Source organism: Hyaena hyaena, unplaced genomic scaffold, assembly GCF_003009895.1.
Source record: "Hyaena hyaena isolate Hyena2069 unplaced genomic scaffold, ASM300989v1 scaffold_523, whole genome shotgun sequence".
Lineage (NCBI taxonomy): Eukaryota > Metazoa > Chordata > Mammalia > Carnivora > Hyaenidae > Hyaena > Hyaena hyaena.
Genome location: NW_024081150.1, coordinates 945,391 through 1,017,479, shown reverse-complemented (window position 1 = coordinate 1,017,479; position 72,089 = coordinate 945,391). Strand labels below are relative to the sequence as shown.

The 72,089-nt window shown below is 38.4% G+C and overlaps 1 non-coding gene across 1 annotated transcript; it reads left to right on the top strand.

Annotated features, from left to right (window-relative positions):
• Positions 1–19,372: 19,372 nt before the first annotated feature.
• LOC120247387 lies at positions 19,373–19,498 on the top strand. Its single transcript, XR_005532288.1, has one exon. It is a non-coding gene; the product is annotated as a small nucleolar RNA SNORA44 (small nucleolar RNA).
• The last annotated feature ends 52,591 nt before the right edge of the window (positions 19,499–72,089 follow it).

Here is a 72,089-nt window from a genome sequence, read left to right as displayed (position 1 = left end):
GTCTCCTTCTCTCTCTGCCCTTCCCCCACTCATGCTCTGTCTCTCTAAGAAATAAATACACATTTTTAAGAAATTCAAATAACATCATGGAGTAGTGGGAAGGACTCCAGACTAGAATTTGTCTTGGCTCTACTACTAACTGGCTGTGTAACTTTGAGTAAAATATTTAATTTCAGTAGTTTTCAACAAGTCTTTTCCTGTCAAATGAGAGTGTTAGTTTAGATAGTCCCTATGGTTTCTTAATATCTTTCTCTGAAAACACTGGAAAATAACCTTAGCTAATAGGGATAATATTGAATGCAGCCCTCAATAGTTAAGGAAGTGGTTGATGGGGAATTAATGACTTCTAATTTTAAAACAACACGTATAACCAATCAGTTCAATTGAGACAGACTTATTAAGTTTATAGCTATTGGTAATAGCAGTAAGAGTGGGTGATGTGATTTTTCATGGAGGGGTAATTTAGGTTTCCTGCTTAACTCTTCACTGCTCATTGCCTGTGTAGATATAGACCATGTAAAACTGGCTGTACTTAATCAACTGGGTTTAGAACAATTCAGTCTGATGTGCAGATAACAGGCCCATCAGTTAAATGTCAATTAATAGAGTTGCCCCAAGATTAATTCTGTAATCAGCTTAAGTTGGCTCAAATAAAGAATCTGAATAAAGCCTACATATAACCAGGTGTGAATATTTAGAAGCAAACAGCTTCCAATTTGGATTTTCGGGACTTGTTTTATAAATACAGAAAAAGAAATGCTTCCCTAAGGAATTCAGATGACAAACGAAGCTCTCTCCACCCTAAGCAATATTCCATTTTTGCAAACTGATATTGTCGGATATACACTGCCTCACTGTAGACCAAAAATGCAACTAATTTTAAGCAAGACTAGTCTCTCCTCCTCCTCATAAATGATCACTCAGCCACTGCCTTCTTTGTGCCAAGAAAATGTCTTTCCTGAAAGTAGCTTCCCCCCCCCCCCCAATTAATAACATTTCTTGTGATGCACTAAAATCAGTGGGTCTAGTGTGGACCCTGATGGGTCCTATTGATACAGGCGGGTCACAAATGCATACCTTTCACTGTCCACCTGGAGCTGAGGGCACTCCAGCTTTGAGTGATTTGGGATGCTGTTTAATTCAGTGAGTCGTGCTGCTCATTGGCCCTTGGCGCGTTTTATCTCCTCACCATTCCCACTAAGCTAAGTTTATCTTTGTTTTGTTTTGTTTGTACTAAGAGAATTCTCAGTTATAGTTACAACAAAGCAACTCACATATTTGTGTCACCTCCTACATTTCTATTTCTCACCATCAAAACAAGTGAATATTCTAGTCGGTTTTAAAATGGCACATTTTACAGATAATTGCCTTCATAAAAGCTCGCCTGTGCGTATACCATTAACACTGAAAGTGTAAGATTCTATTGCCTCAAACACCAAAACCAGAGAGAGTCTCTGAGGATTTGCTAATAGGTTGCCTTTTGGAAAAAAAGAAAACAAAGAATCCTGACTACACCACTGGCTTATCCTCAATATTTTTAAAGAGATAGTTCAATAAAATATCCTTGAATTCCTTAATCCAATACTTGGTACATGTATGCATTATATCCTTGAAATTGAAATTGTTAGGACTGTACTACAACCTCAGAAAGAATGAGGACATTAAGTTATTGTTGTTTCTTACCCTCTTGATCCTCTAGCAATGAATTTAGGATCTTAAGTCATATGCTGACTGCTCAGGAAGCTTCAGAGTATTAGATTAAGAGCAAGACAACAATGTAACATAATGAAAGAGTGAATGAGTTTTCCTAGGTCTTATGGAGAGTGATTTTGTTACTGAGGACAAGGATAGAAGCTTCACGTGCTGAAGCTACTTAAGCAGAAGCTAATTAATTCATATTAAAATTATCACCATCATCGTAATCAATATCAGCATCAGCATCATTGCCTACTAAGATCAATGTAACCATTATTCTATGTGCTATTATATGCATACTATTGTTTGTTTGCAAAACATAGTATCTATGAGCACAACAGCCCTTCGCAGTGTGACTTTGCCACTCTCTCCATCAAAAGCTGTGTTATTTTCTCCTCTTCTTGAATCTGGTCTGGTGATGTATTGTTTCAGCCAATAGAATGTAAGAAAAGTGATGTTTTGCAGGGTGGGATGCATAGGTGGCTCAGTCAGTTAAGGATCTGCTCAGGTCATAATCTCATGGTTCGTGAGTTCAAGCCCCACATTGGCTCTGTGCTGACAGCTCAGAGCCTAGAGCCTGCTTCAGATGTTGCATTTCCCTCCCTCTCTGCCCCTGCCCAACTTGTGCTCCGTCTCTCTCTCTCAAAATTAAATAGACATTTAAAACAATTTTTTTTAAAAAAAGAATGCCAGTGCTAGTTTCTTGGCAGAAAAAAAGAGCAAGTGGAGGATGAAAGCCAGAGACAGTGACAGAGACAGAGAATGACAGATGGAGGGAAAGAGAGAAATCTAGGTGACAACCACCTGACAAGAAATGAGGGCATCTTGGACCATATCACCCCCAGTTGAGCCACTAGATGTCAGCAGATATCATAAGCAGAGAAATAATTTTTGTTTTAGGCTACTAAATTTTGGGATGGTTCGCATACATATAGTAATAGATAACTGAAATACATCCATCCTGATTTAATCCTCAGTGAACCATTGTGTTCTTTCCAGTATATCTACCACACTAGATGTATCAGTATCAGTCTGCCAAGTATTTATTAAGTACTTGAATGCCCCATATTATACAATGTACTTATTTGGTAAAACAAAATATAAAATACTAACCTCAAGAAAATAAATGTGAGGGATCATTAATTGGTATGAAACAAAGTTATAATCAACAAGACAGATCTCTTGTCTGGCTTGGGTGGATGGGAATGAGGGAGTGGATCTAGAGCTCCTTCTCTCTGGCCTCAACTTGCCCAGATATGTAGATCAGGAAATATGGGGTGGAGGAGAGGTTTAGATCATCTAAATTCTCATAACACTGTTACCATTTTGGATGTCCAAAAACATTCTGCTTGTCTGGGTCTTCCAAGGACTCTGGTCACTTGAAATGACAGTTGTCCACTTGGAGAAATTTAGAAAGCAAGCCGAGCAATCTTGAAGCCAACATGTGTGTGCTTCCTGCCAGCTAATCACTGAACCAGCTGGCTGCAGTCTTTACTGATCAGCAATGACAATGACAACATAGGCTACCGACACAGCAGATGTAACAGTGTTCACTCAAGTAAAGACTGGTTTTCCCAAGTGCAGACAAGATGAACTCCAGGATCAGACTAAGTTCTCATACAGGGATGTACAACTAGATCAGGTATTGCTCCAGATATTTTCTGAAATTAACTTTAAAGCTCAAAGAATTTGACACTTCTGTTCTCTGTGTCTACTGTGACAGACTTTCCCTAAGGCAGTGGATGATTAATGTCTGTCTGGACAGAGGGAAGAAATCCAATGGAGAACAGAGAGAACACAACTTTCAAAATCTTGTCCTACCACATGGCATATGGTTTACTGCTGTGTGAAGGGGTGTGGGCTCAAGAATTATTCAGAGAAATTGGACATCATCACTACTGCTCAAAGGAGTCAGGGAAAGCTTCATGGAGGAGGCAGGACATCAACCGGTCAATCAGGAATGATTTAAATTGCCAAAAATAGAATCAGTATGATCAGGATTTTCATAAAGCCCATATTATCCATATCTGTTCAGATGTGGACATTTCCTAAGTTCCTTCTGAGACATATACCAGGTTATGTTTATCCCTCAACAAAGTAACATTTATAATCCTAATACTGTACCTTTTTATGCTACTCTATATTTGATGGGGTAGTTTTGCATATATTATCTCATTTGATATAATAGTATCAATTATGTTATTGTTATAAGAGGCAGTTTTATCATTCATGCATGCTGTCACCAGCCAGATACAGTATTTGATTCTTTTCTGAACTACGAAGTGGTTTGCTTTGTTTGATTTTGTTTTCTGCTTTCATGTCCATACATTCTAAGTACCAAGTCTGAGTTGTACAGGAATAGCAATAGCAATGTCCTTTCTGAGAGTCTCTTAAATCCCTTATTTTTAGTCTCCTCACACTGGAAACATGGTGTTTTTTCCTTATGGGCATCAATGTACCTAAACACATGGATGTGCCACTTAAAAATATTCCTGATCTTCCCTCCCCCCATTCACCACTGCTGACTCACTTGGTCAATAGGACATCTTACAATAACCCTATGCCTCCCCCTTCAGGTTTCCTGATGCTTGTTTCTTATTAGTTAGCTCATCTTCAGAACATAGTTTTATTTCTTGTCATTCCTCTTACAGATTTTGCAACCGAATTCATCCTGTACTCTAAGTCTATTTCTTTATCTCATAGAAGTTATTAAACTGCCATTCTTCACTCCAGGCTGCATAATTTTATTTTCCTTTTAATTAAATGATGTGGTATTGCCCTTGGGATGTAGGAAAACAAGAGTGTATCACTCACACTCTGACAGCAAGAAAAATATGGATAACCTGCAAAATCTTAACTTTTCTTGAACGCATCAGTCAGGTAAAGTCACACCCAAATTCTGAGGTAGCCAGGCACCTCCCTAGACAGAAAACTGGGAGGCATGCCCTGACTCGCAGCACAGCAGGAAAAGGGGGCTTCCCTCTAGAAGAGCAAGAAGCTTTAGCTGATGGCTAAAGACCGAATGTGAGGCAGTGTAAGATTATAGAAGATCTGGAAGCTGCAACCCTACTGGCAAGACTGGCAGCGGTGATCTCAAGAGAGATCAGGAGCAAGAGAAAGCCTCCACTGCAGTGCAGGCCTGGGTTTGGGGAGTGGCTGTCTCTAGAAAATGCAAAGTCCCGTCTGGATCCTTTTCCATTATGATACAAAAACCTTCAGTTGCTGGAGGAAGGACCTCAAAGCCTTTTGCTGCCAAGACACAAATGAAGAAGCACTGTGGCTGTGGGGAGGGAAAGTGGAAAGCTCTTTCCCCTGGAGAAAGATAGAGAAGAATAAGATCACTGGGAAAGTCCCATGCCAGTTACCTGGGACACAGGGCCTGCCAAACATTGAGGCTAGGCTGGGACAATGGAAACCAACGCCCTTTCCCTACCAGGCCACCAAGCACTGAGTCACTGGGCAACAACAGTCTGTTGCTAAGAGAGGGTCACGAGCCTGGAAGAAAAAAATTCTCCGAGGGGCAGGTGTAAAGGGAAAGCCTAAAGAGGAGGATGAAACGGACTCAGAAAATATTCCCAGCAAATGAGTCCCCAGCCCAATTATAAGATAATGATAAAGAAGCACGAAATAATGATACAGAAATGTTAAGGCAACCGGAGTCACAGCAAAACTCAAGCTCAGCTCAGAACTTAGGAACCTGGGAAACTTTAAATCTACCAGAATGAAAACTATATACATGCTTCATTGTAAGTTTCTCAAGTATATTGCATATACTATGTGCTCATGAAATAATTCTATATTAATAGGATACAAACTGAAAATGACTTTATAGAATTTTTTTCCGTGCTACATATTCAAATGTATTATGCGCTAAGAATAAATGGCTATTATCCATCCAATTTATATCAAAGTATGGTCTCCAATTTCCATTTGCAATTGGCCAAGCCCTTATCAAGTAACACCAGGGAGCTTATATGTGCCAAACTATATTTACACTTTTAAAATGTCCTGTACTTTGTGATTAGTTTGTGTTTTATATACCTTAAAATAATAAAACTATACGTCTTATAAAGATACCCTTCAATAAAAGTTAGCTGTCAAAGGGGCTTTCTTGAGGGTTATTTTGAAATTTTAGGTTTCCACTATGTTCAATTATTTAAGAAAACTGTTTACAGTGCCATGTCAACCACTGAGTGTCCAAAGAATAATATTAGCCACCAGTTACTGAGGCTACACATATTCAAGGCACTTGCCAAGGCTCTATAAATGTGATCTCAGCTAATCCTTCACCACCTCCTCGTGGTTATTATTTTGCCCATTTTACAAATAAGGCAATAGGAGATCAGAGAGATTAATCTTGCCTGGTCACACACGGCCAGGGGAATCAGGGTTTTAAATACAGGTATGTTTCTGGGGCGCCTGGGTGGCTTAGTCGGTTAAGCGTCCGACTTTCGCTTAGGTCATGATCTCACGGTTCATGGGTTCGGGCCCCATGTCGGGCTCTGTGCTGACTTCCAGCTCAGAGCCTGGAGCCTATTTCAGAGTCTGTATCTCCCTCTCTCTCTGACCCTCCCCTGCTCTCGCTGTCTCTCTCTCTCTCTCTCCTAGAAATAAATAAAAATATTAAAAAATAAATAAATAAATAAATAAATAAATACAGGTATGTTTCTAAAGCCTGAGTTTCTAAGTGTTCCCTACAACATGGTCAGTTTCCTCATGGGCATTGCCCTGTATGTAGTTGAGGAGGTAAGATACAAATATATAGGAGGTGGTTATAACACAAGGCAGCCAATAAAAGTAAAGGTAAAATACTTGGGGACTGGAGGAACTGCTCAGTGGGTAAGGCTGCCTGAGCTCAGAAACAACTCCAACATTTGGATGGCCTTGGGCAAGGTATTTAATCCCCGTAAGCTTCCATTTTCCTATCTGTTAAATGGGAAAAAGTAACAGTTGCTGTCTTTTAAAGATGTTTTAAGGATTAACTAAAATCCTATCAGAAGAAGCTCCTGGAACATAGTAAACACTATAAATATTAGCTATCATTTGATAACTAATTAACATCTTTGCACAACACGAGTTTTGAGAGTTTCTTAAGAGCAGAGAAAGGCCTGTCTGACTTGTTCACAGTTTTATCACTAGTCTAGCACAGAGAAAGTTCTCAGTAAACACTATCTAAAAAAAGATTCCAGGTAACAGAGAGAAGGGGGCTTTGTAGATTGTTAAATTCAGGAAACAAAGAGGACTTTACATAGAAGATAAAATAAGGGGCACCTGTGTGGCTCAGTTGGTTGAGCATCCAATTCTTGGTTTTAGCTCAGGTCATGATCTCACAGCTTCATGGATTCAAACCTCACATCGGGCTCTGCATGGCAGTGTGGAGCCTGCTTGAGATTCTCTCTCTTATTCTTGCTCTCTCTCTCTCTCTCTCTTTCTCTCTCTCTCTCCACCCCTTTCTCACTTGACTGTCTCTGTCTCTCTCAAAATAAATAAACTTAAAAACAGAAGGTGGAATGAGAGCCAGGCTTTAAATAATTTAGTGATTTTATATAAATGGAGAGGAAGGGGAAGTACACTTCAGGTAAATGGAATAGCATTTGGAAAGCTAAAAGATGAGAACAGAAAATATATATTTGAGAGACAATGAGGAGGCCAATCTGGTTGAAGTAGAGAATTCATGTAGGAAGGGAATAAGAGGAGAAAGCTATAAAAATGAGACCAGACTTGGAATGTAGGCAAGATCTTGAATACCAGGCAAACCAAGCAATCTCTTTCCTTCTTTTTGCCTCTGGATCCCAGAAGGGGATTATGCTTCCTCTTCATTCCCTTGGGAATAACACTCCAGTCATTATAGTTTGGCACATATAAGCTCCCTGGTATTACTAGAACTAAGAAATACAAATAGTCTTATAACACAGGTTCAAGTGTCCAAGCTAAAAGGCTTTGCTAAGGTCTTGCTCATGAGATCACTGCAAACTCACTATAGACTACAGCATTAGAGCAATCTGTCTGCCTCCTTCAGAAAGATGCAGGGCATAGGAGCTCTGCAGGCTTTCAAATAAATCTCCCTCCTGTGACATTAAAAATGAATGAGAGGTTGGTGCCAAGACTCTTAATGGTTCCATTATACGGTATTACTAATGATAATACTCAACTTTGTCTCAAAATGCACAAGGAATGGGCTAGCTGTTAAGCTTTCAGCATCTGGAAATCAGTTTGGGCAAGGAAAATTGAATGATTTGAACAAATCCTCCCTGAGACTATTAGGAAACTCAGAATACAATCCATGTCAAAGTTATCAATAAGGCATGGGGATTGGAAACTGTACCTCACATTTGGCTAGGTTTCCCTTGAAAACCAAAGAGCATGGAACATGGGAAATTTTCATCATCAGGACTAATTTTTTCATAGCATAATGTTATCTATTCTATGGCTGGCTGCTAGGAGTAAGAACTATTGTTTTTCTTCAAACACAATTCTCCAGTAGAATCACTAGTACCATCTTTCCCCCTCTCAGTAGTAATTGTTTCCTCTCATCCTATTTTTGCATGCCTTCTTACTGTTACCCCATGTCTTTCAAGAATATTTTATAACTCTGCCACTTATCATATGCTTTGTCTCTCTGAGCAATTAATTGCCTTGCTGATATTGCAGAGGTACAGTATTCACCATATTTGCAACTCACTTAGGCTAAGTTCCTATATCAAGTTAGGGAGGGATCTGGGACTATACATATCTCACAACTCTAGACTCCTGGCTCTGTTCTTTCTACTAAGACCTTACCTTTTACATAATAATTTAATGAATTACTCTCTCTCCTCAAAATGTACATTTTTCAAAAGAACCTAAGTAAGAGGGAAAGGTATAATCCTCAAGAAATGAATCACTAAAGGTTGTACTAGGAGATATTCTGGACACTTAAATCATTCTCTGTAAGAAGTAGTCTTCCTATCTGTCCTTCCCTGGCCCTGTCTACTCAAAAAGAATTTCCAAGAACCCAAACTGTGTAGATTTTTCTACACTACAGTTTCCTCAGAGAGGCTTAAGATTCTTAAAGAAATATTTACTCGTTCAATGACTAGTTTGATCATCTATTAATTCCATTAATTCTGATTGCTAGGGGTACAAAAATAAAGACAACTTTGATTATAAAGAGTTCTCAGTTTAGTCTAGAAAGCAGATATTTGAATGATTATTGTACTACATGACAAATGTTATAGTTCAAGGAGCTCTTGAATGCCAATATGTAGCAAAAGAATCTATCAACCTCTAGGATGGTTAAGGAAGTTTTCAAGGTTGACATGGCACCAAAATAGTCTTAAAGGATGAGTTAGGAGTTGGCCAGATGGAAAGAGGGGGGAAGGGAATTGCAATATGGAACACAAGCAAAGTCATGGAAGTATATTCATCATAATGTATCTGGGGAACTACAAATGGCTTACTATGACTATAGTATCAATTATGAAAGAAAAATAGAAACTGAAGAGTCTAAGAAAGTAGACAAAGAGAAGTCTTGAATGCTAATCTAAGAACTTGAATTCACCCAGCTGTGAGCTACTTTCTATTTTCCAGATCCCAATTTAATTAATGTTATTTTTATAAAGCAATGACTGAAAGTTCAGAATTCAAAGAGACACTAAAATCAGATATAAAATGGTCCATTGACATTTCCATTTGGATCTCTAAAAGCATCTGAAATTTAATGTCACCAAATAGAACAACTGCTTACCCTATCCAATCCATCCGTCTTCCAGAAAGCTCTTCCTATCTCAATATATGGCACCACCATCCAACCAACTGTTCAATCCCAAACCTTAGGAGTCACTCTTGATTCCTCCCTTTTCTTTATTTTCTACTTCCTACCCATAGGCAAGTCCCGGCAGCACTACCTCCAACAATTATTCAGGATCCAATGATTTCACATCAGCTTCATGTGCATTACTCGATTCAAGTCTGAGTCTCCCAACTAGAATACAAAAATACCCTAACTGATCTCTTTGCCATGCCTTTCCCCCTCTAATGGTTATTCCCCACAAAGCGGTAACAATGATCTTTTTCTTTCCTATTTATTGAGATGTAATTGACATAGCATTGTGTAAGTGTAAGTTGTACAATGTGTTGATTCATTTCTACATCCCAAAATAATCACCACCTTTGTGTTAGTTGACACCTCCATCACATCACATAATTACCATTTCATTGTTATGATATGAACAGTTAAGAGCTACTCTCTTAAAAACTATCAAATATATAATACATTATTGTTAACTATAATCACATGCTTTGCATTAAATACACAAAACTGTATTTAACTACAGTTAAGTGTCCAAAACTCTTCTGACTACAATAAAGTGTCCAAAAAAGAAATAAAGAAAACATTCCCATTCACAACAGTATCAAAAACAATCAAATAGGAATAAACTTTTTTTTTAATGTTTTATTTATTTCTAGGAGAGAGAGAGAGAGAGACAGCGGGAGCAGGGGAGGGTCAGAGAGAGAGGGAGACACAGACTGAAACAGGCTCCAGGCTCTGAGCTGGCAGTCAGCACAGAGCCCGACCCGGGGCTCGAACCCACGAACCGTGAGATCATGACCTAAGCGAAAGTCGGACACTTAACCGACTAAGCCACCCAGACGCCCCTCAAATAGGAATAAACTTAATCAAGGAGGTGAAAGAGCTACACACTGGAAACTACAATTATTTGATGAAAGAAGTTGAAGACACACAAGTATACAAAAATGGAAAGATATCCCATGCTCATGGATTGAAAGAGTTAATATTGTTAAAATGTCTATTCGAACCCAAAGCCATCTGTTGATCCAATGCAATCCTTTTTTTAAACAAATAGTTTATTGTCAAGTTGGTTTCCATATAACACCCAGTGCTCATCCCCACAAGTGCCCTCCTCCATGCCCATCAGTCCTCCCCCCCACACACCCATCAGTCCTCAGTTTGTTCTCAGCATTCAGGAGTCTCTCACGGTTTTCTTCTCTCCCTCTCCCCCACTATTTCCCTCCTTTTTCTCTCCCACAGTCTTCCGTTAAGTTCCTCCTAATCCTCCAATATGTGCAAATATATGGTATTTGTCCTTCTCTGCCTGACTTATTTCGCTCAGCATAACACCCTCAAGGTCCATCCATGTTGCTACACATGGCCAGATTTCATTGTTTCTCATTGCCATGTAGTATTCCATCGTATAGATAAACCACATCTTCTTGATCCATTCGTCCGTTGATGGACACTTAGGCTCTTTCCATGTTTTGCCTACTGTTGAGAGTGCTGCTATGAACTGATCCAATGCAATCCTTACCAAAATTCCAATTGTGTTTTTCAAAGAAATAGAAAAAAACAATCAAACAATCCTAAAATTTGTATGGAACCACCAAAGATCCTTAAAGTCAAAGCAGTCAAAGCAGTCCTGAGAAAGCAAAACAAAGCTGGAGGCATCACAGCTCCTGATTTCAAGCTATACTACAAAGCTATAGTAAACAAAACAGTATGGTGCTGACATAAAAACAGATACATAGACCAATAGAAGAGTATCAAGAGCCCCAAAACACCCTCACATAACAATCAACTCATATTTAACAAGGGAGCCAAAAATACACCATGGGGAAAAGCAGTCTCTTCAATAAATGATAGCAGAAAAACTGGACAGCCACATGCAAAATAATGAAACTGGATGCCTATCTTATACCATACAAAAAATCAACTAAAATGGATTAAAGATTTGAATATAAGACCTGAAACCATAAAACTCCTAGAAAGAAACATAGGAGGTAAGTTCCTTGACATTAGTCTCAGCAACAATTTTTTGGATATGACACCAAAAGTCAACAAAACCAAAAATAAACAAGTACGACTACAACAAATTTAAAAACTTCTACACAGCAAAGGAACCCTCAACAAAATGAAATGATAACCAATGGAATGAGAGAAAATACTTACAAATCATATATGTGATAAGAGGTTAATATTCAAAATAGTTAAAGAATTCAAACAACTCAAGAGCAAAAAGACAATCATTAAAAAGTGGGCAGAGGAACTGAATAGACATTTCTCCAAAGAATGTATACAAATGGCCAACAGTTACATAAAAAGCTGGTCAACATCACTAATCATCAGTAAAATGATGTTAGAATGGCTATAATAAAAAAGACAAGAAACAAAAAGTGTTGGCAAGAGTGTGGAGAAAGGAAAACATTTTTGTACTGTTGGTGGGAATGTAAATTGGTACAACTACTATGGAAAACAGTTGCTTAAAAAATTAGAAATAAAATTTGCATACAATCCAGCTTTCCCATTTCTGGGTATGGACCCAAAGTAAATGAAAGCAGAATATCAAAGAGATATCTACATTCTCAAGTATAGCCAAAAATGGAAATAGCTAAGTGTCCATCAATGGATGAATGGATAAAGAAAATGTGAAGTGATATATATGTGTATATATAGGTAATATTCTACATATATGTAAATATATTATATTATGTATTATATTATTGTATTGTATATTACATATGTATTATATTATATTATTTTATTATATTATACACATATGTGTGTATATATGTAATATTATTTGGCCATGAAAAAGAAGGATATCTTACCATTTGCTATAACATGGATGGACCTTGAGAGCATTATGCTAAGTAAAATAAGAGAAAGACAAACACTTTATAATATCACTTATAAGTGGAATCTGAAAAGCCAATCCCGCAGAAATAAAGAATAGAATGATGGATGGGGCGCCTGGGTGGCTTAGTCGGTTAAGTGTCGGACTTTCACTTAGGTCATGATCTCACGGTTCGTGGGTTCAAGCCCCGCGTCAGGCTCTGTGCTGACAGCCAGCTCAGAGCCTGGAGCCTGTTTCGGAGTCTGTGTCTCCCTCTCTCTCTGACCCTCCCCTGCTCACACTGTCTCTCTCTCTCTCTCTCTCTCCTAGAAATAAGTAAAAATATTAAAAAAAAAAAAAAAAAAGAATAGAATGATGGTTACCAGGGGCTGGGAAGTGGGGAAACTGAAGAGATGTTAGTCAAAAGGCACACTGATCTCTTAAATGTATATCAGACCATGTCATTAGGATGCTTAAAACCAGCCCATGACCTCTACAAGATTATTTGTTTGGAATCTTGCTACCCTAGGGTCTTGAACATGGAGTTGATCATCATGGGGTTTTATCCTTTCAGCTACGTGGCTCCTAGTAGGCTAATTATCATGGGAAAAATAATAACACTTGAAAAATATTCATTAGACAATCTGGATACTCTCTAGACATGTTAATATTAAACCATCTGATGATTCCTTCCATTATGAGATGTTAACCTCTGAAACAAGAAGGGAAGGGGTTGAGACAGAACTGGGTAATGTTACCATAAATTAGTACATCACATTATCTCCTAAAAATCTCCCATGTCTGAAGCCATAATTTAAGTAGAATATATGAGTAATTGGAGGAACATAGTTTTAATGTAGCAATTTAGGAGGACTGCTGACAAAAGGTGTGTGTGTGTGTGTGTGTGCGTGTGTGCGTGTGTGCGTGTGTGTGTGTGTGTTTACAGATTGGGAGAAATCATTCTCTCCTTCTCCCTCCACCCTCCCGCTTTCTCTCTGTCTCTCTCCCTTTTTGATTCCTGTACACACACACACACATATATAAACTTGGATATGTTTTAGATATACCTGTCTTGAAATAACCTAAAGATGGCTTTCAGAGGGATATTCATTGTAAAGCTAACATTGTTTTTTCTTTCCAAACCTAAAATGATTTGTCACTTTGTTGCTGGTGACTCGTTTGATTTCATCACTGGGGAAATTAATTTAATGGCTGTTTACAATTTTGCATGACATTGTCTTTGTGTCCTATGGTTCTAGAAAGCACTTTGGCAGCACACTCACTGGATTGATCTTTCTTACATTTTGAGTAGGAGATTCTACTACCGTTTGATGATTATGAATAACAAAACCAAGAAGAATTATTTAACACAGCTTTGTAGTACTTTCCTATTTATCCCTGAAGGATACAGCCTTACAAATAGTCAACAAGCCCAAATACTGAAGTGAGATTTAGAAAGCATGAAAATGTCTTTGTATGCACAACACATGTGTTGTATCTTTTTGAACCTTACATAGATTATACTTGGGCATCATCACCCATATAATTTTCCAATTTAGGGTTGGATATTTTATGCCCCAACTTCTCTGTAAGAATGTGCTACCTATTTAAAGGTCAAATGCAAAATTGTTCATATTGATAGCTGCCCTTACAAGCTCAGAATTGTATTTCCTGTAATGGGTAGGGGAAAATATATATAGTCTTTCCATGGAAGTGCTTTGGAAGACCTCTCTAATTTTTCTTTTAAAGTAACTTTCTAATCTACCCATCACAAATAACAATAACTAAGAATTACAAGGAGTTTTAACCTGTAAAGAGAGCTTTGTCACATAGCCTATTCACTTCTCTCAATAAACTCCTCTTAGATGACAAAGCTGAAATTTAAATCTACATCTTTTTATTCTAAGCCCTATGCTCCTTGCACTGGAGTTTGTTTATTTAATTTAGTAAAGTGGATGATATGCAAGCAAGAAAGATAAGAGCCTAAATACCAGAATATTCTACTCAAAACTGAAATATTCAGGGTATTAAACCTTAATCTGTAGAAATTTTAAAAGCCTATCATTTGAAGCAACAGTTTTCCATTTCTTTGAGACTTAACTGTTAGTTTGTTCTAAGTCAGCTCTCTGGAAGTATGGATTATTTATCCAACCAAGTGTTCTTGGAGAAAACATCATAGGCACCATTTATCAGAATGAAGATGTTTTATGGGGCGACTAGGTCGCTCAGTCGGTTGAGCATCCGACATCAGCTCAGGTCATGATCTCACCACTTGTGAGCTCGAGCCCCTCATTGGGCTCTGTGCTGACAGCTCAGAGCCTGGAGCCTGCTTCGGACTCTGTGTCTCCCCCTCTCTCTGCCCCTCCCTTGCTCATGCTCTGTCTCTCTCTGTTTCTCAATAATAAATAAATGCTAAAAAAAAATTTTTAAGATGTTTTAGGACCACAACTTGATATATGAGACAGCATAAATGACATATTTAGAAACTCAGGAGGGGGAATTTTTTTGAGAAGAGGGTAGGCTGGGAAGGGAATTGTCTTTCTTTGAAACTGAGAAATTAATAGGAAAACCTTCTTTTCTCATATAAATATAGATGACACTATATTTGAACTGATGCTAGATCTTGTGGCAATAGAAGTAGTCTTTTTACTAGGTTTTGAGAATTATTTGCAAGAGTTGGAGTATAAAGCAGAGAAGCATAATTTCCTGATACTGCCAAATATACCTCAAAAACCAAAATTAACATTTTCATAGCAATTTAGAGCTTACAGAGAAGGTTCCTTTTTTAAACAAAATACTGTTTCATTGAATAGTGTACATTCGGAATTAGATCCACTTCCATGTATTATAATCTATGGGTTCTGAGAAAGATTCAGTGAGAGGGGAGGTGGTTCTACAGTCCAGAGCGTTCGATTCTGGCTCCTTCTTTCCTGACACTGAACACAGCTCTTGCCCCCTTCTAGCCAAACAAACTAAAAAAGGTAAATACTTTTTGGCTCTCCACTTTTGAAGGTCCCCAGTGTGTCCTGGCATTTCTACATCCTACCAATTGGTTCAGTGACCTTTTTGACAGGCTGTGTTTTTTCCTAAAGCAATATTCATCCAGTGTTAGTCAAACACACCTTGAGGAGCAGAGAGGAGGAAGCACAATGGCTCTATGTTTTCAGAAATGTCCCCTTCATTCTCCAGCCTATGATGGAGGGGCGTGAAAATGCACCTCTGGGAAAGACTGCTTTGTCTTTCAGTTTTCAAAAGTATCAAAGACTTGTGTAAAAATGGAAAAAAAAATTTAAGCCCTGGGTTTGAGTCAGTTTAAGCAAAGCATACATTATTTCAGCTCTTCATTTGTCCCGCTTTTAGAGAATGGCTTCATTAAATGTAATAGTATCTGCGAGACTACCTTCTACTCTGAAGTGTTTACAGTGGCCACTACTACCACCACCACCAACACGCTGTCCAAGATCCCTCGTTATGTCCTATAAAAGCAGCTAACAGGTATCATCTTGCCAACCAGTTCCATTCAATCAGGAGTGGCTTGCTGGGGCTCTGTGTGGAGAAAGTTTCTGAGACCACACCCAGGCATTGAGGGAAAAACAGTAATAGCCCTTATGTGAAGACATTATGAATGGAGAATGATCACATAGGTGTCAGACACTGGCCATCTCAGACACAGAGAGTGATACTAGCTAAAACATTAATAAGGACTCCAAGATCTATCATAGTTCACAAGAATTACATCATCTCCTGCCACTCTGTGACCCAGAATATAACCACAAGTTTAAAAAAATAACATTTTGGTGAACTAGAATAAACAACCTGGAAAATTTTTCAGTGAGCTTTGTCTTACAATCCAATCTTCTTCCAACAATGTTTTCTTAAATTTTCAAAGCTAAGATTTTCATATAATTCAAGTTGGAATGAAATGAAGGGATCGTTTTTGCTCTGGTAGCTTCTCACCATCCTTAATCTTCTATTCCCTAAATTAAATTCTAATAAAGCTTGTTCAAAATGCTTATTTTAATAAATCCCCAGGCTAAAGGAATCAAAATAGCATTAGAAGTGCTTATACTTCCTAGCCCTCTTCTCAGGATATAGATAGGGCTGCCAATGACATGATCAGCAAGATGGAAGTCCTGATGAAATTATGGGCGCAATACACCCTCCCAGTTCTTCAAATTCACCACTCTTATTAACAACACATTAAATGGGAGGAAAGAGGAGAGCAACACAGGAATACCAACTTTACCCTAGAGTTATTGTCTGCTTCTGCAGGAAAGTAATTCAAGAGATTAATTCATAACTGAGATGAAAAACTTAATGATTTTTTTCTCCCTCTTGTGCCCCCTTACTATCATTTGCGTCCAAAAGACCTTTTATAAGGTTTATGTCCAGTTGCCAGATTTTAAGGTGTATTCTTATAGTTGGAAATTAAATTGCAAAACAACATTCCCCCCGTCACCCCTGCAAATGCTTGAAATTTGTTCTTACAAAATGATATCCTTTTAAATACATTTTCCTCCAATGTGACTGGTTGCAAGTAATTTCTCTGTTGAGAAAAGCCACATATCAGTTCCTTTCCTTGCCTTTGGAAATGTCTTTGCTAATACAGATGCTCAAAATGACCTTGGTGTCAAGTAGTACCTGCTGGCTCATGAAAATTACCTTTGACCTGGATCTCAGGAAGAGGGAGATGCAATGAGCTTGAATTTATTTCAAAGGTACCAATACACATTCTAGAAACTTGAGCAAATGTGTATGTGGAAGATCTAAAGGAGCCACTAAATGTGGTCCAAGTTCAAACATAACATTCATCTTATACTATCATGCTCTCTGGCTTTTTATTTTTTCTTTTTTAATATGAACCAAAGTTTAATTCCTGTGCAAATTAAATGTAAATACTTTTGATGACTAAAATTTCTCAACCAAACACATTTTGAAATATGAAGTCAGGAAGAAATAGGAATCTTCACAAATGTTGATGTGATTGGGTTATTATTTTTAGTTCCCAGGTCCCCAGAATGAGAATGCTTCTACCTTGCTGACCAGAGCTATTGCTTGAATCAATCACACTTTTTATACAAAGGTGTAAAAGTTGCAAATAATATTCCTCAAAGAATTCACAGTGGAGCTGGGGAGATGAGTCTAACACGCATGAAATGATTAGGGGATACTGAGTCAATATAATTAAGTGTACTCAGAAGACAACTTTATAGGGAATGAGAAAAATGGAAGACAAAGTATCAAAGTCTTCATGGAGGTGAAAGAAATACTACACATAGAAAGATTATTAAGATTTGAATCAGTAGAAGGGCAAGGAAAAGGGGAGATGAGAAACCTTTTGCTGAGGTTACTACCCAAGGCTCTAATTTTTAAGTTATATTTTATTGATTCTAAGAAAATAAAGACCTTAAATTCCTAAGATCTTATTTTACATTTCAATGTCTCAGAAACTAGGATGCAAATTCCATTCATTGACATGCCATAGTCTAATTGTCATTGATTTTCTACCAAGAAGGTACCATAATGGTCCTTAGTGGTTTTTCTTTGGGCTGATAATACCTTATATCCAAAGATACGGAAAACATATAAACATCCTATAACCTAAATCACAGAAGCAGTGAAGATTGGACAATCTTTTGAATAACACTGTAAGGCTACCTGATCCTTGTTTGTGATTTACTTTTCTTTGATTCCACTACATTCAAACCTGATTCCAGCATCTACAAGGAGCAAAAATGTGCTACTTACCAGCTTATTGCCTCTCAGTTCCAAATCCACCCTTGATTGCCTACTGTGATACTGAAACATTTATCCCCTTCCAGCTGGCACAATTCTAATCTTTGTCAATAGAAGACATGTGAGGGGCCTTGGAGAAGGAAGGTATTCTCCTTCTGGTTCTGGTGTGTTAATTTTTCCTACACCTGCTTCAGTGGGCTGGTAGTCAGGATGCCCAGTGAAACTCACTCCTAATGAGTCTCCTGCAGGTAACGACCTGCAAGAGAACGATTTACAGGTCCCTCAGCTGGCTCTTCTAAGGTGAGGTCTGCGACATACCCAGCTGGTCTCATAGTATCTTCCTGGTGACAGAATCCTGATGAGGGTTTCCCAGTATATTCAATACCATCCTCCTCTCCTGGGAGGCTTCCTGGTGAATATCATTGACAGCTCAGCAGACAGTTTCCTTCTTTGGGATTAAAATGGGTCCCATACACCAGTAGGGAAAACCTGAGAGCCTTCTCAATTTGCTTTCCCATTTGGGGCTGGGATTGGGGTTGGGGGATAAGGAATAGAATAGGTTGACTGGGAAAAGCAGGAAGTTAATGAACAGATATATGTGCATGATTGTCAAGGTGTTTCTAATTATCTCAAACCTCCTAGAAAGCCCTTCTTGCCTAACTTCTTTGCTCAGGGATGAACCTCATTATCAAAGCAGTCATTGTCTTTTAATGCTGATCCTGGACACAAGCCATACTGATGCATTTAGATACAACATAAAAGATCCTTCCACCACTAGCAAGCTTTTTTTTGTCCAAGAAACATCCAGATGTTTAAAAAAACAGGTATTTAACATTGGAGAAATAAAAATAGTTGTTTGACAGTTGATTTAATGTTTCTTTTTTTATCCAGATGTTTTAGTATCTCATACACACTTTCTAACTATTTTGGAGCAATATTTCTTTGCACAGCTTGGCATTTTGAAGGTTGTATTGTTTTAACATTGAAAAGGAATATAAATAAGAGAGTAAGAAATGAAATGATTTTTGTTTCTAACTGCAAAATATATTGAACAGATTCATGGCTTTAAAGAGAAAGAAAGGATTAGCACAGGTAAATGCCTATCATTTTCCTTTATATTTAGACTAACTTTCCCTTGTATTTGGAGATTAGATTGTAAGATATTTGAACTTCTGCTGAAGGACGTTATAAGGCATTCTAAAGTATATTACTTTCATAAGAGTCCTTTCCTTAGCTATAACTTTAAAATTAGTATACAAATTAAGTTTCTTAAAATTTGAAAGCTCTCCCTGAACATGAAAACTCTTTAATCTTAAAAATAATGTTCTATTCAGCATGGTTCCATGTTGCCAGTTGTGGCCATGGGATCCCCAACTGCATGTGAGAGCAACCTGAAGGGACTTGGACATCACAGGTGAGCATAATACCTACAGCTGTCATTCACCTTCCCTATAGCAACTCAGAACCTGGGCTGGATGCCACCTACCTCAGTGCAGGTGTTTCCATAAACTTCCATGTAGATGGGTGTATTGAATCGACTTTTTGGTTTAGAGAAAAAAAAACAAAAACAAAAATAAACAAAAATAAAACAATAAAATAAAATTCTATTTTGCTCACATTATCTTACTTCAAATAGATAGTTGACTTACTCATGAATTACCTTGTTTCTCTCTGACCCACTTTTTTTTTTCATTTCCTGAATTTTTTTTAAGTGGAATGTGTGTCAGGATATCATCTCTGGGCCTTCTATAGCCTTATTCTCTTTTATTTCCCTATATTTCTTGAAGTCCAATATCATGTCTGGGCCTTCCATATCCTTATTCTCTTTTCTTTATACTTCTTGAAATTAAAGATAGAAGAAGTCAAAGAAAGGCATATGTGAGTTTGAGGAAAAGACCTGTTTATATTGAACAAGAAGAAGACTTCATTCAGATACTCTAAGGATAAACTCATGATGGTTATTTTATCCATTCTGGAGGAGCCAGTATCAGTCCAGAGCCAAGAACAGGAGCAGAAGGTTCTCACTCTGGTTTTATTGTGTTCAGTATGTGCTGAATGAGCTAAAGAGGGAAATACAGGCTAGTCTTTCCCAGCTAGACGTCATCGGTAAGATGAGTCAAAATCCAGAAATTCATTTTATACACACATACCACTCTATGCACATAATCACAAGATATTCACATTTGTAATTCCATTTAGACCTGTACTATATCATCAATCCTGCCAACACTGTGAAGACATTCCAATCCTCTAAAAAAGCATATGAGGACATCACATCTTTTTCCACTACTTTCTCTAACAAGAATGATGCTGGTGATTCTCTGAATGTTAGATATGCAAAGGCTACACCCTACCATCTGCTGCACTTGTTAATGAATGTGTTGCCATCACAGAGCATAACAATGGTAAAGAACCTTCAAAAACACCTATTTCTTCCATGAAAGCTGGAAAATTTAAGATAAATGGGAGTGGATGATTTTCTCAAGGTCTCTCCAGGAAGTTAGTGGCAGAGCAAGAAGCAGAATGTCTGTAGTTCATGGCTTTCTTGTAGCACAAAGTACCATGGCTAACTAGCTTTTAGTTGAAACTGAAAATGTGCTCTATCTTCCTTAAGTAATGTTAATATTATCCAAGGATTTTCTCCTACCTTACTACGATCTTTCTCAAAAAATATTATTTTGTCAAACTATTCAGATTCAGACTTAGATTTCCTTACCACCAATAAGGAAATGAGGAGGTGTGCTAATATTTGTCAGTTGATGAGGAGGAAAGATGAAATGCGGTCAATGACTTCTGATGATAAAAAAATATACGAGCAAGTTTGAGATTATAGATGCAGTTTCTGGAAAGTCCCAGGACATCGCCTCTGAACCAGCTTGTCTATTGAAGTAGAAATCCCACTATTAATGGCTCCTTTGAGATATTTAGTTCATACCAAAATCAGAATACTTTCTTATGGGCAGAGAGATTCACAGGAATCAGGAGGGTCATAAGGCAGCACTATGTGCTACAACTCTGTGCCCTTGAGCAATTGAGAAAGGATATATACTATTTGTACACAAAAATAGCTAAAATAAGGCAGAATAGGGTCATGTCGTAAGTGCACTGCACTTACAGATGACTTTAGGGAGGCCTCTTCCCACCCGCCAATCCTCACTTCCCACTCTCCCCAACACACACACACACACACACACTCCCACTATCTCATTTAATATTCACAATAACAAATACATCTTTTTACATGTATTAATGTTAAAGAGACTGACCAATATAATAAATTGAATATACCCGTGAAGCAAGTAGGATACTTCAGAATTCTTCACTGATACCCAATTCATCACCAGGGACTTAATAATTTTAAAGAGCATTTGTTGGCATGTCCAAATTTCCGTTATGGACTCTTCTTTAGTTCATCCTTTTAGTCTAGGTCAGGATGTGTCAAATGTTAGTACACATAAGAATTACTTGTTATAAACTTTAAGTTCATTATAAATATAAAACTATGTATACCATACCTTACAGAAAAATTTAAGATTTTCAAGGGCAATCTGACCACATGCAATTTTGCCTTACACCTTAGACTTTGAAAGCTCTGCTCCAGGTAAAATGCATCTCCTCACCTGTGCAGGTGAAGTAAGATCTGGAAATGTGAAGCCATGACACAGATGCCTTACTATCCAGGTGGAGGTGTTCACATTTTGTCTGTAAATTTGGGGCAATCACAAAGATTGTTGAGCAAGCAAGTGAGGTGGCAAAATGCATTTTAAAATTAATCTGGTGGCTTTGAAAGAGATACATTGGACGGGTGAAGTTGGGGGCTAGGCTGGAAGAAGGGTTACCAGTGTGCAGATCATTTCAATGGTCTGGGTGCGAGGTACAGAGGCCCTAAATGGAGATGGGTGTAGAAATGTAAAGGAAGTAAGAAGCATTGCCAAGGAAGATCCTGATATCTGATTAGATATGAATGGAAATACCAATAATGTAGCATAGTTATTAAAAGCAAAGACTTTTCTATTTTACAGATCAGGTTCAAATTCCACTTCCCACCACCATCTATATGTGATCACAAACATATTTAAATTTCCTGTGATGATTCATTTTACAGATCCACTTCACTGGGCCATGGGGTGTCCAGACATCTGGGTTGCCTGTGAGAGTGCCCCTGGATGAGATGAATACTTGAATCTGTAGATTCAGAAAAGCCATTGTTCTCCTTAAGGTTGTTGTGCCTCATCCAATCAATTAAAAGCCTGAATAGAATAAAATAGCTAGGAAAGAGTGAACTCTTCCTGACTGACTGCCTTGACCTGGAAGATTGTTTTTTCTGGTCTTCAGATTTGACCTATAACATCAGCTCTTCATAGGTCTTGAACCTGCGAGTTTTCAGACGAGAAGTACACATCAGCTCTCCCGGGTCTCCAGATTGCCAACTGAAGGTATTGGGACTTCTCAGCCTCCCTAATCACGTGAGCCAGTTCCTTATAACAAATATATTACATACATATATAATATGTATATATTATATACCAATAAATGACTGGTTCTGTTTCTCTAAAGAATCTTGGCTAATACACTTGCTAAGATTCATTTTCTTTATATGTACAATGGACTCAATAAATTTACCCATAGTGCTAATATGAAGATTAAAATGAAGGAAAGTAGGTTTGCGTGGCATTAAAAAAAAAAAAAAAAAATTGATGGTGAAAACAGAGCTTTTGAAAAATTAAGCTTATTTAACTGATGTAGAGTTACTTTAATATGTAGGTTACTTTCTTTCTTTCTTTTTTGAGAGAGAGAGAGAGAGAGAGAAAGAGAAGGAATGCATATGCGGAGAGGAGGGGCAGAGGGAGTGGGAGAGAGAAATCTTAAGCAGGCTCCAAGCACAGAGCCAGACCGATGCAGGGCTTGATCTCACAACCTTGAGATCAATGACCTGAGCTGAAATCAACAGTCAGACACTTAACTGAATGAACCACCCAACAACTTAGTAAATAACTCCTAAGAGTATGTGGGGTCTAGGGGAGACAAGAGAGATCCAGATGTGTGACAAACATTTCCATGAACCCATGAATGTGCCCTGAACTGTGCACTTCAGGTTACTAAAGTTTTCAAAATAATTGCAGAAGGAAAGTCTTCAAAATAATTGCACAAATAGCTTGTGATTAAGTAGTTGCACTACAAAACTAATCATAGGTGAATCCTGAAGCTGCTAGAAGGATGTACCACAACCTGAGAGTGACCTCAGTTCAATGGAGTAGCTGAGGTGTCACACCCATCTTCAGGTCCCTTCTCATGGATAGACTTGATATTGAAACACAAACTCATTTCCAACCATCCCTTTATGCTCACTGAAACCTCCTTCTCCCCACTGCAAAGCTCCAGCTTGAGAGACCGCTCTGTGAAATTCCCTTGTGAAAAGTAAATAACTGTCTTGCTGTTTCCTTCAGTTGCTGTTGAGAGAAACATGATGAACTGCCTCAGAGCTTCCTTTCCCTTGGGATTCCCCATTCTCTGCAGCCATCTCCTCTCTGTTTTTGCTCTATAATGATACTGGAGGCTTCTACTAATATCCCCAGGTTCTTCACAAGGGACCCTCCATTATTCTTACATGTCCAAAATATATCCAGAGAGTCTTCTCATGCTCTTTCCCAAAGACTTGGCTGAATGGCAGATCCGGGCTCCCTCCACAGGGATATGCACCCTATTCACCCTATTCCCTCACCACCGTGCCTCCTTCTCTCCCCATCTCCCTTTATCAAGTCAAGGGTAAGGAAAAGCACTGCTCTCATTAGTGTGATTTCTTCCCTGCCCTGGTACCACACACACATATCACAAATTTTCTGAATTGATTCCTTTAGGGCTTTGATTTTGATCCTCCAAACCAAGCTTTTAAAAATTACAAAGCCTTCTTAAAATACCCAACCTGTACAAATCAGACACCTCAGCACTCAAAGCTATTTCATCAGCCTTAAAATACTAAAGTTGAGCATTTTCTTCCTTCTCACATTTCGTATTTTCCATAATAAAATTCTGCTGAGGATAGTGGCTCCCCCTGCTACTTAGAAGTATGGATAAAACAAAGAGTAGGAAAACCACGTAGTTTAATATCAGAATATCATTCTGCCACAGATAAAACACCTATGATGTTTATTTTCAGGGTCCCCCTACCCCCACCTCCTTCTTATTTGTCCTACTTGACCCTAATCTTCCTTCACAAGTGCCATGTAACTTCATGATCTTGCCTTCTAGCAAACACTCCTTCAGAGCAAGATTCTCCTCCCTCAGTTGACCTTAAAGTGCAAGCCACCGAAAAGGCTAGAGCACTAATCCTTCCAAAGTGATTTGCATTTTAATAGTAATCAAACACTTGAGCTATAAATAAAACCCAAATCTGCAGTAATGGAATTTTCAGTATCAGTTAGCCCATGAATAAACATATTTTAGACCCAAGAGTCTTCTCAAGATTCTAAAGTTATACAAATAGGCAATTGTTTCTCCAGGAGACATTCCAACTCAATGTTAGGAGAAGCCTTGCCCCTCCCAGATAGTTTATTATTTCAAGTCCTGATTTTAAGTGACATATAAGAAAAACAGAAGTTACACATAGCACATTCAAACAGGAAATAAAGTATGATAAATAATGCTAAACTGAACTAATTATTCTTTCAGAAATTAAAGTATACTTTGAATCCCATGGTGTTACAGTGAAGAGAAGGGACCACAGAGAACCTGCCACAGTGTCAGCTTTATCTAAAGGAGCTTTATTTTTAAATTTTTTTTAAATGTTTTATTTATTTCTGAGAGAGAGAGAGAGAGAGAGAGCGCGTTAGCAGGGGAGGGTCAGAGAGAGAGAGAGATACAGAATCTAAAACAGGCTCCAGGATCTGAGCTGGCTGTCAGCACAGAGCCTGACACAGGGCTTGAACCCACGAACCCACGAACCCACGAACCCACGAACCCATGAACTATGAGATCATGACCTGAGCCACAGTCGGACGGTTAACCGACTGAGCCACCCAGGTGCCCCCTAAAGGCTGCTTTAAAACCACCATTAAAGTATGCAGGCATTTCATGGTTGGAAAAAATTTCAAAAAGCTACAAAAGACTGTAATATAATATGATATAATATAATATAATAAATATAATATAATATAATATAATTAATATAATAAATATAATATAACATAATATAATATAATATAATATAATATAATATAATATAATATAATACCATGTTGTTAAATTGGAGAAATGGTGTGAAATCAATACAATGAAGGTTAAATAAGAAAGAATACAGAACACAGCAAAGATACAAAATAAGCAATCATATGGAACAGTTTTGCTAAGTCACAGTCACAGAAATAATGACTCACTCAGACTGCAATGAGTGAAGAGCAGTCTAGAATGTTGCCTTTCTCCCACCCTTAAAAGGCAAATGCCTTTGATAAGTAGTACAAATGGAAATATGACAGTTCCACGTAGATAATGATGTTTTCGGGTATTATATACAGTTTCCAAAACCATATCCAAGAGAAATTAAAAGGACTCTAAGCGTGAAAGGCATTCAGGATAAAGAGAACAAAAAATTTTTTCAAGTATTAAAACTGAAAATCTCTGAAGCAAGAAAGTTTAACAAGAGTTTTTGAGTTTCTGCCTGTGGGAATAGTGACTAATGACGGATAGAACTCTTTCTTTTTTTAGTGTTTTATTTATTTCTGAGAGAGAGAGAGAGAGAGAGAGAGACAGCGTGAGCAGGGGAGGGCCAGAGAAAGAGGGAGACACAGAATTCGAAACAGGCTGCAGGCTCTGAGCTGGCTGTCAGCACAGAGCCCGATGCAGGGCTCGAACCCACAAACCGCGATTTCATGACCTGAGCTGAAGTCGGACACTTAGCCAACTGAGCCACCCAGGTGCCCCTACTCTTTTTTTTTTTTTTAAAGTTTATTTCTTTTGAGAGAGAGAGTGCGCAAATGTGTGCTTGAGAGCAGGGGGAGGGGCAGAGAGAGGAGGGAGAGAATCCCAAGCGGGCTGCGCTCTGTCACTTCAGAGCCCAATGCGGGGCTTGATCTCACAAACCATGAGATCTTGACCTGAGCCAAAACCAAGAGTCAGACACTTAACCCATTGAGCCACCCAGGTGCCCCAGACCTCTTTTAAAAAGTGCAGATTGCCATCATTAAAAAGAGAAGGGATGAGGATTTGGATGAGCCAGAATTTAGAGAGTGATTTTAATAATGTGACAAAAGTATAGACTTAAATGTTAGATTAATGAAATGTTAAGCCAGTGAATAATTTAGCAACATAAGACTTCCTGAATGAGTAGATAAAGACAATAAATAAAATTGATATTCTGGTATAATATAACCATTTTGCCACTAGCTGGAGCGTTAATAAAAATTACACTTTGGGGGGAGGATGAAATGGGACCTGCTGTTGAAAGGCTATAAAGTTTCCGTTGTGCATGCTGAATAAATTCTAGAAACCTGCTGTATAACATCATGCCTATAGTGAATAATATTGTATTTTACCCTTAAAAATTTGTCAAGAGGGTAAATCTCAGGTTAAGTATTCTTACAATTAAAAAAAAATTACACTTATTATGGCAGTACAGGAGAAAAAAAGTAATTTTTAAACATCAATTAACTAATTAAATCCAGCAAAATTTTTCTGACTCTCAAATCATATTCATGAAAAGCAATAGAATGTAGGAGGTATCACTTCCAAAAGTTGACAAATGGTGTTTTTTGACTATTGCTGACCACCCAATACCATGATGATTAGACTACTAAAATACTAGTAGTGACAAGAGGTTATCAAATCTCTTTCATTTTGGCTTTCAACCATTCATTGCACACAGACCTCTTGCTCTCCTAGACTCTGACCTATGCTCCTGATTTATAGCACTTTGTGACCATAGCTACCAATGAGTTTCATGTGCATTGGTTGATGCTGATGTATCACACAAGCTCTGCTGGTCATTTTGAGAATGTTTCCCAAATCAAGTTGTGCAATGACATGAAAAACTGCTAACTATATTCTAAGGGATATCTGCAAGTTCTTAAAACAAAATTAATCTAAATTTTCAAAGTGAGTCCATATGCCTGCCATTGTAGCATAATGGATGACAAAAAGTGGCCACGATGTGAACAAATGAAAAGGCTCAGGATCACCAAACATCAGAGCATCACAATCTGATGGAAGAGCATTTCCATCCAGGACATTTTTAAAACAGAGCTAAAAAAAAAGATTGGTTTAAAATCATTTGAGGTCTATCATTTATTCATCTCTGACCTAAGTGTCACAGAGCCACCAGAAAAGCCCTTGCCTTCAAGAAATACAATTCCAAGGGAGCCTGGGAGGCTTAGTCAGTTAAGCATCTGACTTCGGCTCAGGTCATGATCTCAAGGTTCATGGGTTTGAGCCCTGCATCAGGTTCTGTGCTGACAGCTCAGAGCCTGGAGCCTGTTTCAGATTCTATGTCTCCCTTGCTCGCTGCCCCTCCCCCACTCATGCTCTGTCTCAAAAATAAATAAACGAAAAGAAAAGAAGAGAAAATTAAAGAAGAGAAATACAATTCAATTGAAAAGAAGAGAGTAACAAAATTAAATTAGAAAACTGTGAAAGGTATAGAGTATATGATAACCCATGTGGTATCCCAAATTCATACTGTGCATGCTTAGAATGGGGCAGATCGATGGGTACAGTAGTGCTTTAAGATGTGGAAAGCCATCATTTGTATGGCAGAGATAAGCAAGAGGACTTCCTGGTAAATAGAAGAGTAAATCAGTAATGCATGCAGACAGGTGCAGCGCAGGGAAGGTCCCTTAGAGGAGAGAATATCTGAAAAGAACAGAAACGTCTTCAGAAAGCAAAGATGGTGTCAGATTATGGAAGGTTGTGAAAACCACCCAGTTAGTTTAGGCCTGGTACAATGACCACGTGAAGTAGCTATAGGTTGTCAAGTGAGGAAAGGCCATGATAAAGGATGCTAAGCCTCAGAGAAGGATTTTTCAAAGCTCTGAATTGTACCCTTGGTCTTGTCAGGGTGCTATTGTAAGAACTGGATGAAATCATAATATTCTCAAGGCCTAAGAATAGCATTAGGGTCAAACCACATGTAAGCTTTTTGCAGAGTGATATATTGCTGGAACATCGTTACTAGAATACATGCTATGGGTTATTTTCAAGTAAGGAGATGTATCTGAAGTACACCTGGGTAAAAGCAAGTCTTCTTAGGACTCTTACCCAGGGATGCCTACTTCTTCACCGGCATTTTGGGTGCAAATCAGTGACTCTCGGCCCACTTTAAATCCGTATCTATTGCAATACTGGCAATGGTTCTTTCACTTGGGGATTTATAGAGACAACATGGTTCTAACAGGTGGGAAATGACTAAACCCACAAAATGATAACTAGCAATTATGATGTAGTTATTAAGCACATTTGTATAAACCAAACTGAATATAACATAGAGTAATTTGCAATTCTTCACCAAACAGGGTGAAAGGGTATGCCTAAGGGAAAGAATTATGTTCAGTCCGTATTTCTCTTTTCCATGTACTGTTTTTAAGCTCCCTCCATATGCTCTCATACCATATGCTATAGAAGTCACTGCATGTGCACAAAACCGTCTTTACAAACCGTCTTTAGATAGAGTATGAATTTTATTGGTAAGAAAACAGCCTTTCTTCAACATCCATTGCAAAGTCTTCATGGGGAAGGGCTTCTCTTGAATTTTTCGTGCTTCTGCAAATTCAGTTTTCTGATCGCAATACTCTGTCTGCTAATCAACTTGCCTCTCAATTCTGTATGACCTGCAGCAGTTAGGGCTTCCATGAGCCTTCATACTGATACCTCTTTGCTTCCTGAAGATGTTTCCGTTATATTCAGGTATTGTCTTCTATAGTCAGACATCACCTGCTCTACGCATCTCTGCATTCATTACTTGATTTACCATTGATCCAGTTCCCAACCTTCTCTCATTTTAAACTTCCAGATTAAAGTCCTAACTTAAAAATCCATCCTCTGGTAGACAAAAACATCAAAATTTTACTTCGTATGTTAATAATATTAAACATTTTTTTCTGGTTGTAAAAATCAGGATTTTATTTGCTCTAACCATTTCGTATCCAGCATAATACAATAAAACTGTTTTCCCTGTCTTTCAAAGGCACAAATTTGTAAAATGCATGGAGCACTTTGGAGTCAGATATGCAGCTGATCATAGCTGTCTCCTTAGCAACAGACTGATTTACCCACCAAATTGCCATATGGGCTCACAAATGACCCATAATATCTTTTTCAGGTGCTATACAAATTCTAAAAGAGAATGTCAACTGGTCTAGACACTTTAACTGAAAAAGAAAAAGTCCATTTGCCTACACATGCTTACTTACCAAAGCAGCATCCAAGAATTTCCTTCATCAATTCATTTATTTATTGGATAGTCATTGAACAACTATCATTCCCAGCACTCTGGCTAAAATTCCTAAATGAGATATTACCCCCTAAGCTAAGAAAGGAGCAGACTCAGAATTACTCTCCTGAAATCACATATCTCCCTGAACACACACTAAGAAAAAGAAATGGCCACTTAAAAAAGGAAATGACACATAGATGGGATCAATTTTAAAAAGTGCCCTTCAGTGGAAAAAAGCAGGGAAAAGATGACTATCCTGTTATTTCTTGAAGACACCACTGTCTACAACTTTACTTCTTAGAGCTAATGTTTTTCAAGTGACCAAAGACAAACTCTCAGTTACAAGCGACATGATGGTACTAAGATGTCTACGTAGGAAAACTGAGTTTGAAGACAGGGTAATGAAAAATGGAAATCCTTGGGGCACATGTAAATTTCGTAGGCTCCTCCATTTGACAACTCAGCCACTTAGAAGTTTTTATTTCATTTTAGGCATCATAAACAAGTTGCTCTTGAAGCTCTCAATTGTTAATTGGTCCACTTTAAAATGAAGTTATGCTCTGTTCCTTAAGGCTGGCTCTCTACTTGAAATGCATTAGTATTCATTTTTAAATGTTTAATCACATGAAATTTTATTTGCAACTCAATAATTTAGCCTGGAAAGTTTCTAGTTGATGAAAATGTCAAATGCAAAAAGATAGGAATGTTTAATTAGTAAAGTACCTTAAGTTTTTGACAAATACTGAGTGGACTTATTAAACATTTGCTGCCAGGACCCAAGAGTTTTATTAAAAATAGAAACAAAATCAGCTCCCTGAATATATGGTTCTCCATGGTCTAGGCAGAGTCTGCTCCTTCCTTATGTCTCATTCTGAGTCTCTTCTTCCTGAAGAGAAGGCTCACTTCTTTATTCTGTTTGCTTTTACTGACAACCTATTTTAAAAACAACAACAAAAACACAAGAAAACTAAAGAAGGCCTAAGTCCTAGAGGTAGCTAAGTGAATGACTCTAAATTAACACCTTTCACTCTTTTGGTCTACATTTCCTCATCAGCAGAAGTAGGAGATTACATTAATGTCTTTTAGATGGTTTCAGCTTATTCATTCCATGAATTCCATTTGTGAGGTTATCTGATTTCCTCCCTCCTTCCCTCCTACTTCCTGCTCTCCCTTCCATTTCTTCCTCTCTTCCTTCCCTCTTTCCTTCCTTCCTTCCTTCACTTCCTCTTCCCTTCCTTTCTTCCTTCTTATGGGAAATACTTTGGGGAAAAAAATGCATCAATTAGTTTTTTCTTATCTTTTTTTATAACAGCATTATTGAAATATATTCCTTTTTTGAGAGAGTGTGAGTCACACAAGCAGGGGAGGGGTAAAGGGAGAGGGGAAGAGAGAATCTTAAGCAGGCTCTACATCCAGCACGGAGCTGGACATGGGGCTTAATCTCACAACTGTGAAATCATGACCTGAACCAAAATCAAGAGTCAGACGCTTAACAAACTGAGCTATCCAGGTGCTCCAAGATATATTCTTATACAAAAACTCATTCATCAATTGATCTTTAGCCATAGATATTTTGTAACTTAACAATGAAAATATATTCCACACGTTCAGCATGGTGCTTTTCAAGAAGCTTGCAGTCTAGACGGGAAATGATACAAAACCAGAAGCCATCTTGGTTCCTATAAAAAGGCAGCAAAATGTGGTGGCTTTACTTAAGCTAAAAGTTCCCTGAATCTATGTTTGGGTTGAGTTGAATCCAACTCAGAACTCTCTCCTAATAGCCAAACACATATTTCCTCCTAGCTACTGGAAATTTCCACCTGAATATTGACAAACCTTAAATTAATGCTCTCAAAAACTTAACTCTTCAACAACATCATTTCAAAACTAATTTCTTTCTTTTCCTGCACCACTAACCAGCATCTTGGTTCATGCCACCTTTATCCATCTAATTCCATGCATTGGGGGACTAGTAGACATGCATGAGGGGTACCTCTTCTTCAACACCTACTCTGAATCAATCAATAACTGACTCAGCCACTGTCTAAATAAATCTTTAATCTTCATCTCCTTTATAGACATAATTAGTTGCATTTTCATCTTGCATCAAGATATTTGTTTTTACAGGGTGTTTGTGTGCATACGTGTGTGTGTGTGTGTGTGTGTGTGTGTGTGTGTATTTACCCTTGTGAAATTGAATTTCCCTTCAAATCTAGGTATGTGGCCTCTTAAGTTTATGTCCTGAGCACCTTGCATAATATTTGACACATGATGGGTTCTTGATAAGTTGAGTTCAACCCTTAACAACTAAATAGTAAGGAATGAAGGTTTACCAAACTCTTGTGAGTTGATAAGGTTTAAACTTTCTGAAGCTTCAAAGATAGAGCTCAAAATTCCAGAATGATGGGAAGTTCATTTACTCCACCTCTAACATTTTTAATTTCTACATTTGAATAATCTGTCCCTCACCAATTACTCATCTTTTCATTCGGTCTCTATAACTACATCCCCAAGCTATGATTGCACTATTTTCCATCCGTCAGAAACAGAGCTAGCCTAGGAGCTAATGGGCATCCTCCCCTAGGAAAGAGTAGATTTATGTCAGCCCAAATCCTACTAATGTGTCTTCTCTACTTGCCAGGAAAACACGTTATGTGTAAAGTTCTTCGGAGGCTTCCTCTTCCCGCAGAATAGCACCTAAAGGAGGTGATAGAATGCAGGAACATGTGGCATTATGCTTGGAATGTTTCTCTGCCTAATTGGCCTGAATTTACGAGTACATAATAACCCTCTCTATCCATTTTCAAATCCAGGCAGCATTATAAAATAAGCCTGAGTAATATTCAGGCTGCTTTGTTTTATGGGGATCTTTACAGCCTGAGTATGTTGTGCACAAATGCATGGGGTACGCACAGATGTTTGCATTCATTTATACTTCTCAGGGCAGCAGCAACAATATGATTGCAGTTTGGACGGCATCATTAAGAATTACACTTGGACTCACTTTGTTACATTAAAAGGCAATGTGTTTCTTCCCACTTCCAATTTATTTTAAAAGTCAAGATCCAAGTTGGCCAATAGGTGACCACCTCTCCCTTCCCAACCTCTTTTTCTAAATCGTTATTGTATTTGCTTTCACATTCTGGTCTCTAGGTTTCTCTGCTGTTTTGTATTTTAAATAGCTAATCAGTTCCAGAAGCAGAACATTACTGCTGTTCGGGGTCAGCTATTTTTTTTCTTACTGTCTGGTTACTTGAATTAATGCTATAATATTTTGGATGCCATTACATTATGCTAGAACAATCTATCCTCTGCTATGAGGACCAGAAGAGAACAGTTTGTAAGTAATATTGTACTTTCCTGATTCAATAAGTGGATAATTTGTTCCAGTGAGCAAACTTGGATGACTCTCCTATTATAAAAATAAATGAAATAAGATACTCACCTGGCTTTTCAGGACTATACTCTGAGGTTTGTCTGGGATTTTAAAAGACTTTAAGAAAAGTAGGTAAAATCTTTGGAAAATAATGTAGGCACCCCTGATGGCATCTCTAGTAAAGGCTTTGGTTATCATGCTGTGTAATCTGCTAGGCTCCTCATGGCAGATTCTTTGACACACCAATCCTCTGTATGAACCAGGAAGAATCAGAGCCCACCTAACATGACCATTCCTACCTAAATCCTTTCCAGATAGGAGGGGCTCCTGGAGGATCTTTCTTGCACAGGCAGCCCCATATTTACCAACACTGAAAAGCCTGTAACACAAGTGGGTACTTGGAGTCTCACAAGATAAGATTCATTTTATATTTTCTCTTATAAAATCCTATGCCAGGCACTCCTTGATCTGGCAACATATTTAGCTAAAACTACACACCCAAATGTTCTATTCAGTCATATAAACTGCATTTTAAAATTGTTTTAATTTTTTTTTAATGTTTTATTTATTTCTAGGAGAGAGAGAGAGACAGCATGAGCAGGGGAGGGTCAGGGAGAGAGGGAGTCACAGACTCTGAAACAGGCTCCAGGCTCTGAGCTGACAGTCAGTACAGAGCCCGACGGGGGGCTCGAACCCAGGAACTGCGAGATCATGACCTAAGCGAAAGTCGGACGCTTAACCGACTAAGCCACCCAGGCGCCCCTAAAATTGCTTTAAACCAGAGTTTTTCCACCTCAGCACTACTGGCACTTCGGGCTGGATAAATCTTTGCTTTAGGGGCTCTCATGCGCCCAGCTAGCTGTTCACAGCATCACTGGTCTCTACTCACTAGATGCAACTAGCGCATTCCCCAAAGTCATCGCAATCAAAACTGTTTGTAGACATTGCCAAATTCCCCTGGCAGACAAAAATCACCTCTGGAGGAGAACCACTGCTTTAAACAAAACCAGCTCACTATATACATATATACATACACACACACACACACACACACACATATATGTATACACTATATATGTATTCACTATACATATACACTATGTATATAAATGTGTGTGTATATATGTATACATTATACACACACACACACACACACACACACATATATACACACACATATATATATATATATATATACATATGACTGCACAACTTCCAAGAAGAAAATGTGCCCTAGTAGGATCACAGGTAAGGTGAATGCATGAGTTTGGAATCAGCCTCTGAGGGTTTACAATTTCCTCATTTGTACAAAGCCAGTAATAAACCCTGATTTCGCAGGTATCTGAAAGGTAATATATGCAAAGTACTAGCAATGTGTCTGGAGCATATTATTATTTAAAAAGGAGTAGCTGTTTTATTATTAGTGAATGAAATCCGTTAAACAGTGAAATCTCACTGCCAACCTCAAGATCATCTTTGAGGTCTATGTCATGGTCCATCACCATAGAGAAATGAAGATAGTATGGATGTTCAGCTGAATTTATACTAATCCAAGGATAGATTCTGAATTTAATTTTCTACATAAATTTATTTTACCCAAAGAGAAAGGGAACAACTGCCCTGTGGTGTGCCAAGTTGTATGGTTGGTAGATTCGCTGGCAATTGTTTCAAGCCGGCTACTGGCATATCAATTCCAAGCAGGAGAGCAATGCCAGTCATGGTCAGGTAAGGGCTAGCAAGCAGGGGTCCAAGGGAAAGCAAAGGGTCACAGTGATTGGACTTGAAAAGGAAGAAGGTTCTTTGCAGTCCCTTAGTGTGGGTGATTCCTAAGAGTCTAAGTTGGCTCTCCAGAGATCTGCTACCCACTGGGGATAGACTCTGAGGCCTGGGCAGGCAATAGGGATCAGTTCACTGGAACCATCAAGGTCAGGTGTTGAAACAACAGGGAATGTCCGGAAAAAGAACTTGGAAGTGGAGACTGAAGAAGAAGCCAAAGCTTATAAACAGGAACATTTTTGTTGTCTCCAAAATAGCAGGTGTCACTTTATAGATTTGACATCAAATAGTTCCTCCTTTTTGGTGTTTAGCCTACAACAAAGAAGAAAATGGGAGGGTTGCCTGTAGCTTTCTGGCCTTTGCATTTAAGAGGGGTTTAGGCTCAAGCGGCATCTACTAGCATGGGAGATGGGATTGAATAACAAGCTCAAATCTCTTTCTTAGCTCCCACCCCTTTGTAATCAACACACTGAATAAGTTAGACTTGTCATATGACAGAGACTCCCATATTCTGTTTCCTTATGACCAATCTGCAGGCCTCATCCTTCCCTTACCCCTGCTTGAGAACCCAAGCAAGCTCCTCAACTTACATGTGTACATTCTGGTAACTAACTGCTGTCCTTAACTTTAGTCCTTGAATAGTCACAGGTGAGTAATAAAAGTTTTTGTGCAATGCCATATCAAAACTCCAACTTGATTCCAGGTTTATCTCAAGCCTGCTGGCAGCTGGAAGAAATAGTTTGGAACTCTTTCTAACTGAAGTGTCTGAAAATTCCTCTCAAGTAGATATGGGGAGAAAGGGATAAAGAGATAAGAGTATAGAGAATGACTTTCCTAATTAGAATTATCTGGACTTACATCTGTCTGGCTAGGGCTTTAAGACTATCTCTCTCTTCAGCACTTTCGGGGATTTTGCCGAGCTAATTGCTGTGGCCTCTCACCTGCCACTTCCTGCCACATGATAGAATTCTTGCTGGTCCCATTTCCCCCTCTTAGGCTCCTGGTTCTCTGTAGCCCTCTTTCTCACAGATTCTTTCTTTGTGGGTTCCATTCTCTTCCAGGAAGCCTTCTTTGGACAGTGCATGCAAGATGACCTTAGACCCCTGGCATGGTGGCTCTCTCTCTGAGACCAAAATTGGTCCCTGGGAAACATACATCTGTAGCCCAGGATTGGTGGGAATGTAGTGCAGTCAGTTTCTGCACGACGGCCACAGCCCACCTTTGCTCTTCAGATTCCTCAGGCAAGAGTCAGACTGTAATCTATCATTCCTCCAGCATAGGGGGTAAGAAAATCTCTCCAAGTAGTTTCCTTATAGCCCTTCAGGTGCTGTCCTTGAAGCCCTTCTAATTCGACTTGAGGTTAGGGAACAGCCCAAATAACTAAATGTCTCTAATCTTCAGCACTCTTGGCCTCTACAGTGTTAGCCAATCTAGAATCATAGGCAGATGAAGAGACAAGGGACAAGCCCCACATAAGAATACTCTGGAGTCTCATCTTGGGATGTGGGCAGCAATCAGGCCTGGAACTCAGCCAAAACTGAGAGGAAATATTCCCATGTTGACAACTTATCTAAGGCTAAAGACAGACTTAAAGTTGTTGGAGATGGGTAGGTGTGTTTAAGTCTCCCAGTGGACTTTTTAGTGCTGTACCACCATCCATGGAGAGGCTGAGGTGTTCAGAATAGGTGAGACCAAGAGAGATCTATGTGACCCTGTTCTGGGACCAGGCTGCTCGGAGGAATGAGTCCCCTGTCACCCATATCTTAGCATGGTGCCAACAGGAAGTCATTGTGGCAATCATAAACTTACTTTTAAACCACTGAAGCGGGGCGCCTGGGTGGCTTAGTCGGTTAAGCGTCCGACTTTCGCTTAGGTCATGATCTCACGGTTCGTGTGTTCGAGCCCCGCATCGGGCTCTGTGCTGACTGCCAGCTCGGAGCCTGGAGCCTGTTTCAGTCTGTGACTCCCTCTCTCTCTGACCCTCCCCTGTTCACGCTGTCTCTCTCTCTCCTAGAAATAAATAAAACAAACAAACAAACAAACAAAACTATTAAACCACTGAAGCATAAGCAGTGAGAACACCACTACGTCACGGTTGTCAGGCCCCTGATAGGTAGATTCTCACTCCATTAGAGAAGAAGCATTGCTTCTAGGCTTTTCCACTTAAAGTTAAGAAAACCAGAATCCCCTCCAACTGGAGGGACAAGATAGTGCCTCCCAGATTCTCTAAAACTTCATAATAGCATTAAATCGTTCAAAGAGATCCTTTAAAAGACTGCCTCCAACTGAGAAATAACACAATGAATACTTGGCAGACAGTTGCTTGTTAAGAGGAAAGGAGTCTCCATGTCGCAGATGCTACTGAGAGAAACCTCCGGAAGGGAGACTCTAAATCCAAATAGGCTTATAGAAGTTGGAGTCAAATTTTAAGAAAGAAGAAGAAAATTTAGTAAAAAATATTTTTTCCCTTGTGCCACCAGACATCAGCCTGAGCAGAACAAACCAACTGTCCTTATTGCAAGAGAAAATACATTGTCTTATAAGACAGTATCATAGCCCTGGTAATAGGAGAGATACTACCCCAAGAATATAAAATTAGGCCGTGTGGCTTATGAGAAAAATTAAAGTTTTTAGTGACATGGTTAATTGTTAGGTTTCCTAGAAAGATCAGCAACAGCCTCACCCCAATAATGGGCAGAAAGATGTGAAAAGAATTTGAGGGCCTACCTGTACCATCATCCCTTGACTGGATCCCATCCTCTATCCAGAGCCTTTGGAAGTGTTTAGAGGGACCCCGGGGCTCATCTGACCACAGTCCACAGCTGCCCTTGACATGAAGATTCAGAGAAGAGCCTAGAAACTCTATCAGTGTACAACTGGACTTTACCATAGAATGACTTGAAGAAGTCACTAAAGATTCTAGGGAAAAATTCATTAACTGGTAAAGGGTATATCCACAATGGACCCTCTTAGAAAGTCCAGTCTTGAAGAGGCTTCACTTTTATCAAACAATAAAAACCTAGATTAGCTGATATTTGACCCATCAATTGTTGAGTTATATAGATTGTTGCACTGTAACAAGTTATAGATTAAAACATTTTTCCAGATCCCTTGTAAAAGTGTTTTAATCATAAGTGCATCCAGGAGAGACCCATAACCTTGGGGTGTGAGAGGGTAGGGATGAGCCCCCAAACCCAAAAACCTTAAATTGCCTTTATTCAGACCCATGCCGTTCTAGTCTCAATATGACATTTTCCATTGGCTTTACCATAAATTAATAAATCAGTTAGATCAGTACACTTACAGCTCCCTGGGACCATCCCTCTCCCACATATTGGAGAGGCATAACCCTCTCTTTCCCTTTTGTAAATTGCAGAAGCTTAGGCCACATGATACCAGAATACACATAATCTCCCTAATGGTAGGAAATAAAGAAGGGTGGGTGATTCATGGGCAATTCCGAGGGCTCGATACATTAAATCGGGCTGCTAGTTAAAAATTATTTGGGAATCCCAGTGAGTTCTCTTCTGTTTTCTACCTATGGAGCCTATAAAACAGATTACCTAACCTCTTTCCTAAATTACAATTTTACCACTCTGTTCCTATTCAAATGGCCACATGCTACAGTGCTTGTGGCAGCCTTTCTAAGATGAAGCTCTATTCATCTTTGAGGATGACACACTCTGTGCTTGCGGGCAATGATTGGTAGCACAGCACACAGCTCACAGAGTTTACTACCGAATATAAAGTACAGGGGCTGTGTTGGGGGCAAAGAAATTTGGGTCTGTTGGAAATCCAAAACATTTCTACACCCTCACAGTATAACTGTTAGCTAATAAATCTCCACTTTCCAGCTTTGTTCCTCCAATAAGGACCATGAAAGACTTCCTTGTTTTAAGGTCCTCAACTCATAATAAATTTGAAGTCTATCAAAGAGAAATCTCCCTGCTAGCACTTTTCACTTCTCAGTGGAAGAAAATTTTCAGAGACGGGCCTAGAGATGGTCCCAGTTATTAGAAGTAGCTGTTTAGGACATTCTTCTGACATTTCCATAAGACTGTGTTCAGTGGGACAATCCTCCTGTAACACAAACCAGCCTGTAGTAGAGATCCCTGGTGGGGATCCCTGGTGGGCTAAGTAATGGGCACTAAATAAATGCAATGTGTTACAGTTGTTATTTGTTTCCTAATCAAAAGCAAGCCTAGGGCATGAAAATGGCATATTTTCCTTTCAAATACTCTTTATTGAAGAGTATTTTGCTCATGTACTTCTTGTAACATCCTGACTTGCCTTAAGTAAGGCAAACTGCATGTGTGTGTGTGTGTGTGTGAGAATTTTCCCCTAAAAAGATAAATGACATTTCTCCTCCTCCTCCTCCCCCTGCTCCTCCTTCTTCTTTTTCTTTCTTTTTTTTTTTTAATTTTTATTTATTTCTAGGAGAGAGAGAGAGACAGCGTGAGCAGGGGAGGGTCAGAGAGAGAGGGAGTCACAGATTCTGAAATAGGCTCGAGGCTCTGAGCTGGCAGTCAGCACAGAGCCCGACGTGGGGCTCAAACCCACGAACCGTGAGATCATGACCTAAGTGAAAGTTGGACGTTTAACCGACTAAGCCACCCAGGTGCCCCGTCTCCTTTTTCTTTTATTTTGGAAACTGGGTAACCCAGGCCTTTACTACCACTGCTAGACAAAAGAAAGAAGGTTAGGCTAAGGATCAAAAAAAGCATGCCAAGTTTTTTTCCACTTTTTTTTTTGATTGTGGTAAAATAGACATAAAATGTACCATCTTAACCATTCTTAACTTTATAGTTTGGGAATATTATATACATTCACATTATTGTGCAAATATCACCACCATCTATCTCCATAACTCTTTTCATCTTGTAGAACTTAAACTTGGTGCATACTAAACTTTGAGCAAGAAAACAGTGTTTACTTGGGCAGTGTGGTCAATGAGATAGCTGATAACTTTTGCTATAGCCAAATATATTTTTAAAAAACCTTTATATACATACATATATACATATATATATGATTAAGAAATTTATAAACATATATACAATAAAGAAAATACTCTTGCTCAGATGTTCTCAAAACCATTACTAAAGAATAAAAGTGACTGGGGGTTTCATCCTCTCTGGAGGGTGGGCCCACCCTCTTCCTCCTGAGTGTGACAGCCCCCTGCAGCAGCAATATTCAGAATATTCAGAACATTCAGAATATTTCATCCTAAAGCAGCAGAACACACATTTTTTTTCAAGTGCACATGGGGCATTCTCCAGAATAGGTCACATACTGGGTTATACATAAGGACTCAACAAATATAAAAAGACTGACATCATACCATGCATATTTTCCAACCAAAATGTTAAGAAACTTGAAGTCAACCACAAGAAAAAATTTGGAAAGATCACAAATACATAGAGGTTAAAGAACATCCTACTAAAAAATAAATGGGTTAACCAGGAAATTAAAGAAGACATTTTACAAATACATGGAAAAATTTGATGGAAAACATACAAAATACATGGAAAAGACAGTGGTCCAAAACCTTAAGCAGTCTTAAGAAGGAAGTACACAGCAATATAGGACTACTTCAAGAAGAAAGAAAAATCTCAAATACACAACCAAACCTTACACCTAAAGGATCTAGATAAAGAACAGAAAATGATACCTAAAGCCAGCAGAAGAAGGGAAATAATTAAAAAGAACAGAAATAAACAATATAGAAACAACAACAACAACAAGAAAAAGCAGTAAAATAGATCAATGAATATAGCAGGTGGTTCTTTGAGAAAACTAACAGAATTGATAAAGTCATAACCAGTCTTATCAAAAGAAAAGAAAAGGGGCCCTAATAAATAAAACCATGAATGAAAGAGGAGCGATCATAACCAACACCATAGAAATAAAATCAATTATAAGAAAATATTATGAGCAATTAAATGTCAATAAATTAGGCAATCTGGAAGAAATGGATAAATTCCTAGAAACATATAAACTAACAAAACTTAAACAGAAAGAAATTTAAAATTTAAACAGACCCATAACCAGCAAAGAAATCGAATAAGTGCACACTTAAAAATAGTTGAGAAGGTAAATCTTCTGTGTATTTTACCACAGTTAAATTTTATTTCAAAAATGCATAGTGGCCGAGGTATAGAAAAGTTGAAAGGCCTAGCCCAAGGGCTCCTTTGTGGCACATTGATTCTCTGTTCCCTTAAAGATTTACCTAATTCCCCATTTGCTCCAAGAAGACAGGCATATCTAATGAATCCCAGCCCATAATAATCTTTCCCATTTCAGTATTCAGTATATATGGCATCCAAGAATTTTGAGTGATGCCCATCCCAAATCCAGCCTTCTGTATCAAAGTTTTGCCATTTCACCTTCACGCCTTAAGAACACCCCAGCACCAATCGATATAACTATGAGATTCCAAGGAGGAAAGATTAGGGAAGGGGTTTTAGTAACCTCATCAAAAAAAACTTTTAAAACAACAGAAATAACAAAACACTTGTTAGTAAGACATTCTGTTTAAAGGAGGAACTACTTGGCAGCTATTCAGCTAGTCACAAGACTTCAATTTCCCAACATTCTATCTTTCAAGGCACACCTCAAGCCTCATATTCCCTATGAAGCTGCCTCTTTCCTTCCTCCCTACAAAACCGTGTTACTGTATTTAATGATGGTATTGTAAGCCCTACGAAACTGTACATTCTTCTAGGTTACAGACATTGTCTTAAAAAATCATTGTCTCCATGAGAAACAATGAAATCTGGCCATGTGTAGCAACATGGATGGACCTTGAGGGTGTTATGCTGAGCGACATAAGTCAGGCAGAGAGGGACAAATATCATATGTTTGCACGTATAGGAGGATTAGGAGGAACTTGATGGAGGAACAAGGGGGAGAAGAAGGGCGGAAATGGTGGGGGAAAAGGAGAGAGGCAAACCATGAGAGACTCTTGAATGCTGACAAAAACTGAGGACTGATGGATGTGGGGGGGAGGGGGGATGGGCATGGAGGAGGACACTTGGGATGAGCACTGGGTGTTATGTGGAAACTAATTTGACAATAAACTATTTGTAAAAAAAATAAAATAATAAAATAAAATGAAAACTTTAAAAAAAATCATTGCCTCCACCGCACCCTCCAGCATTTCACGAAGTGTCCTACATATAGATACCGCTTGATTTATGAAGTCAGTTCCTAGCCAGTTTTCCCTCACACATTTGCCATGAGAACTATTTCAACTCTCTCAGATCCCTCTCCAAATTTCACTTGCTTAATGAAGCCATTCCAAAAAGGCAGTGAATTGGACTTCAGGGACCTAACAATGAAAATTGAAAGAAGCTGCCGACCACATCACTTTAGTATAAATCATTTATCCTCCATCGGGTACTTTTTACCCTTGCAATTTGTCAGTCTTACCTTGATTGTCAGTTCATGAAGCTGAAATTACATCTCTATATGCATTTCTTCATCTGGAGCTGGATAATTGATATCAGTTATCATACATTTATTCACTATAAAAATTTCCCCAAGCCCCTAATTCTCTGGACACCGTGTGCTTGTATATTCAATATTATCTGGTAATACTGGATGCAAGCAAAGTGAGGAACAGGAGAGAAGAGAATTGACTGATTGTTTTAGCTTTAGTTTTGTTAACTCTGTAATTATGAGCAAGTTATTTTTTGATTTTAGGTCTCCATTTCTCCATTTATTAAAAATAATAATAACAGGGGCGCCTGGGTGGCTCAGTCGGTTAAGTGTCCGGCTTCGGCTCAGGTCATGATCTCATGTCTGTGGGTTCGAGGCCCGCGTCGGGCTCTGTGCTGACAGCTAGCTCAGATCCTGGAGCCTGTTTCAGATTCTGCATCTCCCTCTCTCTCTCTCTGACCCTCCCCTGCTCACGCTGTCTCTCTCTCTCTCTCTCAGAAATAAATAAGGCATTAAAAAATTTTTAAAAATAATAATGATAACAAAGGGATCTCTAAGTTCACGTCTTCATTCAAGCTGCCATTCGACAGAGCCAAAAGTATGTTGATTTAAATAAAAGTTTATATCTCCTTTACAGTCCAGAGGTAGCCAGCCTAAGACTATTAGAATGGCTCTGCCATACCTAACACATGGCTTCTATCCTGAGTCTAAGGTTGTCTTTCCAGGCTGCCACCGTTACGTCTGTATCCCAGGCAGATGGAAGGAGGAAAGGTCAAGGGCTGTCCATATCTATTCCTTTTATGATCATGATCTGGAAGTACTGGCTCACATCCCATTAGCCAGAACTTGATCACAAGGCCATGAAAAGGAAGAAGGAAAAGGTAGTCTCTAACCACGGTGCCCAACCAAAACTCAGGCGCACTTTCCTTAAAGAAAAATGTTTAATCCAGGAGACCGCATAATTTATTGAACTAACCAGACTGTTAAGAACTCTGAAGAGTCTGAGATTTTATGTCACTTGCAAAATGACAAGTTTACCTGGAACAGTCTCGTGGATACGGGCAAAAGACACGGGATTGCTGGGGGAGGGACAAAAGTTTATTACACGTGGCTCTGCAGATAGCGTGTGCATCACCACATTTGCATCAGTTTACCTTGGCCTCTCACGTCCCACAACCGCAATGCTGAGGGGTCTGGATGGATACCTACGCACAGAATCAGCTGCATTACAGGAAAGGAAATTTGAACCCAATTCTTATAAGAGCCTTACATGTCTGCATTTTGCTCCAGAGTGAGGCACATTTTCTGTCTTCCAAGGCTATTCACTATATAAACGTCCTTAAAAAGATAGTCCAGAACAAAGAAGCCACTGCCTCCCTCAGAGGATGTACAGAAACATGAGAGACCCATAGCAGATTGTCTCCCAACATAGGACACTATTAAGAAAGACACAAGATGCTATTACTAACCATACTGGGGCAAGCATGAATGAGGACTTTTCCAGAGAAACCACGACATGTGTTTATCTTCATATTAGCAGACACTTAACAATCTCTGCTACATATTCTAATTCTGTAGTATGTGCCATCTGACGGAATAGTATAAAGGCCACCAGTTCTTTAGGGACCAAGATGCATATAAAGATAACGGTGTCCAATGTAACATTTTCCAGTTCTCACAATCGGCTCCTTAAAATAAATGCCTCCAGCATTAGATCTCAAAAGGATTTGGTGTGTTGTAATGTGACTGCTGTGGAATTCAGCGTGAGGGCTCTAGACTGGGACACCAGGCACCGGAGATGTAGGGTCAGGTGTTCTGTTAACTCGACTTCTGATCTTGGATATATCACTTAACATCTTTTAACCTCAATGTATATATTCTGTATGATGAATTATTAATGCTTTTTCTGTCTACCTCAAGTTTCACTTGACCCCAGCCACCGACCATGGTCTAGTAATCTGAGGTGAATCTAGGTCACTGGATAAGCCCCCGGGTCAAGTGTCAGGAGTTCCACGAATGCTCCAGGCCCTTCTTGCCTCTTTTAGAAGATATTCCTTGTTTGAACCACCCAAATATAAAGAAATGTTCTTTCTCTTAAACCTGGCAAGTTTGGGTCTGATTTTCAAATAAATTCAGCAGCAGCCGAGTGATTTAGTTACAGCGTGTTTCCAGTTAGGTTTACCTAGATCATAGTTTTCATCTCACATAGTAATCATAGTGGAGATTCTAGGAAACTGTAGAGGAAATTTCTGAGCCGGGAGCCATAAGGGACAGGAGGAGGGATTAGGTAGAATTTGTGCCAAATATCTCCATCCTTGGTCTGACTTCCCCCTCCTTATTTGCTACTGTTTGATCCATTCCTTTTCATCCAACTGCTTCAAAAGACAATTAAAGAGTGAGAATCTCTTTAATCACCTCTTCAATAAAGACCCAAGAAACACATTATCTAGTATATTATCTCTTTTTTTATCCATGGCCTTCAATTAGTTCCACTAATTCTTTGGTGCTTTTTTTTTTTTTTTTTTTTTTTTTTTTTTTTTTTTTTTTTTTTTTTTTTTTTTTTTTTTGCCTTTCATGTTTTAATTATTTTTTTATACAGTTTTCCCAGGCTATTCCAAAGTAGAGCATTCCTAGAAAAGCCAAAATGACATAAAGCCAAGAAGCAATTGCCATTAGTTTATAGGGAAAATTTTTTGAGCTTTCCTAAAACCCGAAAATAACCTGTCTTAGGCTTAGGACATACCTTGCCAACAGGTGCACAATATAAACCAAGATAAAGCACAGATGCTTTAAAGCATAGACTATTTAAATGCTTAAAGACTAATAAATGGTCTATTTAAAGCATTCAAGGCTCTGGCGGCTGGATGCCAAGTGTGGTTCCTGGGGAAGGAGCCAGGTGGCACCCCTCTCACTGGTCGGGGTCCGCTGCCTGTGGACAGCTTGCCGCAAACAAATACTGACCGCTATCTTCACTTTTCGTGTTCTTTAAAAAGCAAAAATCCTCTTCAGATTTCTTTTCAGTTAGCAAAAACAGATACTATTGTAGGCCTTTTGTAAAAGCGAAGCGGCCTAATGCAGATTCAATAAGTGGGGATACTTGTATTGGTTCTGAAGTCTTTGGCTTTGGCCTTGGCCCCTGAGACAGGGTGGGGAGGAGTCTGCCAATATGCTAATTTCTGGTCTCCGCCTTTGCCATATTTCCATCTTTCTCATTTCATTTTCAAAACCCATTTTTTTTTCTTTTTTTGCTTGCAATTGTCTTTTTGCAAATTAGTCCTGTAGGATTTCTGTTTAAAGAACTTGTCTAGATCTAAGCTTCTGATTGTGATGGCTTCGAACAGGGACTCTGGGCTTCCTCTGCACTTTTCATGTTTTCTTTTCAGTATCTTCCTAATTAATGTCTTTATTTTATAACAATTCCTATTTATAATTTAAATTTTCATTTAACTTTCTTCATTTTTTTATTCAAAGTCATAAATGCAAAAGGTTTAAGAAGCAAAAAGAACAGAAAAATTTATACAGAAAACTAAGAATTCTCCTCTCCATGCTTCCCCACCCACAGAGTCTGGAGCCCCATAGGCTAACACTTTTAACTGCTTACTTTTTGTTTTTCTGTGGCTCACCTCGAAATACTTAATTAGCACATTTATACTTCTGCTACTTGGCTATAGGCCTCCTGCTGTGATTGATGAGGATTTTTACTCACTAACACAACTCCCTACCTCCACAACTATATACAAAACTATACCATACTTTCTCCTCTGAAATAACAACAAAATTTGTTAAACTCCATTTCTAGGACTATAAATTATAAACAATGTATCTTGGTTACCCCCTTCATCAGATGACAGGACATAAAGTTCTCATCCTTCTCCTCTCCCCCCTCCTAATGTTAGACCACCTTTTCCAAAGGAGAATCACTGAGGACAAAGTCCACAAAACACAAAAGGAGTTGGTTATTCAGGTTTATTTTAGTCCAGCCGGACAGCCTCTTCGGAGCACCCGAAAAGTTCTCGGAAGAGCGCGCCGCGGGCCATAGCTCAGGGTTTATATAGGGAGAGGGGCGAAGCCGGGGTACAGAAGCAAGAATTTTGCGGTTAGAGGTGGGGGTTGCTTAACAGTCGCTTGAAGAACATGTTTGACCATTCTAATCACAATGTTCACTAAAAATTTACATCTCAGGGGCTTGCTGCAGCCAGGAGGAGCTAGGTAGCTCAACCCTTGACCTTTTACCTGAATAGAGTTTGAGATCAAACAATGGTTGGTATCCTCATTTGCAAGCCCCTCACCTTTTGGCCCAAGGGAGTTTTTACACTAACAATAATAATAATTGCTGTCTTATTCTTCTGGAGTGTCTCCCATCTCTGACTACTTTATCTATATTTTTTAAAAATATTTCTTTCTTAGTGTTTTTATTTATTTGTGAGAGAGAGAGAAAGACACTGTGAGCAGGGGAGGGTCAGAGAGAGAAGGAGATACAGAATCTGAAGCAGGCTCCAGGCTCTGAGCTAGCTGTCAGTACAGAGCCCGATGCGGGGCTCGAACCCACAAACCGCGAGATCATGACCTGAGCCAAAGTAGGTCGTCTAACCTACTGAGCCACCCAGGCACCCCTCCTTTATCTATACTTTTAATAACAGCAGGGTTGCTACTGGTTACTATCTGTTCTATAATCTTAGTACAGTTTCCATGATTGGTCTATATACTGATCCTAAAAGATAAAAACCCATAAGTGATACTTCATTTACTTCGGCTGTGTCAATAATGAGCTATATGATCAGTCATGATTCCATTTCCTTTCCCAGTGTGGGATGGCCACTTAAGGTAGGAGATAACTTAGAATTGGTTCCATTGGATTCTACATTTTACAGTTCACCAACTTCCTATAGCACATTCTCAAACATTTCTAGATTCATATAATATTATCTATCCTTTCATTTTTCCTTTTTTGCCCTTTTGAAGACCTCTCTTTTGGGGTCTTCCTTCTCTTTCCATAATATAGATTAGTTACTTTCTAGGTCTGGCATACAGGCCTTCCCTTCACTGCTATGTGCTTTGGATGCTCTGTTTCCTGCATTTGGAATCTTTTTATTATTGTTGTTGTTGTTGTTGTTGTTTGCAGTCTTATTTTTTTGGAGCATATTCTCAAGAAACTTTCAGTGAAAGGGTATCTGAGCATCTTAGTGACTCAAAAATGTTTTTACTGTACTATCACCTTTGACTTATTGGCTATTATCTTTAACTATATAGTGCTGTTAGTAAGAAATCTAGCCTCCCTCCTTTGCAGGCAACTTCTGTTTTAAGTTCTCCGTTACCCAGTTTTTGAGATGTTTTCCTTATCTGTGCTGTTATAAAGTTTCACAATTATGCCTATTGGTGTCCCTTTACACATTCGTTCCACTTGGCACTACCTGAGATTTTCAATCTTAACACCTGTATTCTTTTCAATTCTGGGAAATGGTTTTCCAGATTTCTTCTGTTACACCAATTTGCTGGATCCTAGTCTCTGTCTTCTAAATTTAAGACTCAGTTCTGTCCCTCATTTTTTTTGCAGTATGCAACCTCTCCCTAGATGATTTCCTTATTTCCTGTGGCCTAAAATTTACTCATATCCTGATGACTCCTAAATTTATATCTCCAGCCTGATCTCCTTCTAGACCAAAGATTCTATAGACCTATGAATCCAATTGTCTACAGAACCTACATGCTTGAATGTCTAATAAACACCTCAAATTTAATAAAGCCCAACAAAAATCCTTCATCTCTCTTCTCCCTCTTAATATTTGTTCCATATCCAATTTGTCAAAAGTCAGCAACACTATCTATCCACTTAACTGCACAACAACAAAATAAAATCTAGATGCCATTTGAAATTCTTTTTGCTCTTTCTCACAAAATTGCAGATCTAGCAGCAAATCCAAAATTTATTCTGAACTTGACCACTTCTCACCAATTCCACTAATCAGCAAAAAAATGGTCTTTCTTCACGACCAGTATCCCAAGGGTATTATAATCTGGTATGTGAATGCACATGTGTTAGAGCCCAACCAACCAACTGGCTTGGTTTCAAACTCTGGCTTAAAAAAATAGGCAAAACAGACAAATCCCGTTGTAACATTGAAACAAACACACACAAAAAGGAAAAAAGGCAATGGGGTTCAATTCGACTAATATCAACAAATATGCCAGTCCTCTGCTTAAGTCCTTTAGTGGGTTTGGATTTGTGTTCCTTAGACTCCAGTATGAGAGTTCATGTAAAACAGATTTATTTGAAAGTATCCCCAGGAAAACATGGGGAGACTAAGAAAATGGGACTGGGGAGAAAAAAAAAAAGCCAAGCAAGAGTATAATATCAAGTCTCATAGATGGTAACTTTATTGCAACCACACAGAAAAACTGGAGACAGTCTGGCCACTCTTCTGAGGCATCCCCATTAAAACAGGAGAGCTAGAAGGGGAGCCTGAGTGGTTCAGTGTGCTGAGTGTTCAACTCTTGGTTTCAGATCTGGTCATGATCTCACAGTTCGTGAGTTCAAGCCCCACATCAGGCTCCACACTGATAGTGCAGAGCCTGCTTGAGATTTTCTCTCTCTCCCTCTATCTCTGCCCCTCCTCCACATGAATGCACACTTTCTTTCTCTCTCTCAAAAAAAAATATGTATAATAAAGTTTAAAACTTTTATTAAAAAAAAAAGAACAGGAGAGCAGGGGGTATTTATACTCCTGTGCCAGTCATTGGTTAAGAGAACTCCCAGGGGGACAAAGGTGCCCAGGCCCTTACTGCTCTAGGAACAAGCCATCCAGGCAGGCTCTGGAAGGTGGGACAACCCTTGACAAAAGATACAGATGCTGGCTGCTGGGAGTGAAAGAACCCAAAGTGGTCAAGAAGGCCAAGGGAGGCCTGGCACCATCTGCTGAAAACGGCTCCCCGTTGACAGAGAGAATACTCCTCTAAGTCTCTCATCAGGGCCTCCACATCCACATGATTGCCCACACTTGCCGTGCTCTCCAGCTCCCTCACTACACACTGGTCCTGTGAGCCTTTCTGATCCTCTAGAGTAATAAGCTTTCACTTCGGGATTTTGGACTTGCTATTCGCTGTGTGAGAGAGTATAGTGTGATGTTTTGAAGCACACACCGCTCAGAAACAATATGAAAAAGAATCAATTTGGCATGGGAACAATACTCATGGAAGACATCCAGCCAAAATAAAAAGAAACGGAACCAACCAGAATAGCCACAAGAAAAAGAGAAAGATAACAATCAGAAAACAGTGATAAGTAACCAATAAACTCTAAAATTCCAAATTATTTAGATAAAACTTGAGATTTAGTAGGGGTAGGTTGGATAAATGAAGCAGGAAAAAGCAAAATAAAGCTAAAAATTATCATATTTGGGGAAGGTTATGTAAAAACTATAAAATTATCTCTAAATGTTAAAATGTGGGTTTCAAAAAAAAAAAATGTGGGCTTCTTCAGGGGTGCCTGGGTGGCTCAGTCGGTAAAGCATCCAACTTCAGCTCATGTCATGATCTCACCGTTTGTGGGTTCGAGCCCCACGTCAGGCTCTGTGCTGACAGCTAGCTCGGAGCCTGGAGCCTGCTTCACATTCTGTATCTCCCTCTCTCTCTGACCCTCCCCTGCTCACGTTGTCTCTCTCTCTCTTTCTCAGAAATAAATTAAATATTCTAAAAAATTTTTTTAAGAAAAGAAAAGAAAATATAGATAAATGTATTATAAATATTAGGGTAGGGAAATGCCTAATGTCACCAACAGAAACTAAAGAAATGATTAACGGGTCTATCTAAAAGCACTAAAAAACAAAACAATACTATAACTCGACAAATACAATAGACAAGTTAGAACAAGATAATGATAGAAAAAAATGGTTTCAAACACATAACACATCAACAAAATATGCTTCAACAACAACAAAAAAAAAACTAAAAGAGAAAAAGAAAATGGTAACAAACAAAAAACCATGAGTAGGTAATTCACTGAATCATAAAAGCATCTGGCTCACTCAAATATGAAAAGATGCTTAGCTTTACAAAAGTCAAATGAATATTAATGTAATTTAATTAAAACAAAGATGTCACTTTTTACATATCACATAAACAAAGATTTTTAAATAATAATATGTATATGTAAAAATATTGAGAAATAAGTACTCACATATTATCAGTCAACAAGTAAATTGTTATGATCTCTTGGAAAGTAATTTAGAAATGTGTTTCAAAATCTAAAATTTATTGTAGATTCAAAAATCTAAAATTCTAAAATTTAGAAATGTGCTTCAAAGTCCAAAATTTATTGTAGATTCAAAATCTAAAATCTAAAATACCCTTTGACTCAGCAATTCTACTTTAAGGAATGCATCCTACAGAAGTATTAATCCAAGCTCAATAAGATATTTATGGCAAAATGTTTGTGTAAACCTATTTACAATGAAGAATTGGAAATAAGCTAAACAATTTAAAAATATTTTAAGAGAATGACTTAAAAACATATATACTGGCAAAATATAATAACCTGTAACTACTAAATAGAATGAGATAAATCATATATATCAAAATATATGCAATATTGCAAAAGATGGAATGACATTAAGCTAGTGAAGTAAAATTTTAATACATACTACACACTTGAACTTCAAAAACATTATACTAAGTTTAAAAAGACAGCTGTAAAAAAATTGTATGATTCTATTTATATAAAATGTTCAGAAGAAGCAAATCAATAGAGACAGACACAGATCAATGGTGCCTGGGGCTGGGATGGGAACAGAAATTGTCTGCAAACGCGCTTAAGGAATCTGTCTGAGGTGACAGAAAAATTCTAAGTCAATTGCGGTGATGATAGTACTGTTAACTCTATCAATTTACTAAAAATCATGGAATTCACTTCATGAACTTTATGACATATAAATTATTCCTCAATAAAGCTGCCTTTTATAAAAGGCAAAATACTGATCCGTATGGTAATATTTACAATTCCACAAAGATCTGCCTTAGGACATTTTGATACTGTTTGAACATTTTTTCAGTAAATGTTACTTTTACATTCAGAAAAATTTATAAGGACAAATATAAATATTATCTTTGAAAACTTTAAGATCAGATATGGTATGGTACCCAGCCCCCCTCCCCCAGCCTCCAAGAAAGCTAAACTTGATTTCATATAGTCTGTCAGACATGGCATTTTGATATATTTTGCAAAAGGAGAGTAAATAAGGAACGAGCCAACTGTGATGGCAACATCACAGAATGGGACGCAATAAAGGTAATTGCTACACTGACTGAACACTGCTCTAAGGGCTTTAAAAGAATTCACCTATTAATCCATATAACCACCCAGTATTGCAATTCAACCACTAGGCACTTGGCAAAAGCCACAGAGCTAGTTAATGCAGATCAGGGATTTAAGCCAGGGTAGTCAGAACCCAGTGCCTAGGTGCTCAAAAGCCATGCCAGGCTGCCCCTACCTAGACGGTGGTCATATTACACAAACAAATTCTTCTCTGATTACACATATTTGCTTTAATAAAGCATTTCCTACATTTTTATTTTGGTAGTCAGCTTAAAATGTTTTTTTTTTTTAACTATTTGCACATTGCCAATTCAAGTCAATGGAAAGACTCAAGGCTTCTGCTTTCACAATCCCGATGAGTTAATGCTCTAAATAACACAGAAGGAGGCATAGTGAATATTTGTTGAATTACACCGTATGCTTTCTACAGTGCTTCTCTCCACAAATCCAAATCAGTTGATAAAAACAACAAAAAGGAATAATGAATTGATCAAAACCCTTCCCATTTCTTTCAAGGTTTAAGACGTTTGGAAGCCTAACGGTGTAGGGATCGCCCACTGAAAGAACATCGCAGCCCATCACATTTCAATTATCTCTACATCTTCACTGTCTAGTAATTAATAAGCCAAGCTCCCAGAGACAGTAATCATATATCAAATAGAGATGCTCTCCTACACCTCCCACAAAAACAGGTAATGCAGCATGTTAGCAATGAAAAGAGGATATTAAAACCCATTTCGATTCTCACATCGTTAGATGAGGAAAATAAATCTGGCTACTAATGCTTGGCTATGATTTCCTTAAAATGATGCTGATCCTGCTAAGTCCCACATTTTTGCAGTTAAAGGTTATAAATGTTCACACCATGAAACAAGCCTTAGAAACTCAAAAATTCCATTTGTCTTAGAATTTGAAAATAATGGCCTCTTTTCTCATTAGGGGACCCATAAAGCCCCAAAATAAATGCAAAATCCCAGGATATGCTGGTAGAGAGGACTTCTACCCTTACCTTGGGTTATTGATATTATCCCTCTACCTTTTTATGTCAGGGTGATATTTAAAAAAAGAACGGTTCCCTGAAACAGCTGGGCTCACAATTCAATCTAAAAAGCCTCATTTAAATGTGGCCTCATTCATTAATTTTGAAATTGAGTTATATCAGCTCTTGCCATCTCAATGTTAAAGTCCTCAAATATACATGAAAAAGTTATTATCTTATTCTTCTGCGGTTTTTAAAAATTAATAATGGTGAAAGCCCAATTTTCAACTGGCCACCTCATAGGATTGAAGTCAGTTAATTGCACAGATTTTAAAAAGTTCAGACATCATTAGTAGTTTTAGCACCTTCTGAACTTATAACCAACACTCATATTCTGTCAATATCATCATATTAAAACTCTTTGCCTTACAAAGCTAATTTTACAAACCAATTTCTCATTGCTACTCTTATTCCACATTGGGCACTATCTTCATGGTAAGCATTGACATAAAGAGTCTCTTCTAACTGAACTCTTGTTGAGAACTAAATTTTGCTGAAAACATCAGTTTCCATCCCTGGAACACTGAGGTGAGCTTCTGTATTGTGTGTTTGGAGTTTAGTTTAGTTTTTATACCATCTTTCTGATTTTCATTTTGATGGGGATCATTGCTTTAAGTCATCTTCTGTTAGACAGTTGAGAAATGACTGGCTTATATTTGAAGTACACATTGAATTGTCTATATCCCTATTGACTTGCATGGTGTCAAGAAAATCAGCTTTGTTTTGCACATGGGTGAGTTCTCATGGAGTTTATAGCAGTTGCCTTGTAAGCGAACTAATGGTCACACTACCATGTCATCAGAGCTGTAATAATGGCTGGGATATACATTTTCTCCCCCTGATAGTTAGAAGATCTTATTTGATTTTGTTTCCAGTACAGCTCCTCGCACATGTTAAGCACTTGAGAAGACGGAAGAAAGAAAGGAAGAGAGGAAGGGAGGGAGAGAGGAAAGAGAGGAAAGAGGAAGGAGGGAAGGCAGAGAAGAGATAGCATGCCAAACTGCTTTGAAAGCTATAAATGTCAAACATATATTAAAACCCAATATTATGATTGTTTTCATTAGCACTGAAAAGTGGCTGGTCTAACAACATGATTAGCTATACTTACAGCATGTCCTTCTTATATCTTACTCTCTCAGTAGGACTGAATTAACTGTCCTCTGTTAAAGCCTGACAATTCCCAAACCCAAATAAATCCATCTTCTTAAGCAAAAAGAACAATTGTTGCTTACCTAGATGTAGTTGACAGGGGAATAAACAGCTTTTCCATTCTAACAACAAAAAGGCAGTCTCTGTTTTCTTTCAAATTTCACACTTCACTCAGACTTGCAGATTCCCCCAAAGAAAGGATGAACAAGGCCAATGGGCCATGGAGACAAATGGCACTAAGAAAAAACTACTCAAAATAACATACCACAGCATTCTTTGTCTTCATATAGATTGAAACTGCTCTTGTGATCCTCTCACAATGCCCTTTCCTGAATTTAGAAAGTATCTTAAAATTACATTTTAAAAACCAAACTGTTTTGTGAAAATCTGTCAAGATGTGTTGTATTTTTTCTAGTTATGATTGTCCAGTTTTATTAAAAATAACAACAACACAATAACATGGCTGACACGTACAAAGAAGTTTAATACAAGAACTTGCAAGTGATGCATCTACCCTAGTGAAGTGTGTGTGTGTGCGTGTGTGTGTGTGTGTAAGAGAGAGGGAAGAAAGGAGAGACAGAGAGAGAAATATCCTGTATCAGCTAGACCATATCAGAAATGTCAGACTTAATTTTTGTTGTGATAGTTTGAGAGGAACAAAACAATAAAATAAAAAACCTGGAATATTTACAGAGAAGAATGTGACAAACCTAAGAAAGTTGTTAATGTGAGCACATTTGAGTGAAGTAGGTTTATTGAACCTGGAGCCTAGAGAACACTGGAAGAAAAGAGGCATGTCTATTTTCTTTAAATATTTTAAGATCTCTCGTATGATAGACAAATCCAGGACCAATGTATCCAACATAAAACCCAAAAGATCATGTGGATATTCAGTTCCCAATCACTGGAAGGAGAAATTCAAGAGTTTAGTTTAGGAAATGTACCTTGGGGGGATGGGCTAAATGGGTGCTAGACATTAAGAAGGGCACTTGTTGGCATGAGCAGTGATGTTACTTGTAAGAGATGAATCACTAAATTCTACTCCAGAAACCAATACTACACTCAGTGTATGTTAACCAACTCGAAATTTAAATAAATCTTTAAAAAATAGTTCAGGTTCTGAAAAGAAGGCAAAGCTTGAGGCACCATTTTAGATGATATTTGAAATCTTGGGTTTCGATTAATTCTCCTAGGAAATAAGTTTAGTTAAGAGAAGTGCTCCAAGGGCTAAGCCCTCACATATTTTAACATTTTGATGTCCAGAAGATAAGGATCAAGAAAAAGTGACATAGAAGTGTCTTACTTTGAATTTCCCCAGAAGTAGACCCTGAAGCAGCTATTTGAATATAATAGTTTATTTGGAAGGTGACCCTGGGAAACACTGATAGTGGAATCAGAACACAACAGAAGAGAGGCAGTCAACAAAGCATGCATTATCAAGGAAGTTTGTCATTGTGCACCATTGGAGCTTAATTCCCTTGGAGAGCTCTGTAAACCAATGGAGAATGGATGCCTCGAAGTTATCCTTCCAGAAACAAAAGAAAACTAGGATATGTAGATACCAACTGCCATCCGTCTTAAGTTGGGAACTGCTCCCAGGAGGCATTAACTCTGTGATACTTGGAGCCTCCCATGACTGTGGTCTGAGTGGGTTCCCGTAGCCAGAGAAAGCTCCAAAGTTGACAGCTAAAGGTTTGCTGGAGCACATGACCTGATGCAGTGTGAGCAGGTGTTAAGGGCAGGGTGGCAGCCTCCATCACAGAACCAAATGGTCAGAAAGAGGGGAGAAAATGAAGAGAGGGTAGTTTCCTGGAGGCCAAGTGAGCTAGGAGTTAATAATGCAAAATGGATCCCTGCATATGAGGACCATGCCCTCTAATTGTCCTTTCAACAATAATATTCTATTATATTAACCAGCAGAAAAATAAAAAGTCATTGGCATTGATTGAGTCCCCAAAGTAACATTCTCCTTCTTCCACCTTTAGAATGGGTTCTGTACAATAGGAGATAAGTGGCTTATAAAGACACATTGAACAATATGCTAATTAAAGAAATGGTGCTAACTGTGTGAATGCTTATAACTTTTGTGGCAGAAAGAAAACTTTTAGAGGGCATCATAGAGGGCTATTGTTTGTGCAAAAAATACTGAGTGCTCATCAATAATGTATACCACTGAGTATAGTATACATTTTATAAAATCATGAGAATATACTTAAGTTGTTTCTATATCCAGCTTCGGTTTCACTAGAATTTATTGACTTCCCAAATAAAATTCCCCACTTTCAATGTGTCCAGAGTCTCATAAACTATGTTCCCATACTCATTTTATGCAGTTCTTTGAAACATATTTTCATTATTTAGGGTGTGTCAGTGGTTCAGTCAATTAAGTGTCTGACTCTTGATTTTGGCTCAGGTCATGATCTCCTGGTTCATGAGACCGAGCCCCGCATCAGGCTCTGTGCTGGTGGTGCAAAGCCTGCTTGGGATCCTCTCTCTCCTTCTCTCTCTGCTTCTCTCTGCCTCGCTCTCTCTCAAAACAAACATAAAAAATATATTTTAATGATTTGAAAAATAATTGTAGGTATTCTTAATTCTTAAGTGTGTGCAAAAGAGCCAGAAGAAAAGATTTATCTCTGGTAAAGTAAAGAAATAAATGAGATTTGCTCTTCAGCTCACCTTTGTGGTAAAAGGTAACCTTTTGTGGCTTTACCATCAGGAAAGAGCAGAAGCAAGGACATTGGCCATATAAATAATGGCCTTTGGAATGACCAGCTGCAAGCGTATCCTAAAAGCACTCTCTCTTAAGCAACTCAGAAAAAGATCACTGCTATTTTGTACATAAAGGATACTACTTCAAAATAACTGTAAACTGCCCACGAAGTCATTCACTGAAACTTAGATTTGGACATTTATTCAGAAGATACTTACCAAGAAAAATTATCATGGCCGATGTTCTGAGGTATTGACAGTTCCTCCTCAGTTGTTTGCCTTTAAGAACCATTTAAAGGACCAGGACAAGGAAAATTGAAAAGCAAATTAAATGTCACAAGTGAAGGGCTGTCACCTCAGATTTAATAATGTCATTATTGAAAGTTAAATACCAGGTAATTATGAATATGAAGATGTGTGAGAAATCCATTGCATAATTACAGAAACGTAACAGCCAGCTTTCTCAGAGCTAAGAATTCAACTTTACCTACAGAATTTTCTAAACTGCACACACAGCCTATCCTTACCAGCCCATCAAATCTAGGTAGTCAGAAATTTCTTGATTTATGAAGATAGGATTTGGGTTGTTTTTATTCAAATGCAATCTATTTGATTTTTTTCCCCCTCATGCTTTGTTTGATTTTCGTCCTTAAAAGACATGGCCCAGTGTGTTGGTGGTGTATGTGCGTAGTTCGCTTGCAAATTGCTTCCCTCTGCAGGCAAATACTTTCTGATTACATGATGCTAAACACGGATAATAATTCTATTACAGTTTTCATGGGGATTATTCAAGAATGCACAGCACACAGACTCATCCCTCAACCTCACTCTTCCATTCCCATTCTAATATACATCACCGGAATGATGACATTCCGGACCATATTTCATCCGTACATGTCTTTCTCCTGATGTATTGTGCTTCATACTAACGCTTTTCAAGCGACACAGAATTCCTAGTGAGTGAAAACTCATAAATAATATTACAATTAAAAATAAAAGATTACTTAGAAGGTAGCAAGTATATTTAGATGTGACTTTTAAATGGCAGATGCATGGCATTTTTCAAATCTCAGAAACATCTATTATGCGGGCCGTGAGGGACCTGGTGGAGACGATGGCTTTTCAGACTTTTATGCTTTCTTGGTCCTTTCTCAGATCAACATGCACTCAGAGAAGCAAACTTACATCCAGATTTTAGGGGTATTGAGGATGGAATATGGAAGTCTGTTTAATCTTTTTTTTTTTTTTTTTTTTTTTTTTTTTTTTTTTTTTTTTTTTTTTTTTGTTTTTTTCCCTCTTAAAGTGCCAAAAATAGTATACATACTGGTTTTCTTTTTGATTTTCCTTTCACATGCCTCTGTCTTTCTCATTTCTCTTCTGGTCAGTTNTTTTTTTTTTTTTTTTTTTTTTTTTTTGCCGAGATTGTAAATATATCCCTTGGCTATTAGCCCTCTTAAAGTGCCAAAAATAGTATACATACTGGTTTTCTTTTTGATTTTCCTTTCACATGCCTCTGTCTTTCTCATTTCTCTTCTGGTCAGTTTAGACAAGGATAAATTGATGTGTAGAAATAGTCCAGGGGCAACAAAGGAGCCACAGTGCTCTCCCAGGCTGATCCTAAACGACCACCCTCACAAACCCTACTGAAGATGTTAAAAAGACACAGGTACTTTGTGCATGTAATTCAGGGACTAGCAAAGCACAATAAAATGAAATGCTATGAAACACTAGCAGGTACAGTGTTCTTTACAAATTAAAGGTCTGTGACAACCTTATGTAAAGCACGTCTACCAGCCTCATTGTTCCAACACCAATTGTTCACTTCCTGTCTCTGTGTCAAAGAGAATTTGGTAACTCTCACAGTATTTCCATTTTTTTCATTATTATTATATTTGTTAACGGTTATCTGTAATCAGTAATCATGACTCATAAAAGATGATGGTTAGCACTTTTTAACAATATTTCTTAATGAAAGTATGTACTTTTTTAGACATAATGCATTTACTAGACTAGGGTGTAGTGTAAACAATTTTTCGATGCACTGGGAAACCAAAACCTTCATTTGACTCACTGTATTGTGACATATGCTTCTAGTGCAATGGTCTAGAACCAAATGCATGATATCGTCAAGGTATGCCTCTCTGCCTCTAGATACCCAACACAAGTTAGTAAGTTACTGGAATAGTACACGTGACAGTAAAGAATATCTTCATTACAATGGTGTCATTGGAGGTAAACAGAAGGTAGGGTTGAGATAATTTGGAGGTAGCATCTCACCATTCTCCATGCCTTGCTTTCTCTACTCTACCCTCAATACACTATGTGGTAGTTTCTAACAGAGCATGCTGGTTCACACATGCCACCATGGCCACCACCCTGCTCCCGTGTCACTTCTTACCACAAGTAAAATAACGACCATCACCTGTCTCATGGGCATTTTTATAATCCTACCTACTCTAGATAGATATGCAGATGTTTAGATATACTTGTTCTTCTTCTTACCTATAAGTTTCTTAAAGTTGGGTCTATGTTAGTTATATTTTATTATTTCTCATAGCCCTAGCTATATGCCTGGCAATGATACCAAGAACAATGACTTATAGTGTGCTTATAATAATAGTAATTCCCTTTTTTCCCATCTAATAAAATGAAATGCTTAAAATAATGCTACAAAATTCCGTCTCTAAGTACCCAGATCATGTAGATATACAGAACCTTTTCATACTTCCTGCTGTATCTTCCCCAGCTGCATATCTCCCCTGAAATGGGGTGTTGTAAATATCATGTTTCAAAGGGCACCATGTCAATATTAATCTCCCTCTGGTGCACTGGATGGTGCTGGATGGAGGAGTAATCCTAGGATCTTCTCTCTAACCTTGCTAACACTCCACTCAAACCAGAAGCTGTCGCCATCAGAGTCCCAGGAGACTTTGACTTCACTTTGCCTTGACAGATGGCTCATGTACAAATGCTACCAGCCCTGCCTCAGGTTCTTGGCCCTTTGAGTCAGTAGCCCTGTCCCTGAACTAGACACTGTCCTTCATGAAGGACAATACCTTCCAGTGTCTGCAGAAATAATCTAAGACCACACTTTTACCTTCCTTATTCCCTGCCCAAGACCCCCATGCTCCTCTAGCCCTTATATTTAGTCTGGGTTCTTGGTGTCCCGTGTTCAAACTTTGGCCTTCCTTCACAGACTGACTTGATTTTTCCCTAAGTTCCTCATTTTCACAACTGTCTTGGGCTGAAACTCTCACTTTAACTACATTCTTATAAAACTTTAATCCTTTTATTAAGCACCCTAGATTTAGCATTGGCAAAATTCATCTTCATCTAAAGACCCCCTTATGACAATATGATCCAGAGATATATTAAAGATAGGCTGAGATTGGAGAGACAGGATATAGAAAATCCAGCTATTGTACTCAGCACCTTGCTCTCCACTCAGAGCTCATGAAATAAAGGTCGACCATCTAACCTATCATCTTCCTCTGATAAAGTATAATTTGGATCTGTCTTTTTTTTTTCCTCCAGAACATAACTAAATTGGAAGAATATACAGCTCACTTAGTGGTTGTTTATGTCTTACTGTAAAGAAAACGCTAACAGGTTAACTATAAATATTTGGCTCTCAAAATGTTATGAATGAGTGATTAGAGGTATTTTCCTACCCACCCACCTCCACAGACATAACTTGAAACAGAATCAAGAGGATTGATGATGAGGGACCGAGCTGAAACTGTCACTGTGAATGTCATTAAGGAGATGAAATGAACGTGAATGCATTTTCACTGGGCAGCAGAGATTTTTCTCCCACATAATTCACAGTCAGATATGACAGCGTGGCCATTATTTTCCCAAAACAACAGCAACAATCAATACAGAGGTGGCAGATTTTAAGGACATCATCCCTGTAGAGCAAAGCTGAAGGAGGGAGAATACCAAAGGTATGACCAAGCCCACAAGAATACATTAAAAATATACTAACAAATTTCCAAATCCCTTTTATGATTTTCAAGTAACTGTAAGATAGGTTAGATACAAACCCTCATCCTGACTTGGAATATGGCACAGAGAGGCTTAATATAACAGAGCTGAAAAGTCCTAGACAAGAAATCAGAATATTTAAAACTGAGATTCCAGAAATGCTGAGCTGAAGCTACTTCAAGATGACTTTACCACAGACAGATGAGAAAAAGAATGTGGTCTTTTGCCATGGATGTCTCCTAAATGTATCCAGCACACCTTCTTCTCCCCCCAGAAGAGTTTGAAATTTCCTTTTCACAGAGGTAGTTTCTTTCTAAGATGATGTTTTAGATGTGTCTTACTTGCTGGAGGGCAGCTCAGAGGAAGTTCTATGGCTTACTATTCAGTATGGCAGCCACTGGTCACATGTGGCTATTAGCTCTTACAACGTGGCTAGTCCGAACTGAAGTGTGCTGTAAGCAAATCTGCATGCCAAATTTCCAAGACTTACTAGGGGAGAAAGAATGGAAACCATCGCAATAATATTTTATATTGATTACATGTTGAAATGCTAACAGTTTGGACATGCCTGCTCAAATAAAATACATTACTAAAATTAATTTTAGCTATTTCTGTTTTATAATGTGGCTACCTTAATTTAAAATGTTCTATGTGGCCTGCATGATGTATTTCTATTGGGCAGCATTGCTCTATAGGATTCTTGGAGTGGGTAGAGCTATGAGGTTAGTATAAATTAAGAAGGGACAGAATTGCAGACATGGGATTGTTGGTCTGGTCTGCACAACCAGATACAAGCTGAGGGATAGAATTGGTTGCGTAGAGCTCTTCCCAGTGTGGTCCACAGGAGAACATCAACCTGCAAACTGTCACTGGTCCATGGCAAGTATGGAAATTGAGGGGCAACCTGGTTCAGTTGGTTAAGCGTCCAGCTTCCGCTCAGGTCACGATCTCATGGTTGGTGAGCTCGAGCTTTGCATCGGGCTCTGGGCTGACAGCTCAGAGTCTAGAGCCTCCTTTATATTCTCTGTCTCCCTCTCTCTCTGCCCTCCCCTGCTCATGCTCTGTCTCTCTGTCTCTCAAAAATAAATAAGTGTTTAAAAAAATGTTTAAAGAAATTGAGGGTACATGGGTACATCTTTAGAAACTTTTATACAGTTGGACAAATCAATTTTACATCTGTTGAATTTAATATCATTTTTAAAATGGGCTTGTGTTTTGTATGTCTTTGTATTCTTTTACTTATTTTTTATTAGTGTATATTGTAAATAATATTACAAAGTTATTATTCTAAGATACTAGAAATACAATCTTCACCAGAAATTTGAAAAAGACTGAGATGGAGCATCTGGCTGGCTCAGTCCATTAAGCATCAGCTCTGTATTTCGACTTAGGTCACGATCTCGTGGTTCATGGGATCTAGCTCCACGTCAAGCCCCACGTCAAGCCCCGAATGGAGTCCCACATGCACTGTCAGCGCAGAGCCTGCTTGGGATTCTCTCCCTCTTTCTCTGCCCCTCTCCACTCATGCTTTCTCTCTCAAAATAAATGAATGTAAAATCAAAAAAGAAAAAACACTGAGATGTGCAATTTTGGTGATGCTCTCACTCTTAACATCCACAGAAGCAGAGATTTATGGATTTCATACATACTTCTTGAAAGCCAGTGTTTAATGGAGAATGAAAATATTCCATTTTCTTATGCCTACCTAAAGGGTAGCTTAGCTATACCTAAATTTCTTCAAATGCATAACCAATTTAAATATAAAACAAAGGAATGCACTAGCCCCTTAACTCTATAGGGTTTCATTTTCTGTAAAATATAGACACTGGAAAACTTTATATCTAGCCAGCTTCCAAATTACGTAATTTGGGGAAAACCTCATTTACCTGAGGAGCTGATAGCAACCTGCACTACTGTGGGTGCCAACGGGCTCCTCGCTGCCCTGAATCAGGTTAAATTGGATGTGTGATGTACTGCAGCCTGGGAGTGTGACGGAAAACAAAGGACTTGGAGTTAAGTGTAATCCAGCTTGGCAGTTCATTAGCAAACATCTGTTCACTCTTGCCAACGTATGAAAACCAAAAACACCCTGCTTAGAAATATGGAAGATTTCTCTAATTCCCTCTAAGATAAGAAACATGCTCAACTCAGACATGTTGGCTGTAATCTCTGCCTCAGTGCACAAGGCAATTCTCAACACACCTGCCTGGCAACACCGCATTCCAAAATACCTCTTGAATACCACAAGATCGCTGCAATCCTTGGTGTCAGGAGATGTTCCCATGTACAGACTCCAAGGTAAAGACACATACAAAACAAAATAATTGATAATTTTTTAAGATAGCTTTTTAAATCCTATCCTCATGTTTCATGATTCACTCAGCTTGCTTTCTACAAATTCTAGAAAAGAGGCCACAAATGGCCCCCTGTTAATTTCTCCTTTCTCATGTGTTTTAAAGGTCCTTCATATTAGATATCACAACTCATAATCTGAATCTCCTCCATTCTACTGACACTTAGTTTGCTGAAGGATCTAAGACAATTAAGGATCTAGAGAGGGTTATAGAAGAAAAGGAAGGGTATTTTTTTTTTTAATGAAAGCAGTGTAGTCTAGATGTCAGATCTTAGACAGCCAGTACTCTGTCTTGATCACAGCAGTTAGTACAATCTTTGAGAAATAAGGAAATAACAAACACTGTAACTGAGTCTAGGTGGACAAATATTAAGCATCTACTATATGCCAGCACCGACTAAGCATTTTATTTTTCCAAATAATCTGGTAAGGTATGCATTTTGTGATAAGGAGATTGAAACTAAGACAAGTTAGATAACAAACTCGGGTCACCACCTTCCCCTCTCATTTACACATGCTACCACCATAGAAAACAGCTCAGAAGCACGATTGCATCTACTAATTGTGTTACACATTCCTTTTCAAGTTCCCTTCTTGATCTACCTGGTAGTGAGTAGATAAAGTTCTGCTCTGACAAATTTTTTTTTTTTTTACAAATAGTTTATTGTCAAATTAGATTCTACATAACACTCAGTACTCATCCCCACAAGTGTCCTCCTCCATGCCCATCCCCCCCCCACATCCATCAGTCCTCAGTTTTTGTCACCATTCAAGAGTCTCTCATGATTTGCCTCTCTCCCTTTCCCCCACCATTTCCCCCCTTCTTCTTCCCCTTGGTCCTCCGTCAAGTTCCTCCTAATCCTCCTATACGTGCAAACATATGATATGTGTCCTTCTCTGCCTGACTTATTTCGCTCAGCATAACACCCTCAAGGTCCAGCCATGTTACTACACATGGCCAGATTTCATTGTTTCTCATTGCCATGTAGTATTCCATCGTATAGATAAACCACATCTTCTTGATCTATTCATCTGTTGATGGACACTTAGGCTCTTTCCATGTTTTAGCTATTGTGGAGAGTGCTGCTATGAACATTGGGGTACATGTGCTCCTATGCATCAGCATTTCTGTATCCCTTGGGTAAATTCCTAGCAGTGCTATTGCTGGGTCATAGGGGAGTTCTATTGTTAGTTTCCTGAGGAACCTCCACACTGTTTTCCAGAGGGGCTGTACCAGTTTGCATTCCCACCAACAGTGTAGGAGGGTGCCCGTTTCTCCACATCCTCGCCAGCATCTAGAGTTCTCTGATTTGCTCATTTTAGCCACTCTGACTGGTGTGAGATGGTATCTCAGTGTGGTTTTGATTTGTATTTCCCTGATGAGGAGGGATGCTGAGCATCGTTTCATGTGTCTGTTGGCCATCTGGATGTCCTCTTTGGAGAAGTGTCTGTTCATATCTTCTGCCCATTTCTTCACTGGGTTGTTTGTTTTTCGGGCGTGTAGTTTGGTGAGTTCCTTATAGATTCTGGATATTAACCCTTTATCTGATATGTCATTTGCAACTATCTTTTCCCATTCCGTTGGTTGCCTATTAATTTTCTGGGTTGTTTCCTTGGCTGTGCAGAAGCTTTTAATCTTGATGAGGTCCCAATTGTTTATTTTTGCTCTTGATTCCCTTGCTTTTGGGGATGTGTCAAGTAAGAAGTTGCTGCGGTGGAGGTCAAGGAGGTTGTTTCCTGCTTTCTCCTTTAGGGTGTTGATAGTTTCCTGTCTCACGTTCAGGTCCTTTATCCATTTTGAGTTTATTTTTGTGCATGGTGTGAGAAAATGATCTAGTTTCATTCTTCTGCATGTTGCTGTCCAATCAGTTCTGCTCTGACAATTAAGGGAGGTCTCTTAAGTTGGGCAGCATGGTTTCTCCTTGACTTTGGCTTTGGCTTTGCCTCTGTGAATGAAGTGCCACATTCATGTGTAAGTTGATGTGTAAAAAAACACTTCACTTGAGGTTCTTTCTCGTATCAGATGTCTAAGTTGCTCACTTACCTTGATATGTTTTCATATGATTTCCTTGCTGGGCAGAGAAGGCCTGTACCTGGTAATTCACCAGACACCAGCTCTATGTTGATTCCCCAAAAGAACATGTAAACTTTTCTTCCCCCCAAAATATGAGAAAACTCTACACAGAACTGACTTTATGTGTGTGAAGATTAAGCTGCCATCTGCAAGAAGGGTCCTTCCTTCTACAACATAATGTTTTTACCTCTTAATGAAACTGAAGTCTCTTTGCAAAGAACACGAAGAAGAATTCTTCCTAAAGGAGAGTTTCCTTCTGCAAGTAGAAGTCACTGTGCTCAAAGGTTATGGACACGGACCATGGATATGATCCAAGGATATGGACCTCACAATCAGTCCAGCTAAGGTCCATTACTGCTTTGGCCACTCAATTACTGTATGACTTTAAGCAAAACATATGATCAGGGTTTAACCAGGAAAAGCAAAACCATTTTAAGCATTTTAAGGAGAAAGAAATTAGGTTTAAAAATTATAAAAAGAAGTAGAGTAGTAGAAAGAGGGGAAGGAATCTGGTACTATCCAGCCCTCCAGAACAGTAGGAAGCCTGACATTATTGCCCAAGCCCACTCTCCTCTGCACAGCTGTAGCTGCTGCCAGAGCCCTCAAGCCAAGCTTCCGTCAGGAGATCCCATCCACCCTACCCCTGCTTCAGGGACCCACATTTCCATCGCTAAAAGTTTCTTGCAAATCTTCACTAGTGTTCTACCATGGCTATTGCCAAAGTCAAAAGAATAACGTCCTCTCTCCTTCTTCCTTCCCATCTCAAGTGAGAGCCTCCTGTTGAAGGAACCTAAACTAAAGCCATACTTCTTAGCAAGTATGTCTAAGAAATGGAGTTTCTAGGCTTCCAGCTTCTAGCACACAGAGGGAAACAACACAAAATATCTATTACAAGTTACTTACTCTGTCTGAGTCATAGCTTCCTCCTCCATAAAATAAAAACAATGGCTGTATGCTGTATTCACTTAAAAAAATTTTTTTTTATGTTTATTTACTTTTGAGAGAAAGAGAGACAGAGTGCGAGTGGAGGAGGGGCAGAGAGAGAAGGAGATGCAGAATCCAAAGCAGGCTTCAAGCTCTGAGCTGACAGCACACAGCCCGACACAGGGCTTGAACCCATGGACCGTGAGATCATGACTTGAGCCAAAGTCGACACTCAACTGACTGAGCCACCCAGGTGCCCCTGTATTCCCTTTTAAAAGTGCTTACTTTATGTTGGGCTACCATCCACTGGTTATAGATCCAGGAACTGTGGGTATAAATATTTTTTTAAAGTGCAGTCTCTGCTTTCATATGATTTCATGAGCATGTATTTAAGCAGATAATTACAATAACAGTTGGATGCCACCTCTCTGCACAGGTTCCTGCAATATCACACTGAAGAAAAGGCTGGGGGATTTAACGTTGGGAGAAATGAAAAGAATTTCTAAAGGAAATGATGCCTAGGAGTACCAGAAGAAGAAGAGAGGTGGGGGGAGGGGAGGGCGAAGGTTGAATTGAGAATATTATAGCTGAAAACGTCCATAATCTATGGAAGGAAACAGACATCCAAACCCAGGAGACACAGAGATCTCCTATCAAAATCAAGCAAAGCAGGCCAACCTCAAGACATATCACAGTAAAATATGCAAAATATAAAGAAGGAAAACATCCTGAAAGCAGCAAGAGAAAAGAAATCCTAACTTACAAGGGAAGACAAATAAGGTTAGCAGCAGATCTATCCACAGAAACCTGTCAGGCCAGAAGGGAGTAGCATGATATGCTCAATGTGCTGAATGGGAAAAATAGGCAGCCAAGAACATTTTATCTAGCAAGGCTGTCATTCAGAATACAAGGAGAAATAAAGAGTTTTCAAAACAAATAAAACCCAAAACTAAAGGAGTTTGTGACCATTAAATCAGCCCTGCAAGAAATATTAAAGAGGAATCTCTGAGTGGGAAAGAGAGACTAAAGCAACAAAGACTAGAAAGGAACAGAGAAAAATCTCCAGAAACAATGACTTTGCAGGTAATACAATGGGACTGAATTCATATCTATCAATAATCACTCTGAATGCAAATGGACTAAATGCTCCAATCAAAAAAAAACGTAGGTTATCAGAATGGATTTAAAAGAAAACCAAAACCATCTATATGTGGCCTACAAGAGACTCACTTTAGACCTAAAGACACCTAAGGACTGAAAGTTAGGGGATGCATACCATCTATCATGCTAATGGATAGCAAAAGAAATCTGGAGTAGCTATACTTATATCAGACAAACTAGATTTTAAACCAAAGACTGTAACAAGATATGAAGAATAGCACTATATCATAATAAAGGAGTCTAGCCAACATGAAGTTCTAACAATAGTAAATAATTGTGCCTCCAACTGAAAAGCACTCAAATATATAAACCGATTAATGACAAACATAAAGAAACTCACTAATAATAATACAATAACAGCAGGGGACTTTAATGCCCTGCTTACAGCAATGGACAGATTATCTAAGCAGAAAATCAGCAAGGGAACAATGGCGTTGAATGACACACTGGACCAGATGGACTTAACAGATAAATTCAGAACATTTCATCCTAAAGCAGCAGAATATACATTTTTTTCAAGTGTACATGAAACATTTTCCAGAACAGATAACATACTGGGTCACAAATCAGACTGCAAAAAAAATTGAGATCAAACTAGGCATAGTTTCTGACCACAACAATATGAAACTTGAAGTCAACCACAAGAAAAAATTTAGAAAGACCACAAATACATGGAGGTTAAAGAACACCTTACTAAATAATGAGTGAGTTAAACAGGAAATTAAAAAGAATTTTTTTTAAATACACAGAAATAAATGAAAATGAAAAAAGTAAAAGTAAAAAGTTAAAAGCCTTTTGGATGCAGCAAAAGCAGTTGTACGAGAGAACTATATAGCAATAAAGAGCTACCTCAAGAAGTAAGAAAACTCTCAAATACATGACCTAACCTTACACATAGAGGAGCTAGAAAGGAACAGCAAATAAAGCCCAAAGAAGAAGGGACATAATGAAGATTAGAGTAGAAATAAGTGATATAGAAACAAACAGTAGAACAGATCAATGAAAATAAGAGCTAGTCCTTTGAATTAATAAAATTGATAAACCCCTTGCCAGACTTACAAGAAAGAAAAGAGACCCAAATAAATAAAATCACAACAATAGCACAGAAATACAAATATAAGAGAATATTATGAGCAATGATATGCCAACAAATTGGGCAATCTAGAAGAAATGGATAAATCTCTAGAAACATATGATTAACTAATAAAACTGAAAGAAGAAGAAATAGAACATTTGAGTGGACTGGTAACAAGCAAAGAAATTGAATCCGTTATCAAACAAAAGCCCAGGGCTACATGGCTTCCCAGGGGAATTCTACCAAACATTTAAAGAAGAGTTAATACCTATTCTTCTCAAACTCTTCCAAAAGATAGAAGTGGAAGGGCAACTTCCAAACTTATTTTAGGAGGCCAGCATTAGTTTGATTCCCAAACCAGACAAAGACTCCACTAAAAAGGAGAATCTCAGGCCAATATCTCTGATGAACACAGATGCAAAAATTCTCAACAAGATAACTAGCAACTCAAATCTAACAGTACAGTAAAAGAATTATTCACCATGATCAAGTGGGATTTATTCCTGGGTTGCAGGGGTGGTTCAATATTTGCAAATTAATCAATGTGATATACCACCTTAATAGAAGAAAGGACAAAAACTATACGAGCCTCTCAGTAAACGCAGAAAAAGTAAATGCAAACTACAGCATTCACTTTTGATAAAAACCCTCAACAAAGTAGAGATAGAGGGAATATATCTAAATGTCATAAAGGCCATATACGAAAGGCCCACAGCTAATAACATCCTCAATGGGGAAAACTGAGAGCCTTTCCCCTACGGTCAGGAACCAGACAAGGACATCAACTCTCACCATCACTATTTAATATAGTACTGGAAGTCTTAGCCTCAGCAATCAGACAATGGAAAGAATAAAAAGCATTCAGATTGGCAAGGAAGAAGTAAAACCTTCACTATTTGCAGATGACATGATACTCTATGTGGGAAACCTGAAAGACTCCACCAAAAATTTTTGCGAGAATTGATACATGAATTCAGTAAAGTCACATTATACAAAATGAACATACAGTGGGGGCACCTGGGTGGCCCAGTCGGTTAAGCGTCCGACTTTGGCTCAGGTTATGATCTCACAGTTCATGAGTTCAAGCCTCGTATCGGGCTCTGTGCTGACAGCTAACTCAGAGCCTGGAGACTCTCTTCAGATTCTCTGTCTCCCTCTCTCTCTTACCCTCCCTCACTTGCACTCTCTCTCTCTCTCTCTCTCAAAAATAAATAAAACATTAAAAAAATTTTTAAATATAAAAATAAAATATTAACATACAGAGACCTGATGCATTTCTATATACAATAGTGAAGCAGCAAAAAGAGAAATCCAGGAACTATTCGCATTTACGATTGCAGCAAAAACCATAAGATACCTACGAATAAATTTAACCAAAGAGGAAAAAGAGCTGTACTCTGAAAACTATAGGACACTGTGAAAGAAATTGAAGATAACACAAAAAAAATAGAAAACATTCCATGTTCATGGATTGGAAGAACAAGCATTGTTACAATGTCTACATTACCCAAGGAATCTACACTTTTAATGCAATCCCTATTAAAATATAACCAGCATTCTTCACAGAGCTAGAACAAACAATCCTAAAATTTTTATGGAACTACAAAAGAACCCCAACTAGCCAAAGCAATCTTGAAAAAGAAAAACAAAGCTGGAGGCATCACAATTCCAAACTTCAGGCTGTATTACAAAGCTATACCCATCAAGAGAGTATGTTACTGGCACAAAAACAGACACATCAATCAATGGAACGAAATACAAAACTCAGAAATGGATCCACAACTATATGGTCAACTAATCTTTGACAAAGCAGGAAAGAATAGCCGATGAAAAAAACACAGTCTCTTCAACAAATGGTGCTGGGAAAACTGGACAGCAACATGCAGAAGAATGAAACCGGACCACTTTCTTAACCATACACAAAAATAAACCCAAAATGGATGAAGGGCCTAAATGTGAGATAGGAAACCATCAAAATCCTAGAGGAGAACACACGCAGCAACCTCTTTGGCATCAGCCATAGTAACTGCTTACTAGACACGTCTCTGGAGACAAAGGAAACAAAAACAAAAAAGAACTATTGGGATCTCATCAAGATAAAAAGCTTCTGCACAGTGAAGGAAACAATCAACAAAACTAAAAGTCAACCGACAGAATGGGAGAAGATATTTGCACATGAAATCTCTGACAAATGATTAATATCCAAAATCTATAAAGAACTTCTCAAACTGAACACTTCCCCACAAAAAAATAACCTGGTTAAGAAATGGGTAGCAGACATGAATAGACACTTCGTCAAAGAAGACTTCCAGATGGTTAACAAACACATAAAAAGATGCTCAACATCACTCGTCATCATGGAAATACAAATCAAAACCAAGATGATATACCACCTCACATCTGTCAGAATGGCTAAAATTAACAACCCCAGAAACAACAAATGTTGGTGAAGATGTAGAGAATGGGGGACACTCTTACACTGTTGGTGGGAATACAAACTGGTACAGCCACTCTGGACAACAGTATGGAGGTTCCTCAAAAAGGTAAAAATAGAACTACACTATGACCCAGCAATTACACTACTCAGTATTTACCCAAAGGATACAAACATAAGGATTCAAAGGAGTATATGCACCCCAATGTTTATAGCAACATTATCAACAATAGCCAAATTATGGAAAGAGTCCAAATGTCCAAATATATATATTTGTGTGTGTATATATATACATTATATAATAATAATATATATATAATGGAATATTACTCATCCATCAAAAAGAATGAAATTGTGCCACTTGGAATGATATGGACGGAGCTAGAATGCACTATGCTAAGTGAAATAAGTCAGAGAAATATGAATACCATATGATTTCACTCATGTGGAATTTAAGGAAAAAAAAACAGATGAACATGGTGAAGGAAAAAAAGAGAGAGGGAAGCAAACCATAAGAGACTCTTAACTATAGTGAACAAGCTAAGGGTAGATAGGAGGGTGTGGGGGGAGGGATTGAGCTAAATAGGTGATGGGTATTAAAAGGGCACTTGTGATAAAAATGGGTGTTATGTTGGGGCACCTGGGTGGCTCAGTCGGTTAAGCGTCCGACTTCGGCTCAGGTCATGATCTCATGGTTCGTGGGTTCAAGCCCCACGTCGGGCTCTGTGCTGACTGCCAGCTCAGAGCCTGGAACCTGTTTCAGATTCTGGATCTCCCTCTCTCTCTGACCCTCCCCTGCTCACGCTCTCTCTCTCTCTCTCTCTCTCAGAAATAAATGAAACATTAAAAACAAAAATGGGTGTTATGCATAAGTGATGACTCACTAAATTCTACCACTGAACCAATATTAGACTATATGTTAACAAACTACCATGTAAAAACTTGATACAAAAAATAAAAATTAAAAAATCAAATAAAGGAGATGATGCTTATTTGAGTTTTCAATCATGAGACAATAGGTAGCAGGAGACTGGGTGTGGAAGAATTCATCCTTTCAGCAGGAAATAAAAGCAAGTATGAGAGAAGAATCAAAGACACCTTACAGTGCAGAGAATAATAAAAGCAGTCGTAAATTTCTGGAAAAAAAAATATGAGGAAGGAAATGCGAAGAGAGAGATAGGCAGAGGCAAGATCAGGAAAGCTTACTATGTCTGGTTAAAAACTTAGACATCAACCTAATGGAAGAGGAGAGATACTTAAGAGTGCGAAGTCCAGCTGTGGTGTGGTTAAATCTGTGCTGACCACTGGCTATGAGAGGATGGATCTAAGAGGGATTAAATAGAAGCAGAGAGGCCAGTTTAAAAACGTTCAATAGTTCTGGAATGAGTTAGTGAAAAGCTGAATTAGGATCAATGCAAAAATTGGGTGAGTCAATCAAACACACCCTATTACAGTCACTAAAATAACAGTAGACATGTACATGGTAGCACATCTTGTGTTTGCCAATCTCTTTTTGGGAGTGGAAGTGTATGTATTTAGAAGGAATTCTTTAACAAGACAGCTGGAGTGGAAGAGAGCACTGCCCAATTCCCACAACATCATGTAGCATCATACTTTATATAAAGACTATAGGTTCAGTCAAGTGCAGACCTTTTCTCTTACTAGGTGGACACACAAAGTTTGGGGCAAAGTTAGATTACTCTGGACAATAGAGGGGAGGCTGATCTCATAGCCACCAGAAATCCTGTTCTCTGGCTCGATTAGCGAGAACAGGAATAGAGCAAAAGAGGTAGATTTCACATATAAAAATAGAAATTGTTAGGTC